At 38.9% G+C, this 64,843-nt stretch overlaps 1 protein-coding gene and 1 pseudogene across 5 annotated transcripts; one reads left to right on the top strand and one right to left on the bottom strand.

Moving 5' to 3' along the window:
• Positions 1–7,079: 7,079 nt before the first annotated feature.
• On the bottom strand, positions 7,080–64,391 carry NR1H4 (nuclear receptor subfamily 1 group H member 4). Of its 5 annotated transcripts, none has more exons than XM_088025666.1 (9): positions 64,313–64,391; positions 47,937–48,302; positions 34,045–34,197; positions 31,820–31,953; positions 30,045–30,143; positions 29,610–29,709; positions 25,084–25,230; positions 8,834–8,947; positions 7,080–7,318 (listed from the first exon to the last, which is right to left on the bottom strand). In XM_088025666.1, exons 1-9 carry the CDS (start codon positions 64,389–64,391, stop codon positions 7,080–7,082), a joined length of 1,431 nt encoding a protein of 476 aa, XP_087881792.1. The 5 variants fall into 5 exon arrangements, with proteins under 5 accessions (XP_087881792.1, XP_027977437.1, XP_027977435.1 ...); XM_028121636.1 differs by having other exon boundaries at positions 34,057–34,197; XM_028121634.2 differs by lacking the exon at positions 64,313–64,391 and adding an exon at positions 54,304–54,412.
• Positions 25,440–25,861, top strand: LOC114222948 (ubiquitin-ribosomal protein eL40 fusion protein pseudogene; annotated as a pseudogene).
• Positions 64,392–64,843: the final 452 nt, after the last annotated feature.

Raw genomic sequence — 64,843 nt, 5'->3', positions numbered from 1 at the left:
CAAGATAGCAATAAATAGGTCTCTTATAACTGTAACTGCAATATGACTTGTTAATAGTGGGGGCGGAAATCAGTGGCCAAAAGCCTGGAGGTCCAGACCCTTTCCTCTTAGCTCGAGTTTATCGGATCATATCACCTCTCTGGTCCTCAGTTTTCCATCTGTAAAATGAAGGCGTTGATCTGGAATGATGTTCTCTCTCTAGAATTTATTCCTTCCTTCACTCATCAAAAACAATCAGGAACGGGGCAACGGGGTGGCTCAGTCCTTAAGTGTCTGCCTTCAGCTCAGGTCCTGATCCTAAAGTCCTGGGATGGAGCCCCGCATGGGACCCCCTGTTCAGCGGGGAACCTGCTTCTCCCTCTTCCTCTGCTGCTCCCCCTGTTTGTTCTTGCTCTCTCTGTCAAATAAATAAAATCCTTAAAAAAAAAAAAAAAAAAAAATGAGGAGGTCCTGCTGCTGGTTTGCTGAGGGACTAAAATGAAGAAGACAGTCCCTGCCTTCAAAGTGCTCAGCATGGTAAAGGCTCAATGGAGGTCTGAAAAGGAGGGAACACCTAACAGTCTTGTAGGTGGTGGTCAGAGGTTTGAAAGGAGCTGAGTTTTGAAGGATGATTAGGAATCTAACAAGAGCAAGGATAATGGGGGATAAGGTGTGCTTTCCAGGCAAAGAGAACACATGGTTCCAGACATGAGAGCACCTGGATGTTCTGGGAATAGTAGGTTTGAATGACTGAAGATTAGGAATTGGGAGATAGATCAGACTGGAAGAATAGGCACAGATGAAAGGTCTGGTAGGTGCTGAGGAGTTTAAAATTTTCCTTGCAGTCATTCGGGATTGGTTATAAAAAGGGAATGATATGATGGTATGTTTTAGAGAAAAAAAACAATTTCCAAGGATTTTTGAAAAACAGAGTGAGACTGGCGACAATTCCGAAAACTAAAAGTTAACAATTACCTAAACTAATTCAAAAGGGATGGAGAGGAAGAGGCCTCTGGAGATACCTAAGACGCTGACTTACTGGACTTAGTAATCATGTCATAATGGTGCCAATCTAAGAAACACAGGGAAAACAACCATGGGGAAAGAAAACTGCACTTTGGTGTGGGGTGTGTTCAGGTTGAAGTGTGAGAGGAACATGCAGGTAGAGGTGCTCAGAAGGGGTTTAATTGGTTGGTGCAGGAGATAGATATTTGAGAAGTTAATTCAACAAGTACTTGCCCCACACCAGACTATCCTAGCACAAAGGGTCCTGTTCTCACAGAGCTTACATTCTGGGGTAGGGGGGTAAGATGGTCATCCAAAACTTGACATGTAAGTGGTAATTGAACCTGATGCCCTACAGTGGGCCTTCTTTTTTACTGAATTGATCCCAGAACCCTTTGGTGCCCTTGACTACAATAGATCAATTTTCACCTATTGTTCAAATAAATGTATGTTTTATAGTGTTTCTGTTTAAAACTAAGGACAATTTGTCATGTTACTTCATGTAGCCAAATTTCCAAGTGGAGTAGTAGCTTTAAATTGGACTTATTGAGTACTAATATCAAAATCTGTACACTTCTCTACAGAACTTTAAGAGTTGTTTGATGAGTCATTAACAATTTTTTCTTACATGCATACTATGTGCCTAAGCATTTGAATACCACTTATTAAAATTTGAAAGTATGCTATACTTATATATGTACATAAACACTCTGTAGCTCTCTCTCTCTCTCTCTCTCTCTCTCTCTCACACACACACACACACACACATCCCACTTAATATTTCTAAACCATTTACTGAAACTTCGACAGCAGGGTATTTTATGCTTTCTTTTTATTCTCATTGTCTATGTAGTTTGTCTTGGTAACTTCTGTACCTTATAAAGATACAAGACAGGAGGAAAGTGAATCTGCAATCAAAAAATCTAAGCAAATCACTTCTCTTTAAGCCCATATCCCTCACTGGTTAGATGTGTACATTGGGTGAGGAGTTCCCTTCTAAATTCTTTGATTCTTGTTGCTTTTCCCTTCTGTATAAAAAGAAAGTTCTCTTGTTGCTTTCTTAACCTCATTTTTATTTCCCAGTTAGTACCATTTTAGTTCCCAGTTAGTACCTCACTCCCTAAGTGCACTCACCATCCCACCTATCTTGATTTTAACACTACAATTAGTAATTGAGGGTTCTACCTAATGAAGTGAAATCTACTTTCATGTGTAGATATTCTAATTGGTGCTTAGGTTAATAGCTATATTTTAGAGGTTCTTACTTTACTTGAAATTGCCATGGTTGCAACATTCAGAGCAAGCTTCACCGGTCTGTTTTCATCAAATGATAAAGTCTATTATTTATGACTTTGCCAGAATTGTGAAGATGTGCCCCCACTTTAAGAAAGCACCATGCTTGGAAATCTAAATTTTAAGTTGTTACATTAGGAGTAATCACTTATCTGACTAATCAAATAGAAGAGCCTCTCAAAATCATATACCTCTTGGATGTTGAAATATGATTTGGCTTTTTCACAGCCCTGCAAGAATGCTCTATTGCTTAAAATATACCGTAGTTACAAAAATAAACTCAAAATGGATTAAGGGCTTAAATGGGAGACCCAAAATCATAAGAATCCTTGAAAAGAACACAGGCAGTAATTTTTCTTACATCGGCCGTAGCAACATTTTTCTAGATTTATCTCCCAAGGCCAGGGAAACAAAAGCAAAAATAAACTATTGGTTCTACATCAAAATAAAAAGCTTCCGCACAGCAAAGGAAAAAATAAAACTAAAAGGCAGCATAGAGAATGGGAGAAGATATTTGCAAATGGCATATCTGATAAAGGGTTAATATCTGAAATATATAAAGAACTTATACAACTCAACACCAAAAAAAACAAACAATCCAATTAAAAATGAGGAGAAAACATGAACAGACATTTCTCCAACGAAGACATACAGGTGGCCAACAGACACATGAAAGATGCTTAACATCACTCATCATCAGGGAAATGCAACACCACAATGAGATATCACCTCACACTTGTCAGAATGGCTAAAGTCGGGGTGCCTGGGTGGCTCAGTTGGTTAAGCGTCCAACTCTTGATTTTGGATCAGGTCGTGATCTCAGGGTTGGGAGTTGAGCCCCGCATTGGGCTCCATGCTGGGTGTGAGGCCTGCTTAAGATTCTCTCTCCCTCTCCCTCAGCCCCTCCCCTAAATCCCTCTCTCTTAAAAAAAAAAAAAAAAGAATGGCTGAAGTCAAAAATACAAAGAACCATAAGAAATATAAGAAGCAACAATTGTTGGCAAGGATGTGGAGAAAAAGGAAATCTCATGCACTATTAGTGGGAATGCAAACTGGTGCAGCCACTGGAAAACAGTTGGAGATTCCTCAAAAAATTAAAAATAGAACTACTATATGATCCAGTAATTACACGACTGGGTATTCACTCAAAGAATACAAAAACACTAATTTGAAAAGATATGCACCCCTTGCGCGCCTGGGTGGCTCAGTTGGTTAAGCGACTGCCTTCGGCTCAGGTCATGGTCCTGGAGTCCCGGGATCGAGTCCCACATCAGGCTCCCTGCTCAGCAGGGAGTCTGCTTCTCCCTCTGACCCTCTTCCCTCTCGTGCTCTCTATCTCTCATTCTCTCTCTCTCAAATAAATAATAAAATCTTTAAAAAAAAAAAAGAAAAGAAAAGATATGCACCCCTATGTTTATTGCAGCATTATTTACAACAGCCAAATTATGGAAGCAGCCCAAGTGTCCATCAATAGATGAATGGATAAAGAAGACATGATAGATAGATAGATGATAGATAGATAGATAGATAGATAGATAGATAGATAGATAGATAGATAGATGATAGATAGATGATAGACAGATAGATGATAGATACACACACACACACACATATACATACAGTGGAATATTACTCATCCATAAGAAAGAATGAAATCTTGCCATTTGCAACAACATGGATGGACCTAGAGAGTATAATGCTAAGTAAAATAAGTCAGAGAAAAGACAACTATCATATGATTTCACTCACATGTGGAATTTAAGAAAACAAATGAACGAAGACAAAAAGAGACAAACCAAAAAACAGACTCTTTAACTATAGAGAACAAACTGATGGTTACCAGAGGGGAGGTGTGTGGGGGGTTGGGTGAAATAGGTGAAGGGGATTAAGAGCACACTATTCTTGAGGAGCACTGAGTAATATATAGAATTGTTGAATCACTTATATTGCACCCCTGAAACTAATATAACACTGTATGTTAAGTACACTGGAATTAAAAAAAAAAAATAGTTGTTGATTTTTTTTTTTTTTTTTTGCTTTTGATGGGTTTATTAGTTGTTTTGTTCTGCATTTTGTGGCTGCTGCTGCTGGTTACATTTAATTCCTTGACATTATTGAGTGTCAATCTATGGATTATACCTTGTGTGAAGTACTGGATAAAATTTGGGGACAATAGAGGGCCTGATTTATTCATAATTAACTAAACTACTCATTCAGCAGATAATCTATTGAGAGCCAACTACATTAAAAACAATACTAAGCTTATCTTAAAGAAATGTTACAGATTTGCATTAACAAATAATATGTATAAGGAATTCAATGATATAAAATTTTATAACAACAGTTGTGATTGATACTAAAATGTTGTATTTATGTAGTGGATTGAATAGTGTGCCCCCTCCCCAAAAATCGTATCCATCTGGAACCTCAGAATGTGACCTTATTTGGAAATAAGATCTTTACAAATGACCCCCCTCCTCAGTTTTGATAATTTGCTAGTAGTGTTCACAGAACTCAAGAAAACAGTTTACTTACTATTACTGGTTTATTATAAAGGGTACAACTCAGTAATAGCCAAATGGAAGAGGCACAGGGTTAGGTATGGGGGTGGGGGAGAGGACATGGAGCTTCCATGCTCTCTCCAGCACACTGACCTCCCAGCACCTCAATGTGTTCATCAACCCAGAAGTTCTCCAAACCCATCATTTAGGTGTTTTTATGGTAGACCTATTACATAGGCATTATTGATTAAATCCTTGGCCATTGGTGATTGACCTCGATCTCTGGGATCATCTTCCTTCCTCAGAGTCTGGGAATGGGGCTGAAAGATCCAGCTCGCTAATCACATGGTTGGCTCCTCTAGCAATCATGCCCCATCCTGAAGCATTTACAGCCCCACTCCCATCACCTTATTAGCATAAACTTAAGTCTGGTTGAAAAGGGCTTGTTTTGAATAACAAAAGATACTCCTTTCACCCCTATCAGGAAATTCCAAAGGTTTTAGAAGCTCTGTGTCAGAACTGGGGACAAAGAACCGACATTATTTCTTATTTTATCACAATTAGTTTTCCACATGAGAAGCACTGTTATTTACTATTACAAGGTCTTAACTACATGAATAAATCCACACCTGCATGATAAACTCCTAGCTCTGTCTACAGTGCTCCCTCAGTTCCAGTTCATTTCCCATCACTTTCCCTACAGATGCCTTGTAATCTGGGAAACACCAAACCACATTCAGTTCCTCAAACTGGATCTCCTCCTTCAGGCATTCAGAAATTGACTTCTCTGTCTGAAGTGTCCTTTCTTTACCACCCCTCTTCCTTGGTGGGCCTGCAACTTCCCACTTTTCATTCATTAGCTCAATCCCTTGAGATGGTAGGCGCTGGTATCTTCATTTCACAATGGTGAAATTTAGGCTCAGGAAGGGTTGTGCTAAGGGTTGTCTCTCCCCAGATTACTTGTGCTTTTTTAACATTTGCACAACTCATCACCCCCTGCTTTTGCTCCTGCCAGTCCTTCCACCTTGAACCCCCTTCCCTCTCACCCTGATCCAAGGAAGTCCTGGCTACCCTTCCAAGTCCTAGGGAATTGCCACCTTCTCCATGAGACTTGCCCAGTGAGCCCACAAAACTTGCCTCTGCACTTCTTTTAAACCCCTCCAGGCAGCTACCACGTCCTAAGGATCTTGTACTTAGTGAGGACGCAAATCTTCTTGTTGTAGCCAGTGGAATCCAACTAATGCTAGTCCCACCTCATTCCACTATGTTTAGCACTTTGGCATGCTAAGCAAGCTCCATTTTGTCTGACTTCAGGAGAAAGGGACATATAAGCCCATTACTTATAGAAGGTGTTTTATTGTATTCACCAAAGGATAATGGGGAGAAGAATGCAACAGTATAACAATGAATGAAGGAAATGAAATAATTTCTGCTTTGGGGAAGTATACAACAGCTGTGCACCCAGCTGTAGGAGTGTTTTCCAAAAGCAAAACAAAACAAACCAAAAAAAAAAAAAAAGATTAATTATATGCACTGAAGCGAATAGTGAGTGCTTTTAAGAGAGAAAAGGGAATATCCCATCACGGGAGTTGTCTGCATTTGTAAATGCTGCTTCAAGACCCTAACTGCAAAAGGGTTTGCTTGAGGGAATACATTATGTGAGAATCATTAATTTTTCTGTACGTTATCTCTTTGAACTTCAAAGAAAATGAAATGATCCACGGGCTATTACAAATAAATGAATATTCACCAGGACTTCTCCAGGGATGAGAAAAACACCATTTGTGTTATGAGAGTTTATCTTTTTGTTAATTACCCATCACCCCACGCCCCAGACACACACACACCAGGCCCAATAGGATGTGATTCACCATTTAAAGAAATGAGTTTGTATTTTTCAAATTTTGTTCCAGAAGAAAAGCCTGTTGCCATTATGTTCAGTTTATTGCCAAAATTGAACACAACTCTTTGATAAAATGTATGCAAATAAGGTAAGATGAAGAGCAAAATGAAATTTTCCCTATTTCAACAGAGAGAGGTAAAGAATGATCAATTTAATTAGGCAAGCAGGGCATGCCAATTAGAATGAAAGAGTCCCTGAAGCCTTGTAAAATATAATGTAAAGAAAGTCATCCTATCTAGCTCTATATTTACAACTGTGGAAGTTATGTAATTACTGCATAAATATTCATCAAAATTCTTGTGTGAAACCAGGTACAAATGAAATAAAAGAAAGTTATACATCAGATTTATATTATGAGGGAAATAAAGAGCTAGATGCTATTGCCCCTTCAACATTCATCACTGCACATCCCAGATTTCACAGAGAAGTGGGGTAAACTTATGGTCATTTACTCTCCATGACATCAGCATCTCTGCATGGTGATGATTGAACGTCCGCAACTCAGTCAATCGACCCAGGAGACAAGCAAAATGTTGAGGATTTTCAGGCTGATAAATCTTGCACAACTTTTGGAGCACATCAAGCAGTGGTTCCTGAAGCTTCTCTACTGCCTCTCTGTCCTTTATGTATTGTCTGTCTGTTTTGAGGTTTAAAATAAAAAGACAAAATTAAAAAGTGGAGAAGTGTTAATTTGACATAATTATAGCAACAGTAACTTGCTTGCAATGTAACTTATAAATGTGCACTTTTAAATGTACAAATTAAGTATTTAACTTGATGAATTTTCACACACAAACACACACACATGTATGCATGTAATCACAACTAGATCAAGATATAGAACATTTATTGCCCCCTAAATTCTCTTTCTAATCTATGCCCCTAAAGGTAACCCATACGGTGGACATATGTATCATTTCTAGTGGGTATATTCTAAGTAGCGGAATTGCTGGGTCATAGAGTATATGTGTGTGTAACTTTAGTATGTATGGCCAAAAAGTTTTTATTTTAATTATTTGTTTTATGGTAAAACAAAGTAACAACCTGGGATCGAGCCCCACCCACATCAGGCTCCTTGCTTGCCGGAAGCCTGCTTCTCCCTCTCCCACTCCCCCTGCTTGTGTTTCCTCTCTCACTGTGTCTCTGTCAAATAAATAAATAAAATCTTAAAAAAAAAAGGCTAACATTGAAATTATGCTTTATAAATCATGAATGTGGCATCGCTCTCAGATTATTAAAATAATCCAAAAATACAAATTTTATGTGCAGAGATATACATTTTGACATTGTTTAAAACAACAAAAAAAAGGAAACATCCTGAATATCCAAACATGGTAACAAGTAAATGATTGTACATCCATATGATGGATACATACATTTCAACAAACTTTTACTGATATAATTTTCTTTGAGAGAGAGAGAGTGCATGCATGTGCACACAGACGGGGAGGGGCAGGGGAAGAGGAAGAGAGAGAATCTTAAGCAGGCTCCATGCCTAACACAGAGCCTAATGGGGGGCTTGATCTCACAACCCTGAGATCATGACCTGAGCCGCAATCACGAGTCAGACACTTAACTGACTGAACTACCCAGGTGCCCCATTACTGATATAATTTTTTAATTATATAGTATGTTCTCTATTATTTTAAAAAAGTATGCAATTCCATTTAGGTCCCTGTTCAAATACCAACCCCTTAGAAAAGCCTTTCCTGACTACAAATAATAGTAACATTCTGCCACTTTCTTTCCTTATATCCTCATCTTTATATTTATATATTAGCATTACCACCTCCTGAAAATTACTTTTGTTTCCTCATTTATTGTCTTTCTCACCCTACTGGAGTGCAAACTCCATGCAGCTGTCTCCTGCCTGTTTCTTTACTGCTATATCCCCCAGTGTCTGGAACCATGTTTAGTGCATAGTAGGTGTTCAAAATGCAATTATTCAATGAATGAGTGTAATGTTTAGAAAAAACGTTGAGAAGAACTACACTGAAATATTAACAATGATTCCATTTGAGTGGTGGGATTACAGGCCATTTTACTTTTTCTTTGTGTTGCTGTGTCTTCCAGTTCTTTAAGAAACATTATTACTGGTGAGGGAGTAGAACAAATAAATGGCATAAAAATAAAAATGTAGCAAAGAAATTACCTGGAGAGAGGATAACAATTGCTGTAAGCAGAGCATACTCTTCCTGAGTCATTTTCAATTCTGCAATGCTTTTATAAAAACTAAACATAGGTGTTATGTACTCATCAGAGATACCTATGGGGGAAAGATGAAAAATTACAGAGGCGTAATAAAATTTTTGAGTGACTAAAAAGTGTAAAACTATAAACACATGTACATACATGCACGTGTTAATATTTATGCACAAATGCACAAATAATGACTACATATTATGTGTCCAGTCAAAGGCAGGTCATCGCAAATACGGTCAGGTAACAAAATCCTCAAAATATCACCTAATCAGTGATTTGTGTGTCCCTGATTTTAGCAGTGCCTTTGTTTCAGTCACTTCTGTCCAACAATAAATGATAATATTCTCAAATTGCCCAAAGACTCTCCCAACTTCACCATGTTCTAGATAGGGTTTGGTTAATCTTTTTAATATTAATATCTATAATCACGGTATAGGTAGCATCTTAAACAACCAGCAAAAAATTATTGTTCTTAAGCCCAGAACATAAACATCTGCACTTAGTACATTGGTTAGAGTTCTTCTCAGAGTCCATTGTCTACTAGGGCATTGGTACTTGGCTGTTCTCTTCTAAGTCAATACACCCAAAATCAAAAATACTATGTACAGATCTAAACTCCTCATCTTAGCTTCACCCACCCATCTGTCCGTGCCTGACAACTGAGACTCAGCCCTCTTTCTAACTTGGGCAGGTGCTGAGTCCTATGATTCGACCTGCTACCCCTCCCTGGGTGCTCCCTCTCCTCTCCATGACACTGGGAATTGATTTCCTTTAAGTCCTTATTTCTTTCCATCTGGATTACTACAACTACCTCCTCACTGGTCTTCCTGTCTTCAGTTCAGTCCCAGAATCACAAAATTCAGTCCCAGAATCACAAAATTCAAATCATACCCTGTCCCCCCAATTCTTACAAACCTTCAAAAACTCCCAGTGGCTTTTGTCATAAATGTTCTTCCTTTTTACATGGGAAATTCCAGGGCCTGTCCCCTGCCTATCCCACTACCCACTACTCACCTACATGATAATACTAGTAGGATCCACATTTATTAAGTACTCATTATGTATTAGGCACTGTTCCAAGCACTTCTTATGTTACAATTCATTCAATCTTCCTAATACTCCATGAGATAGGCACCAAGAAATTATATAATTTGACCATAGACACACGGTTGGTGAGATGTGGAATCAGGATGTGGAATCAGGATTTGAACCACAGCTAGCAGACTCCAGAATCCTGGCTCTTAGCTGTCACTAAGCTGTGTCACCTTTCTATCACCCAGCCTTTACTCCAGCCATGTTCAGCCACTTGGAGCTCCCTAAATTACTCAAACTGCCTGGTTTTTATATTCTCTCTACTTGGAATATCTTCCCTCTCCTTTATCTAGATTAAACCTCTTCGTAACTTAAGACTCCTTTGTGTCACTGCCTCCACTCATTCAACAAGTATTAATTTTGTGCTTGTTCTGTGCAAAGATCCACTCCAGAAGAGCTTTGACTGCAGAATTACCAAGAAAAGGAGGAGGAGAGGGAGCAGGAGGAAGAGGAGGGGAGGAGAAGGAGAAGAAAAAGACCGCGGGAATGAAAAATAAAAAGACTGTGATATGACTTACGAATGAATTAAGATGAGGATGAATTTCCCAGAATCGGTCCACACTAAAATCGACTGCTCTATTCCATCTCCAACCAGACCTAGAGCCATACAGCTTTGGCCAAACCAAACTAGAATATAGTTGGATTCCAGACACTAAAGGGTACAATTATCATCTAATATTATGCTTCACAGAGTCAGAAAGTCTAAATCTTTACCTTTAGAATAATGTAAAGAGTCTTCCCAAACTGAATCCCTGGACTTTCTCTCTTTAGTCAGAATGTCTTCCCTGTTGACTTTTGATTCTTTAATTGACCCCAGTGGGCTCTCTTTACAATAGTGTCTTTGTTAAGCAACTTGTATACTGCATCATGTGGAAGATTCCAGCTTTTACAGATTGAACTGAATACCCACGACTAAACTAGATACAACTTAAAAATGCAGAAGGTTGAAGTATGTGAGCCTGGGAATACCAGTCTTGGTTTCCAACAAACATGGAGGTTGAGTTAGTGAGCCAGCTCTGAGTTTGAAATCTGACCTATGACTTGATGTTGGTCACAGTACTCAAACTTCCATAAGCCTCAGTTTCTTCATCTGTGAAATGCGAATTATAACAATAGCATTATATGAGATAATATATGTGGAGTGCTTAGCATAATGCCTGGTTGATAGCAAACCCTCAATAAATGTTAGAGCAAATGCTATTATTAATATTCAGGAAATTGGATCAATTTATAGATCATTAATTCATTTTTAACTCAGTTCACCTTAATTTTAGTTAGATTAAGCTTATTTACTTTTATGTTTACAAAGCTATGTTTCTGGGGTTTTTTACATTCTGCACTCTCCTAGAGATGAATACAAATTGGCTGATCTGCAATTTGCTTCGGTATTTTTCTAGGTGTTAAAGCTAAACTAAGATCTATATTTTCCTGGTAAGGTTGTTTTTTTTTTTTCACTTTAAAAAAGAAAAATGGCAGGGGGGCGGAGCAAGATGGCGGAGGAGTAGGAGACCTGGATTTCGTCTGGTCTCAGGAATTCAGCTGAATAGGGATCAAACCATTCTGAACACCTACGAACTCAACAGGAGATCGAAGATAAGAATAGTAACAACACTCTGAACAGAAAAGCGACCACTTTCTGGAAGGTAGGACGTGCAGAGAAGTGAATCCGAGGCGATATTCGGGAGGATAGACGGCGGGGGAGGGGGCCTCTGTCGGCCGCTCCTTTCAAGTGCTAGAGCCGCAGAGCACAAAATCGGAACTTTGAGAAGCGGCTCCGCTGAGGGACGTCGCTCCAGTGGCTAAGCGGGGGGTGGAACCCTCGCGGGACAGTGTGGTCTCAGGACCCTCGGGGTCACAGAAAGACCAGGGGTGCCTGAGTGTGGCAGAGCTCCCAGGTATCGGAGCAGGGAAGCCGGCTGCAGAGAGGGAGCCGAGGTGCGGGCTCTCACCTCGGGGTTGCCATAAACTGTGATCTGCAGCCCAGTCGGGCCACTGCCCTCCAGCAGGGACCCAACAAGCGGCAGAGCCGGGGAGACTCCCCTTCTTCCCTCGGGGAGGAGCGGCGCGGAAACGCACCGCAGGGATCTGCTGGGTTTGGAGACTCCACACGGGGTCAGGTGCCAGACATAGAAATGCTCGGTCACAGGCCAGGTGAGCACGGAGTGCGGCCAGCGACCGGGGAGACGGGAGTGACTGCTTTTCTCTGGGGGCACACTGAGGAGCAGGGCCCCGAGTTCTCAGCTCCTCCGGGCGGAGATTGGGAGGCCACCATTTTCACCCTGGTCCTCCAAAGCTGTACCGAGAGCTTGCAGGGAACAAAAGCTCCTGAGAGCAAACCGGAGCAGCTTGCTTAGCCCGGACTCACAAGGGCGGGGCAATTCTGCCTCCGGCAAAGACATTTGGGAACCATGGCAACAGGCCCCTCTCCCAGAAGATCAGCACGAACAGCCAGCAAGCCAAGACCAAGTTTACTGATCAAGGAGAATGGGAGAACTCCAGCGCTAGGGGAATACTGCACATAGAATTCATGGCTTTTTTACCATAATTCATTAGTTTTTCAAAGTTAATTTTTTAACTGTTTCTTTTTGAATTTTTCTTTTTCCCTTTTTCAAACAACATCTTATCAATCCCTTTTTTAAAAAAACATTTTTTATTTTTTATTTTTAGAGTCATATTTTTATCCCTTCATTTATATCCCTTCAAAATACCCTTATTTTTGGCATATATATATATATATAGGTTGTTCTCTCTTTAAAATTTTGAGATACAATTTCTTCTAACAGATCAAAATATACCCTAAATCACTAGTGTATGGCTTTGTTCTAGTCTCCTGCCTGATCACATTCTCTCCCTTTTTTTCTTTTTTCTTTTTCTTTTTAAATCTTCTTCTTTCTTTTTAAAAACAACTTCTTATCAAGTCCTTTTATAAAATCTTTTATAATTTTCATTTTTACAGTCATCTTCCATCCCTTTATTGTATCAACCCTTATTTTGTACATATATAAGTCTTTCTTCCTTTAAAATTTTAGCAGGCACTTTCTTCTAACAGACCAAAATATGCCCAAAAGCTAGTGTGTGGCACTGATCTATGCACTAGCCTGATCATATTAGATCATATTCTGTTTTGTTTTGTTTTGTTTTGTTTTGTTCTGTTTTTGTTTGTTTTTATCTTTTTCTTTCTCTTCTTTCTTTCTTTCCCTTTCTTGTCCCCTTGTTTCAGGTCTTTTCTGATTTGATAGAGTATATTTGTTATACTGTTATAATGTTAACCTGTTAGCATTCTGTTCTCTCATTCATCTGTTCTCCTCTGGACAAAATGACAAGACGAAAAAAATCACATCAGCAAAAAGAACAAGAGGTGGTACCGTCTGCCAGGGACCTACTCAATACTGACATTAGTACGATGTCGGACCTAGAGTTCAGAATCATGACTTGAAAGATACTAGCTGGGCTTGAAAAAAGTGTGGAAGTTATTAGAGAAACCCTTTCTGGAGAAATAAAAGAACTAAAATCTAACCAAGTCGAAAGCAAAAAGGCTATTAATGAGGTGCAATGAAAAATGGGGGCACTAAATGCTAGGATAAATGAGGCAGAAGAAAGAACCAGCGATATAGAGGACCAAATGATGGAAAATAAAGAGGCTGAGAAAAAGAGAGATAAACAACTACAGGATCACAAGGGCAGAATTCGAGAGATAAGCGATACAATAAGATGAAACAACATTAGAATAATTGGGATCCCAGAAGAAGAAGAAAGAGAGAGAGGGGCAGAAGGTATATTGGAGCAAATAATAGCAGAGAACTTCCCTAACGTGGGGAAGGAAACAGGCATCAAAATCCAGGAGGCACAGAGAACCCCTCTCAAAATCAATAAAAATAGGTCAACACCCCTACATCTAATAGTAAAACTTACGAGTCTCAGAGACAAAGAGAAAATCCTGAAAGTAGCTCGGGAGAAGAAATATGTAACCTATAATGGTAGAAACATTAGATTGGCAACAGACCTATCCACAGAGACCTGGCAGGCCAGAAAGGACTGGCATGATATCTTCAGAGCACTAAACGAGAAAAATATGCAGCCAAGAATACTATATCCAGCTAGGCTATCATTGAAAATCGAAGGAGAGATAAAAAGCTTCCAGGACAAACAAAAACTAAAGGAATTTGCAAACACAAAACCAGCCCTATAAGAAATATTGAAAGAGGTCCTCTAAGCAAAAAGAGAGCCTAAAAGCAGCATAGATCAGAAAGGAACACAGACAATATACAGTAACAGTCACCTTACAGGCAATACAATGGCACTAAATTCATACCTTTCAATAGTTACCCTGAATGTAAATGGGCTCAATGCCCCAATCAAAAGACACAGGCTATCAGATTGGATTAAAAAACAAGACCCATCAATATGCTGTCTGCAAGAGACTCATTTTAGACCCAAAGACACCCCCACATTGAAAGTGAGGGGGTAGAAAACCATTTACCATGCCAATGGACACCCAGAGAAAGCTGGGGTGGCAATCCTTATATCAGACAAATTAGATTTTAAAACAAAGACTGTAATAAGAGTTGAAGAAGGACACTATATCCTACTTAAAGGGTCTATCCAACAAGAAGATCTAACAATTGTAAATATCTATGCCCCTAATGTGGGAGCAGCCAATTATATAAGGCAATTAATAACAAAAGCAAAGAAACACATTGACAACAATACAATAATAGTGGGGGACTTTAACACCCCCCTAACTGAAATGGACAGATCATCTAAGCAAAAGATCAACAAGGAAATAAAGACTTTAAATGACACACTGGACCAAATGGACTTCACAGATATATTCAGAACATTCCATCCCAAAGCAAAGGAATACACATTCTTCTCTAGTGCCCATGGAACATTCTCCAGAATTGATCACATCCTAGGTCACAAATCAGGTCTCAACCGGTACCAAAAGATTGGGATTACTCCCTGCATGTTTTCAGACCACAATGCTTTGAAACTAGAACTCCATCACAAGAGGAAAGTCGGAAAGAACTCAAATACATGGAGGCTAAATAGCATCCTACTAAGGAATGAATGGGTCAACCAGGAAATTAAAGAAGAATTTAAAAAATTCATGGAAACCAATGAAAATGAAAACACAACTGTTCAAAATCTTTGGGATACAGCAAAGGCAGTCCTGAGAGGAAACTATATAGCAATACAAGCCTTTCTCAAGAAACAAGAAAGGTCTCAAATACACAACCTAACCCTACACCTAAAGGAGCTGGAGAAAAAACAGCAAATAAAGCCTAAACCCAGCAGGAGAAGAGAAATAATAAAGATCAGAGCAGAAATCAATGAAATAGAAACCAAAAGAACAGTAGAACAGATCAACGAAACTAGGAGCTGGTTCTTTGAAAGAATTAACAAGATTGATAAACCCCTGGCCAGACTTATCCAAAAGAAAAGAGAAATGACCCAAATCAACAAAATCATGAATGAAAGAGGAGAGATCACAACCAACACCAAAGAAGTACAAACAATTATAAGAACATATTATGAGCAACTCTATGCCAGCAAATTAGATAACCTGGAAGAAATGGGTGCATTCCTAGAGATGTATCAACTACCAAAATTGAACCAGGAAGAAATAGAAAATCTGAACAGACCTATAACCACTAAGGAAATTGAAGCAGTCATCAAAAATCTCCCAACAAACAAAAGCCCAGGGCCAGATGGCTTCCCAGGGGAATTCTAGCAAACATTTAAAGAAGAATTAATACCTATTCTCCTGAAACTGTTCCAAAAAATAGAAATGGAAGGAAAACTTCCAAACTCATTTTATGAGGCCACCATTACCTTGATCCCAAAACCAGACAAAGACCCCATCAAAAAGGAGAATTACAGACCAATATCCTTGATGAACATGGATGCAAAAATTCTCAGCAAAGTACTAGCCAATAGGATCCAACAGTACATTAAAAGGATTATTCACCATGACCAAGTGGGATTTATCCCTGGGCTGCAAGGCTGGTTCAACATCCACAAATCAATCAACATGATACAATACATTAACAAAAGAAAGAACAAGAATCATATGATCCTCTCAATAGATGCAGAAAAAGCATTTGACAAAGCACAGCATCCTTTCTTGATCAAAACTCTTCAGAGTATATAGAGGGTACATACCTCAATATCATAAAAGCCATCTATGAAAAACCTACAGCGAATATCATTCTCAATGGGGAAAAGCTGAGAGCTTTTCCCCTAAGGTCAGGAACGCGGCAGGGATGTCCACTATCACCACTGCTATTCAACATAGTATTAGAAGTCCTAGCCACAGCAATCAGATAACAAAAAGAAATCAAAGGCATCCAAATCGGCAAAGAGGAAGTCAAACTCTCACTCTTTGCAGATGATATGATATGTATGTGGAAAACCCAAAAGACTCCACTCCAAAACTGCTAGAACTCATACAGGAATTCAGTAAAGTAGCAGGATATAAAATCGATGCACAGAAATCAGCGGCATTCCTATACACCACCACAAGACAGAAGAGAGACAAATCAAGGAGTCGATCCCATTTACAATTGCACCCAAAACCGTAAGATACCTAGAAATAAATTTAACCAAAGAGGCAAAGGATCTGTACTCAGAAAACTATAAAATACTCATGAAAGAAATTGAAGAAGACACAAAGAAATGGAAAAACGTTCCATGCTCATGGATTGGAAGAACAAACATTGTGAAGATGTCAGTGCTACCTAGAGCAATCTACACATTCAATGCAATCCCCATCAAAATACCATCCACGTTTTTCAAAGAAATGGAACAAATAATCCTAAAATTTGTATGGAACCAGAAGAGACCCCAAATAGCCAGAGGAATATTGAAAAAGAAAAGCAAAGCTGACAGCATCACAATTCCGGACTTCCAGCTCTATTACAAAGCTGTCATCATCAAGACAGTATGGTACTGGCACAAAAACAGACACATAGATCAATGGAACAGAATCGAGAGCCCAGATATGGACCCTCAACTCTATGGTCAACTCATCTTTGACAAAGCAGGAAAGAATGTCCAATGGAAAAAAGAGAGTCTCTTCAACAAATAGTGTTGGGAAAATTGGACAGCCACATGCAGAAGAATGAAACTGGACCATTTCCTTACACCACACACAAAAATAGACTCAAAATGGTTGAAAGACCTAAACATGAGACAGGAGTCCATCAAAATCCTAAAGGAGAACAAAGACAGCAACCTCTTCGGCCTCAGCCACAGCAACTTCTTCCTAGAAACATCGCCAAAGGCAAGGGAAGCCAGGGCAAAAATGAACTATTGGGATTTCATCAAGATAAAAAGCTTTTGCACAGCAAAAGAAACAGTCCACAAAACCAAAAGACAACCGACAGAATGGGAGGAAATATTTGCAAATGACATATCAGATAAAGGGCTAGTATCCAAAATCTATAAAGAACTTATCAAATTCAACACCCAAAGAACAAATAATCCAATCAAGAAATGGGTAGAAGACATGAACAGACGTTTTTCCAAAGAAGACATCCAAATGGCCAACAGACACATGAAAAAGTGCTCAACATCGCTCGGCATCAGGGAAATCCAAATCAAAACCTCAATGAGATACCACCTCACAACAGTTAGAATGGCTAGAATTAGCAAGTCAGGAAATGACATATGTTGGCGGGGATGTGGAGAAAGGGGAACCCTCCTACACTGTTGGTGGGAATGCAAGCTGGTGCAACCCCTCTGGAAAACAGTATGGAGGTTCCTCAAACAGTTGAAAATAGAGCTACCATCCGATCCAGCAATTGCACTACTGGGTATTTACCCCAAAGATACAAATGTAGGGATCCGAAGGGGTATGTGCACCCCAATGTTTATAGCGGCAATGTCCACAATAGCCAAACTGTGGAAAGAGCCAAGATGTCCATCGACAGATGAATGGATCAAGAAGAGGTGGTATATATACACAATGGAATATTATGCAGCCATCAAAAGGAATGAGATCTTGCCATTTGCAACAACGTGGATGGAACTGGAGGGTGTTATGCTGAGTGAAATAAGTCAATCAGAGAAAGACATGTATCATATGACCTCACTGATATGAGGAATTCTTAATCTCAGGAAACACACTGAGGGTTGCTGGAGTGGTGGGGGGTGGGAGGGATTGGGTGGCTGGGTGATAGACATTGGGGAGGGTATGTGCTATGGTGAGCACTGTGAATTGTACAAGACTGATGAATCACAGATCTGTACTTCTGAAACAAATAATGCAATATATGTTAAGAAAAAAAAAGAAGAAGAAGATAGCAGGAGGGGAAGAATGAAGGGGAGTAAGTTGGAGGGGGAGACGGACCATTAGAGACGATGGACTCTGAAAAACAAACTGAGGGTTCTAGAGGGGAAGGGGGTGGGGAGATGGGTTAGCCTGGTGATGGGTATTAAAGAGGGCACATTCTGCGTGGAGCACTGGGTGTTATGCACAAACAATGAATCATGGAACACTACAACAAAAACTAATGATGTAATGTATGGTGATTAACATAACAATAAAAAATTATTAAAAAAAAGAAAAATGGCAGTCTTTAAGGCTTTCCTTGGCATTCAGGGACTACACCCATCATTTGTGGCTACCTGAAATAATAACTCATGACCATGCTATTTTTTTAAAATAGCATACATACAAGGATTGACGATAATATTAAAGGCAGCTGATTTGCAAATATTTAATTTTTAGAAATCATCTTTGACCACCTAACTTCCTATTTTGTCTTTCTAAATCCCCATTAACCTTCCAAAAATGTTACCTCCATTAGCGATCTAACTATAGCTAATACTTTTGAGGAAAAAAGAGGTAAAGATATTTGTTATGATTGTACATATTGTACAGGCTAACAGTGAATATAGTGAAAATGTAGAAAATAATTGAATTTTAAAAAAATAAATTTCCTACAGCATAGATCAAATATAAATCTGCATTTAGAATTGGAGTTAATAATCAGAATTAACCACAGCACCATCAACAAAGGGGTGTTTTAAGTGTTTATGAACCAGCAATTTCTAACCTAAGAAATGTAACAATAGTATCATTCCAAAGGGGCAATCTTTTCTTGTTTTCCTGCCTCCTCCTTTCTGGAGATTTGCTTCAAGTTTGTTTCATTTTTTGCTCCTATGCCCAATTAGCTGATTTTTGGCCACAAGGGGGGGCCATTTTCTAACTTAACAACAAAGACTACTGTGAAAAAGGATAAAGTTTAAAAAAAAAAAAAAAGTATGTTTTTGCTCCTGTTTCTTACTTTGCCTTTTTTAAAGAAAGAGGTATGTAACTGAACAATTAATTGTTCAATAATCAAAAATAGTGTTTGAGAGAAAAACTCCTTGATAGAATTGACTGCTATTTTATTTTGAATGTAAATGTCTTTTATTTCCTAATTAACTTCCAAGTTTTGATTGGGAACAAAAAATAAAGCAGAAGGATGTGTGTGTGTGATACAAGAATACATATTACAGAAGACACTATTCCTGGTATTTTCAATACCTCTATCTGATTTATTATACTTGATGGGATCAAGATAGACCAAGAATCTTACTAAAAATGATGCTTTTTGCTCAAAATCATGTAATTTGACATTTTCCTAGAAATGACACCACCCCATAGCATAGAAGTTAAGGTATAAGTCTCTGACATGCCCTACAAAGCAAGTTTGCCTTCTGCTTTCCTTTCAAACTAAGCTCTCTCCATCCCAGTAGTTTCTCTATGAGCTAATGACACCAAATCTTGGTTCCTGAAGCTGATTCACATCACTGTCTACACAATTTCTCTACCTCCCTCCCCCCTCAATCTCATGGCCAATGTACTATGGCAGAGGCAGACCGAAGCTCCAGCCCAAGGTCCAGCCACTGTTGGTCTCATTTCTCTTGTCTGAGGTTGGTCTAGTCAGCGACAGTACAATTTTGACCAATGAGACAAAGGGGAGTCTACTCGGGAGGTCTCAAGAAAGATTTCTATACTCAGGAAGAGGTCATTAAGTTTCTTCATTAAGTTTTTTTTTTCTTTTGGCCACTGTTGCTCCTAGATGTGATGCCTGGAAATGCTGTGGCCAGGAAGAGAATCAGCCTGAGGATAGAGCCAATACACCAAGGATAGCAGAGCAGAAATTTGAAAAAGACCCGTCTTCCTGATAACGCGTTGAGCTCCTTAATTAACCAATTCTGCCGCCACCTTTCCTCTGGGTTTCTCTTTGAGCTACTGTCCTTACTTTTTAGGCCATATTGAATTGGATTTTCTGTAATCATCAGCCAAGGTCATCCTAACAGATAGTTCCTCTAAAAATAAGATACATTTTTAAAGTCTTCATGCTTTTTTGCCTGAAATATAAGGCAAACCCTGTTAGGCTAGGACACATCACTCATGTTTCAAGGCAACATTCAAATTTTGCTTTCTCTGTGGAGCTTTCCCTGTGTCAGTGAAGCAGAATTAGCTGCTTTCTTCTCTAGGTTCATTTCTATTGCATCTATCACAATTCATATCTCTCCTCCCCAATAGAGTGTGAAATGCCAGAAAAAATTCTATGAGAACAGAAACCAATGCTGTATTCCCAGTGCTTGACATACTGCCTGACCACTAAAGGGTGCTCCACAGATGTTTCTCACTCATCTCTGTATCCTCAGTAACCAGCATCCTGCTGGAGACATGGTAGAAATTAACAAATGTTTGTTAAATTGGGCAATATTCTGTTTTGCTAGTTCCTTGCAATGAAGGTGACATAGTTGTGAGACATGATGGGGCAAGGGATGCCCTTAAGACAATGGAAACATTCTCATGGTGTTAAGAGATTGGACCCTAACCTCTATTTCAGCTGCTAAATTCTACACAGAGAGTCATTTGTGCCATACTGTTTGCCTTAAGTGAAAAGCTGCCAACAAGTTAGGAATTCAAAAAACAATTACTTTCAAAATAAAATATTTAATTTGAAATATTTAATAAATAACATGCTTCCCATTAGTCCTAGTGGCTAAATGTTATGTGGCTAAGTTAGATTTCACTGGTGCTTAGGAGTTGCCAGAGTTTGGATTGTCAAGTTCCAGATTCATCTCAACAAAATTCACCAATTTTTGTACACCAACTGTGTCCCAGGCACTGTGATAATGCTGGGAATAACCTTCTAGCAGTCAACAGATTAATGGAAGAAGCAGATACATAAATAAATTCATGTTGTCCAATACTGGACAAGTATAAAAGGCTTAGGGAACACAGCTGAGAGCCAATGAAAATGCTGACTCCTATATTAATTTAATACTTTCTCTTATTTTGAAAATGCCTTTTTCCTACAGTTTGAACACCACATTTGTCTATGCCAAAATTACATGAACACTTTAAAAAGGAAAATGAGGTGTTAAGAACTCTAAATTTTGACTTATGCCTTTACTTTTCTTATAAACAGAGCAATTTGCATCGGTCTGTGAAAAGTTATTGCTAATTTCCTTAATGTTAAAATGTAAACTCATTCAATGTTAGCAATTTCAGTGCTGTCGTATTTTATGGTATCATATGATTATTCCTAGTTTTAATAAATATTTCAGCTTTAAAATCTAGTTTGCATAATAGTACATTAGGAATAATATAATTGAGGCACTAGAATTATATAGAAATAACCCAACCACAGGTTATGTCAGATATAATGTTCTGAAGCCTCAATTAACATAAAAAAACACTATAACCCTCATTAAGTAAATGTATCTCAGGAGACAGTACTTTTGTGTATGTAACTGGGATTTAATAATAGCAAACAAAAGAGTATGAATTTGAAGAACAAGAAAGGAAATTTCACATTATATTCCTTAAAGAGTTCTGTAGGCATAGACAGGGCAACTTTGAGATGATATGTTTCTCTAGAATTAAATGTACAATAGAAAGAAGAATGTGTTATATTTGCATAAGAATAAAAAGTTATTCTGAAAGGTCATCTTGCAAGATCAGGTTTTTATGTGGTGTGTGGAAGAGGCAATGTTCTAAAAATCCACTGGGAGAAGCAAATTCATAAATATTAATAAATGGAAACATCATTATAGATAATAAAATACGAAGCAGCATGTGAGTTTGAATGGGTTTTATTGTCACAATATGTGGTTGATGTTTGGGTAAAGTAATCTATTTATGAACTAGAGGCACACATATTTATTTATACAGTTCGTATTCTGGAAAACATTCTTGATCTTTTCTGAAACTTGCAAAATCACAAGTTCTGAAACCTGTTAAGCAAGTTTTGGGGGTTTTTTTTGGTACCTATTTTTAACCTGCAAGACCCTCACAATTTCACACCTAGTTATTGCACTGATTTCTTTATAGACTTGTCTCAACCCCTCCAAAACTTCCTTCATATTACTGCTTGAAAGACTTTTCTACAGTACTGCTATGGTCATGTCGTATCTGCTCAGAACATTACAAAGACTCCTCATTATACAAGAACTATATTAAACTATTTTTTTGGTGTCCAAAAAAAAAGTCTAGCAGTTACTACATTTCACCTTCAGAAATACTATTTTTCAGCAATATCATGGTATTTGTGAATCTAACACATGGATGCTCTCACACCTCCACATCTTTGCACTTGCAATTTCTATATTATTATTTAATGGCTATAGCTCTTGGAATGCCTTTCTCAGACTTTTGTGGTTTGACGAGTTCTTAACCATCCTCCATGATTCACTTATCAACTTTTTAAGCCTTTTCTGACTCACCAGGTAGACTCAGGGAAGGCAAGCACATCTTTCTGCTTCAATTTCATGTTGCATATACATCCCTCCTGGTCCCAATTACGCTGCACATTGTTTTGGAATCCTTTGCTTATACAACTTACCCATTAGTCTGTAAGTTCTCAGGGGACAAAGATCCTATTTCCTCATCTCCATACCCTCAATAATTATACAGTGCTTGGCACAAATCAAGTATTCGATGTGCATTTGTTGAATAGAAAGATCTCCTTTATAGTGCCTATTGATTAGTAACTCATTTCCCCCTCCTGCTCAATGGACATAAAGTTTCAGTTAAGCAAGATGCATCTCTGCTTTACAACATTGTACCTCTAGGCAACAGTGCTATATTGTACAATTAAAATTTTGCTAATAGTGTAGATCTCAGGTTAAGTGTTCTTATCACAATAAAAAAAAAATCAAGATACTCAAGTAACTGCCCAAGTGACTGGCTAAACCAGCAGTCAGAAAAATTGATTAGTTAAGAGAAGACAAGCAGTAAGACTTATAGAACTGGATGGTACCTTGGAGGTTACCTGATTCAACCCTTCTCCCTTACCCCCAGCCTCCTGGACGAATGGACAGATGAATGAACACACACACACACACACACACAAAATACATTCCAGAACATGTAAAATAAAATCTGTCCAGAATCAGAATCCGTATTTCTTGATAATATACTGTCTTTCAAAGGGTGAAAATCTCCAACAATATATTTCTCAGACTCTTTCCCTTCTCTCCATTTCTTCTGGGAGCATGTTCTTGAAACCTCTTGCCTCCTGAGAGATGTCTCCCATCCTGGCTTATCCTAACATTGCTGGAAGATTTATAAAGCATGACTGATGTTTTTCCTCCCCTGCTCAAAAATCTTCAATGTCTCCCTATTTCTTAGAAAATAAAGAATAAAGCCTTTATCCTAGCATTCAAGGCCCTCACCATTTGACTCTGACTTTTAAAAAATTCTATTTCCCTTTGATGTAACTCTGAATCCAATCAAACTCAGCTATTCATTCTTCTTTGTGTATATAACCTGAGCTTTCTTGCCTCAGTCCTTTGTTTCTGTTGGTCCTTCCCTCTTGTACCTCTACCCTGAATATTCATATCTAATATCATTCAAGGCCCAGCTTGCCAATGAAATCTCTCCAGAGCCTTACCAACTAGAAGTCACCCCATCTCACTTTCCTTCCACATTTTATTAAACTATCAATGTACAGTTCATGTCTTCCTACTAGACTATAAGTTCCTAAGAGAAGGAAGATGCCTGATTCCTCTCTTCACTACCTCCACAGTACCTTGCCCTTAAATATATGTTAAACTAATAAATCAATGGATATATATGAATAATGCATCTTTTTAAAATGTGCATTCTTTAAATCCATCGATGATAATTATGCTTTCAGTATTTAAGAGAAGAAAACACAACAATTATGGGATGGCTGCTTAAAGAATAATTTTCAATTTTTCAATTCTTTTCCTTATATTGCAAATGCAGAACTTCCTAAAAACTTTACTTCCAATATCTATTCTAAAACACTGATTTTATAAGTACTTAAACTTGTTCTAGTCACTCATAAGAGGATAATACTTTGGGAAGAAAAGATCTTGAGCCATCATTTCATTTCATTCATCCCTCCTCTCCCAATCCATATATAAAGTATCTCAGGAAAATAAAAACTTATCCTATTTTAAAACTCTTCTAAGATAAATTGCACAGAATTCCTAGAAATTTATTCCAATGTCTCTTAGCTCTTTCTGTCACAGTATTCCTCTATAGTAAGTTCAACTCATACTATTATTTTATTTTGTCTATTGAGAGGCAGTGTAGTATAGTAGTTTAGACACAGCGCTTCTAATGTCAGACTTCCTGTCTATCTCTGGGAAAGTTATTAACCACTCTCTGTCAGTTTCCTTATCTATTAAATTTGAATAATAACAGTACTTATTTCATAGGACTTTGCAAGGATTTGATGAAATCATATATGTAAAGTATTTAGGACAGTGTCTAAAACCTAGTAAATGAGGTATAAATGTTGCTATTAATAATTCCTTTTATTTTGCTTTGAATAGAGATGGATAATAGTTTGATTCATAGTCATTCATACATGAAGGTTTTGAACAAATGAATCTTTTTTTTGGACTGAATTATCTCAGCTCCTGTATGCTATGTTTTTTATCAGACTAATTTTCCAAACTTTAAAAAATTCCTCCTTTGGCCCTTAATCTTAATATATGGCAAAGAGTATTTTTGGTATTTTGCTAATACAACCAGGATTTTTGAACCAACCCTCTAAACGCCTCATCTATTTAATTCTTACTTGCAGGAGCAAACTCTTTACCATTAACCAAATCACTTACCACTCTTCCGAATTCTTTCTTCCAGTAGGTCAGTATGTCCAGCTGGAAGTTTCTTATTGAAAATCTCAGCTGAACGGAGGAACATAGCTTCAACTGCAGACCCTTTCAGCAAAGCAATCTGATCTTCATGGTCCAAAGTCTGAAATCCTGGGTGAAGGTGATAATCAAATCAGTATGAGGGAATTGTGAATTCTATATTAACAATATTTCATCATCACTATCATCCCCATTGATAAAGCATTTCCATAAAGTGATTTTATAATTGTTTTAAGATTGGGTATGTTGAGGTTCCGCCGCCCTCTTTCTCTTCAACGAGGTGGCCGAGTAGTTTGGTGGCGGCGGCCTTGCGCATTCGTGCCCCAGATGCAGAGATGCAGATCTTTGTGAAGACCCTGACGGGCAAGACCATCACCCTCGAGGTTGAGCCCAGTGACACCACTGAGAATGTCAAAGCCAAAATCCAAGACAAGGAGGGCATCCCGCCTGACCAGCAGCATCTGATTTTTGCGGGCAAACAGCTGGAAGATGGCCGTACTCGGTCAGACTATAATATCCAGAAAGAGTCCACCCTGCACTTGGTGCTTCGCCTCCGGGGTGGCATCATCGAGACTTCCCTCCACCCCAGCTGGCCCAGAAATACAACTGCGACAAGATGATCTGCCGCAGTGTTATGCTCGCCTGCACCCCCGCGCTGTCAACTGCCGCAAGAAGAAGTGCGGCCACACCAACAACCTGCACCCCAAAAAGAAGGTCAAATAAGGCCCCTCCACCGGCTCTTCCTTTGCCAGCAGGGCGGCCTCCTGCCCGAGCCCCAAGGCCCTGGGGCCTCAATAAAGTTCCCCTTTCATTGACTGGAGCAGTAAAAAAAAAAAAAAAAGATTGGGTAGGTTGAGTCATTAAGTATCTACTGTTCTCTCCCAAATAGAAGCTGACTTTTATTTTCATTGAGTAGGATTTGTTGAACAAGTTGGGTAAAAAAAGGATGTCAGATCCACATCAAAAATACATATTAAGGCAGAACAGATTGATTCAGATGAAGCAATCCTCAGAAATTAGAAGAAAACAAATTCTCTTTGAGCCAATATATTAGTCACATCTGGTGTCATAGGGTCAACTCTGCAGAATGGAAGCATCCACAAACCAGAAAAAAATCTTTACATATATCCAGACATTTAAGGGAATATTTGGCTGATTCATTAGTTCATCTGGACAATGGGGACATTTTCAAAAAAACAAAACAATCAAGGTCATGTTAAGATACCTGCTCTGAGCTCAGCACTGTATCATGCAGGGTAGAAAAAATCAGAGAAATATGGGAATGGATTGATAACCTGAAGGAACATACACACTTGGAAAATCCAAAGTCCTATCCTGGCTTATATGCCACAGTCCCCAGCAGCCTCCCTGACATCATTTCTTCTTCCTCCTTGCCCTCACTCACTGCGCTCTAGCCACCCTGACCCCTGGCTCTGCTGTGAACCAACAAGCTTGCTTTGCCTCAGTGGTAAATGCCCTTCCCCAGCTATCCCCATGTCTCACTCCCTCACTGTATGCAGATCTCTGCCTCAAGGTAATCCTACTAAAATAATACTCCCCAGAACTCACTGGTTCCTACCTGCTTTATCTTTTATTCATAGAATTTACCACTACCTAACATAATAAATTTATTTGCATATTTGTTGATTGTCTGCCACATCTAATAGAGTATAAACTTCCTAGGGGCAGACACTTTGCCGTTTTGTTCACTTTTGTATCCCCAGGGCCTGGCACATAATTGATATCCAAGAATTATTTGTTGAATAATTGGATAACTGAATAAATGGGAAACAAACACAAGCTCCTATGCACATATATACACACACACACACACATGCGTGCGCATACAGTACATATAAACTATACCATCAGGGTCTAAATGGCTTAGAAAAGTATTAAATAACAATGGGAGTTTAGAGAAGAGGATAACGAGAAGGATTAAGAGTCACTGTCTTAGGGCGCCTGGGTGGCTCAGTCGTTAAGCGTCTGCCTTCGGCTCAGGTCATGATCCCAGGGTCCTGGGATCGAGTCCCACATCGGGCTCCCTGCTCAGCGGGAAGCCTGCTTCTCCCTCTCCCACTCCCCCTGCTTGTGTTCCTGCTCTCACTGTCTCTCTCTGTCAAATAAATAAATAAAATCTTTAAAAAAAATAAAAAATAAAATTAGACTATCTGTTTAAAAAAAAAAAAAGAATCACTGTCTTAGTGAATCTAAGAGCTCCTTTGGGGACAGGAGCCGTTCCTGCAGGGTCTCCAGCACCCTGGACAATGCCTGGCACAGATTATGTTCAATGAACTACAGAATGAAATGATTCATCTCTACTATCTTTCACAAACACCTTTCATTTTTGGAATTATAGCACTATTATTACTATTTATCTAATGCCATTTCCATTATTATTGTTAAAATGTTAATTTTAACTGTATTGTTACTCTTGTTAAAATTTCTCAGGAGTTTTGGGTCTTTTATCTCCTTTTGTATTTTAATTTTTTCTTTTTTAAAAAGTTTTTTTATTTTTTAATTTTTTAAAAGTTTATTTTTAAGTAATCTCCACTCCCAATGTGGGGCTCAAACTCTCAACCTCCAAATCAAGAGTGACATGCTCTCTCAACTGAGCCAGCCAGGTGCCCTTGCTTTACACATTAAACATACATTAATTGTACTCTTTCCTCCCCTCAGGAACTAGTCTAATCAGATGTGTCAGTTATTGCTGTTGTCTTCAGATAAGCTACCTTTTATGAAGATTTTTTTCTTCAATTATTTTGTGATTCAAGACCAACAGACCATTTGAACGGAAAAACTCTCTTTTCACAAACAACCAAAAACATCAGATTTCTCCCTTTCCCAGTTCCTCCTCCCACACTTCCTACTCTTATATAAACTTGTTTTTGATCAAGATTGCCTTAATTAGCATATAACAAATTAAGTCCTTCTTTCACTGTTAATAAAAAATGAGAGAATATTAATGTTAAAATGATAATGAGCACTTTCTCCTCACATTTTATGAGTTTTATGTAGGCTTATGTCTATCCATGACACTTTAATAAAATAATAGCATAATGCTGGCCAAAGAAGACAAATTAACCTGTCTAATTAAAATCTTACATCAGAAGTTGCTTTCTATAATTTAATATTGCAGGGTTATGCTGTTGTACAAGGTTTTAATTATACTCTTCTAGATCACAGAATTCTATTGTACTAATATATTTTTAAAACACTGAAACAACTTAAATGTATTGGCTTAGATAGCATTGATAATGTAGCTGGAAGAATTGGGAAGCTGGGAGATAAGAATCTTGAATTCTAGTTTCTGTACTGGCACCATCCAAATGACTATGGATAAGCTCCTCTCCCTCATTCCACAAATATAATTGTTCATTAAGCCCTATCAATTTTTGAATCTCTCTTCATGTTGTTTTCTCTCCATCTCCCACTGCTGTTATTTTATTCCAAGCCCTCTGCCTTGATCAGTGCAGTAGCATCCTAACTGATCCCTCCTCCTTGGTCTCTCCCCATTCAAATCTATCTTATATAAAACTGATCAAGTCATATCTATATAACATAAATCCATAGCTTCCCTGTCAACACAAACAACAACAACAAAGAGGCACCAAAAGTTCTCTACCATCCAGGGGATGATTATTAAATTCCTTAGTTAGACCCTTATCAGTCTGGTACCAACTACCTTATGTCTAACCAAGGAGCCCACCACATTATGCTGCGATTACATGGAATTTTCCTCTCTCATCTCTAATAATCCTGTTTTTATTTATGCTTTATATTTTACATTTTTACAAGCAGATCTCTCAACTTGGAAGTTTCCTTCTCTTCTGTACCACCAGGAAAACTGCTTTATCTTTTAGACCCAATTAAAATATTATTTTCTTGGGCACCTGGGTGGCTTAGTTGGTTAAGCGACTGCCTTCGGCTCAGGTCATGATCCTGGAGTCCGGGATCGAGTCCCGCATCGGGCTCCCCACTTGGCGGGGAGTCTGCTTCTCCCTCTGACCCTCTCCCCTCTCATGCTCTATCTCATTCTCTCTCTCAAATAAATAAATAAAATCTTTAAAAAAAAATTATTTTCTTTGAAGTCTCCCTGTCTTTCTCAGACAATTAGCAACCTCTTCCTCTATGTTCAAACAGCACTTGTATATAATTTTTTATTATGACCTTTCTTTAATCATTCCCCTTGAAGGTAATAGCTAGATACTTAGTATGAAGTAGGTATCAACAAATGTTTATTAAATGAACAAATGGATAAATGACAACTTTGCAAAGTCTCAATTTCTTAGTCTATCAATTCAGAAGAACTATTATAAATGATTTCACATATCTTACCTGGTTCTAACATTTCATGCCTATAGTATTTAGACACATTAATTTAAATCAGATGTAAAATAATCACTACTTTACAATGAACAGAACTAACTCTCTCAATGTCATGAGAATATTACACAGTATAACAGAAAAGTATCTACATGTAAAAATACCTGGCAGTTTTTTTGTGAATTCTACGAGAATCTGTACATGACTCGTTGCCATTTCAGTTAAAATGAGAAAGTTTTCTTCTGCACTAAATTCTTCTTTTAACTAAATTTTAAGAGGAAAAAAAGCAAATGATAAATAAGTAGGTAAAAGGATAAATCAACACAAAATCATTAGACTAAAGAACCAGATTTGGATAATAAAATTTAAATTCCAGCTCATATTTTTCAGATCCTTGGAGGATAATTACTATCACCTAGATAGATATGAGACTTCTTATTCTTTGTTTAATGCTGCTAAAAGTTTAAATGTATAAACTAAATTCTCAGCTCTAGTTATTTCAAAATAACAAATTCATATATAAATTCTACCTCCAAGGTACTAAAAGCTCCAGAAAATATGAACTTTAAACCCATGTATTTTCAGATACCTGTACGTACTATTTTATTTGTTATTTCCTGAGGCATCCTCTGTTTGCTGTATGAATCCATAATATAATGCAGAAGATTCTGTTGATCTGGGGTGAGTTCAGTTTTCTCCTACACTGGCAAAAAAATAAAAGGTGTTAGGGAAGGTGGTTATAAGGCATTTTTTGTATATGTGCGTCCATCTGGAGTAAACTTATCTCAGAAATTGTTGATAAAAGCCCTAAATATGGCAGGAACTATGCACTCTGATATAATGTGTACCATAATTGCTTACTCTGGGTCCTTGGGCAAGCCATATCACATTTCACTAAATGTGTCCCAAGTTGTTCATTTTTCTATTTGTAAAATAGGGATAACAAAATATCCATTTCATGTGCTTCTTGGTAATATATAATAGTCTGGATATGAAATCTATCAAGCCCATTCAGAGAGAATTTCAGTGAAAGTTCACTAAGGAAAAGTTCCCACATTTTAGAGCATTCATATAAAGCAAGAGTTGACAAACTATGGCCCATCAACCAAACCCACCTGGTTTTGTGACTCGACTGGAATACAACCATACTTACTTGTTTATGTGTTATCTATGCTGCTTCTGCACTAAAATGGCAGAGTTGAGTAGTTGTCATGGAGACCTTGTGGCCAAAGCCTAAAATATCTGACCCTTTACAGAAGAAAGTGTTTGCCTAGCCCTGAAGTAGAGTCATCAATCTGGACAATTCAGACCCCAAACATCACTTTCTCCCTGACTAGCATCTTTTGAAGAGTGTGGATAATTGTGTCAACTCTTTGATTCCTCATACCAAAGTGTGATTGACGAAGTACTATGGCAAGATAATATGAAATTATTTTTTCTGAAATGAATGCAAAAATACCATACTTGGAAAACTAAATGTGGATGAAGTTTTCCTTGTTGGTAGTATAATAAGTATTAAGAAGAGTGTGACTTAAGCAAGTATGGATTTTTGTTTTCTCAACTAATGGCAAATTAAAGTTCCTCCATATACCCTGTGGATTATCACCATGTGTTTAACCAATCATCCAAAATGCTGTTCCTCTATTTTGTCTCAATTTGTTCAAAGGATTTCTTGCATAATTTGTGAGCTCTATGGGAAAGGCTTTTCTCTATTGTTCCACAGATGTGTATAGACTCAGTTTTACCCATTGATAGGGACTAATCCACAAACTTCTACTGAATACACATCCTTCCCACTTTACATTTCCCTTCTTAATGACAGAGAAAAGAAAATGGTCATCAGAACTCAACCTGAGGGGTGCCTGGTGTTCTCAGTGGGTTAAGTGTCTGCCTTTGGCTCAGATCATGATCCCAGGGTCCTGGAATCCAGCCCAGCAGCAGGGGATGCTCCCTGCTCTGCAGGGAACCTGCTTCTCCCTCTCCCTCTGCCTATCACTCCCCTACTTGTACGCTCTCTCTCTCTGTGTGTGTGTGTCAAATAAATAAAATCTTAAAAAAAAGAAAAAACCCTCAACCTGAAAAATCCATTATCTACACTGAACCATTTCTACTGGCAACCTCTTGGTAGTAGGAGTGGAATGGAGCCAGGGAGACAGACAGTGTTCATTTTACTTTATTTACTGCTATTATTTGAATTTCTACACCAAAGCAGACATTACTTTCTCGATTAAAAAGAAGAAACCCACTTAATGCACAACTGGAATGAAATTCTGCTTATGGTGGCTTTAATTTTTTAAAGCCTCCCAGCCAGGTCACTACATGCCTAGAAGCTCAGCAGCTATGGGCTTTAGCGGACACCATTGCATGTTATTACCCTGCATGACTTGGTTGTCGAGGTCACTTGTCGCAAATCCCGACCTTCGCTGTCTTCATTAATGGTCTGATCTGCATGCTGCTTCACGTTTTTTCTTAGTCGTTTAGACTTACACTGAATTTCAGTTAACAAGCCTGAAAAAATAAAACACAGAGATTTCACCACAGAGTCGCATTGGGTCTGTGGTCATGAGGCTCACATCCATGCAATTTGGCACAGAGCTAATTCTAGCCCTTCTGAATTTTGAGACTTGGCCTTGAACAAGAAATTTATCCCTCTGTGACTCTCAGTTTCTTCATTTATAAAATAGGAAAACTATCTACCTCAAAGAGTTTTGTATAGAATAAAGATAATTGGGGGTGCCTGGGTGGCTCAGTTGGTTAAGCGACTGCCTTCGGCTCAGGTCATGATCCTGGAGTCCCGGGATCGAGTCCCGCATCAGGTTCCCTGCTTGGCAGGGAGTCTTCTTCTCCCTCTGACCCTCCCCTCTCTCATGTGCTCTCTCTCTCTCTCTCAAATAAATAAATAAAATCTTTAAAAAAGAAAGAATAAGGATAATTGGGGCTTTTTTAAAAAAATGTACTTTATGGAAAGAATTTGTAATACCAAAGCATTGTACAAAGCAAGGTATTCAGTCAATAAAAAAGTGAATGACACTCTCCCCATTCCAGGTCTAGGGGACCCTGAAAGCTAGTGTTTCACAACATAATGTTAATATTATTTCTCATCCATGTTCACATAGCTGTATCATAAAAAGTATATTCAATTTCACATTAAACACACATAAGTAAACACATACTGAGCAAAACAAATGTCAACATCCTTTAGGGAAAATTTTAAATCTTCTTAATTTTTAGAACTGTATACATTATTGAGAACATAGTTAGAGATGGAAATAACTCAAAGGGACTTTGAAATTTCCTTTTGAAGAATCATATATCATCATTAATTTATACTTAAACAGAGCTATAAAAAATAATGCAGAACAATCTTCCATATTCCCACTTAACATCCTTATTCTCTCAATGTTAATGAAACTAAGTTCCAGGAATTTCTTTGTCCAGGGAATTTATTTTATAAGATCACGGGAAAGCTCTGCATCTGTTACTGGACAAGTTTACATTAATAATAGTACAGACTCTTGTAGGTGGAATCACGAAAAATATCCTCAGTGCTCCCATTGGAATGAGTTCATGTTTAAGTGATGAGCAACATGAACTCCCCAGTATCAAAGTAAGCATTTCCATTGCAAGATTGGATTCCAGCAGTAGCCCCTACTGCAGTCTCTTGTTTCATATGCTAAGAGGAGATAGTGATCATCTACTATAAAACTTTCATCCACCCAGAGCTGGATTATTTACACTGACCTATTTTTCCCCCTCCTGCACACATTATTTCTCTGGGTCCATCCCAGTCGCCTGTACAGTGTGGGAACAATAGAATAGGAGTCACCTTCCAAAGGCTTTTATTCCCTGTGGCATTCCCTCCCTGAATGTTATCATCCCCTTGGTGACATTTGTTTGTCATTTGCATTTTGAGGAATTGGACATATCTCAAAATCTGAGTGGTCTGTAGAATTCGCAGAATGAAAAATTAATATGTTATATACTAGCATGCATTCCAAATTGATGAAGATTATGGTTCCTCACAAAACCAGCAGTTAATACAGTGTCTCTTTATCAGATCAAAGGGCCAAATTATATTAAAACCCACAGTAGTTAATTTCCTGTGTAAACCTATACAAATTGGTTCAAAGCTGCACTAAGAGAAGAAGGACTACTAATAAAATGACTTGGTTTAAAACTCTATTTAGACAATTCAGAGGCAGTTATACCTTATAAAACATTCTTAATCTTTCCCACTACTGTGAATTTTTATGCTAATTAAACAATATTAAAGACATTAAATCAAATTTGGAGAAAATTTTTAGGCTGTTGTCATTCTTGGTAGCTTATTACAACATGTTACTTTCACTGTAGATTAATGCCACTTCACCCCACATGTGATTCTTGCAACAAGGAACAACAAAAAGCTGCTTCTTTCAGGGGAATAAAATGCTCTGTAGCTGACACTTTGGACAATTTCAGTGGCTCATTACCCTTTTCAAGAACTTGGATGGCTTAGTCAATCTCTTCTTTAGTATGTGAAGTACTAATCAGATGAGTTACCTGCCTTCTGCCTCCTTAAGAGATTTTTAGTGGAATTTAATTGCTTGATGTGAATACCTGTATACATACATTCAGCCAACATTCCCATCTCTTTGCATTTCCTTAGGCGACACTCTTGGCACTTTCTTCGCATGTACATGTCCATCACACAGTTGCCCCCGTTTTTACACTTGTACACAGCATTTTTGGTAATGCTTCTCCTGAAGAAACCTGTGGAAGAAACACAGAAAGGAATAAAAGGGCTCCTAACAACTTCTACTCAGAAAAACACATTAGGATTAAGGCATGCCAGAGCACTGTCTCAAGAACCTCTGGAGAGGGACGCCTGGGTGGCTCAGTCATTAAGCGTCTGCCTTCGGCTCAAGTCATGGTCCCAGGTCCTGGGATGGAGCCCTGCATCGGGCTCCCTGCTCCGTGGGGAGTCTGCTTCCCCGCCTCCCACTCCCCCTGCTCGTGTTCCCTCTCTTACTGTGTGTGTCTCTCTCTCTCTAATAAATAAATAATATCTTTAAAACAATAAAAAATTTAAAAAAGAACCCCTGAAGAGCACCCAGGTCATCCTTGAGTGTACAGGTGGCAAAGGTACCTTCAACCTTACTGCAACATCCAAAAGGCTGTTATTTTCAATTTCTCGCTCAAAGATAAAGACACGTTTGAATTATAGCCTCTCTTAAGAAAAATCTTAACTTTTGGGGGGAGTGGTTAAAGATTTATTTATTTGTTTGAGAGAGAGAGAGAGGGAGCAGTTGGAGGGGCAGAGGGAGAAAGAGAGAGAGAATCTCAAGCCGACTCCCCACTGAACTTGGAGTCTGACACGGGGATCAGTCTCAGGACCCTGAGATCACGACCTGAGCTGAAACCAAGAGTCCGTCACTTAACCCACTGCACCACCCAGGCTCCCCTTTGCTTTGTTTTTTAAGATAGGTTACTTTCCTTATATCTTTATTGGGAGACAGCTGTGTACCAGTGAGCTCTAGGGGCCAGGGGTACAAAGGCAAGTAAGTCGTCCCTGCCCTCTTAGCGTTTATAGTGTTAAAGCCATGCAAACAACCAAACAAGTGAAATTAAGTGTTCCTGGGGTGGGCTGGGCTGGGCAGAGGAAGCAGGGAGAATGGTCAGTTCTGGGTGAAGAGATCAGACTCGGAAGTAAGTGTTGAGCTAAGCCTTGCAAAACGAGTTGCTATTTACCAGGCAGACTGGGAGAGGTCACAGTGATGGCTTCAGTTCAGTATTTGATATGCCCAGCCTTGTGTAATAATACAAACGCCAACCTTGATTTAAAAGCAAACATCTCCCCTGAGAAAGGATAGCCACAGCAGCAGCCTGTTACAATTAAGCTGCAGGCAGGAAGGAAACACAACTGCCTCTTTCTCTTTTTCCCCCACTTGCCACCTATCCTCTCTCTCCTCCACCCCGCTAACTGTAATTTCTGACACTTCCAGAGTCAAGGTGAAGCAGTGAACAAGGAGAGGATTGTGGGAGGCAAGGGAAGAATTAACAGGAAAGTGCTTAGTTGCCTGCACCGTTAGAAGCTGGCTTGTGCCTAGCAAGTTTCTGAAATTGACTCCTTCTCTCTTGGGTTGGGTTCTTTAGAGAATGCTCACCACTGGGATTTGTTCCTTTGCAATTCCTCAATGAAGGCAAATAAGTCTCTATTCTAGCCCATGACTTATATCCCCTTCTTCCACATGTAGGAATTTGGCAATTCACCACCATCCTTTTTACTCTGAAATCCCTCCATGTGGCCTTCTTGTCATGAGCTTAAGACAACCCTGTGCCGGCTTTCTCTGGTCCAGCAAACTGTGGGGAGGAGAAATCTCTCTGATTTATCCATAAGCAGCCACCATATCGTTTGCCCTTTCAGCTTTTCAGATGAAAGTCAGATGCCAGTCTCCCGTGTCCCTCAGCTGTAAGGGATACATATCAATTTCCTCAAGTGATCCTGTTGAAGACCCTTTTGTTGGGCATGGGGTAGCAGGGCCTACTTAATGTATAGATTACACCTGGGGAAGGGGGGACACGTTTTCCTTAATCCTCACAAAAGTATCATATTTTCAGTGGTGGTCCTCAGGGAAGACACCTGCATCCCACACGACCCCCCTTTGCAATGGGATTTATAGCACACAAGTCACACGCTCCAAAATCTTTAAAGACTACTCTAGAATTTCCAACTCCTGACTGCTTCACACCCTCAAAGTAGGTGAGGTTTTTAACTATTTCTTAACTACCCACTGCAAGATGGGCTCACTTTGGATGTAGCAACTAGCGTGTTTATGAATGCTAAAACTGAGACACCAAGAGTCCTTCCTATTTTAACAGCCTGTTGGAATAATAGTTAACGTTTATTAAGCACTCCCTGGCTGTTGTTCTAACCACTTCACCTGCATTTAGTTATTTAACCTTCATAACAATTTTATGATGAAGATAATATTATCTGTTCCCATATTACAGATGGTGGAAGAGAGGCACAGAGATTAAGCCTCTTGGCCATGATCACATGGTTAATAAGTGGATCAGGAGGATTCAAACTCAAGCAGAAATTTCATCACAGACATGGAGATTTGTACATTCGTTATGACAATTTTTCCAGCAGAAGGCAATAAAAATTGTTCTAGTAAAGTAAGTATAATATGACAATGTCCCAATAGCTAGAAGTTCTGTGTCTTGAGGAAAAGGCATTATATGGCTAGGAATGGCCCTGATTAATTCTGAGTAGGGGAAATCAGAGAGCACTTCAGTGAAGGAAGTAGAATTTAGCCAGGTGTTGGAGAATAAACAGGGTTTTGAAACATGGACTGTGAGGAAGGAAGGACATTCTGGGAAATGAGAAAGTTATGGAAATGCCAAGGAAGGTTAGATGATCTATTTTGGTAGGAGGGTAGAGTATAGGGAGAATTAGTGGAAGGTGGGTAAGGGCATGTAGTGGGACAGAATATGGTTAAGTGTCCTTCAACATGATACAAAAGCTGTTGAGTTTTTACCATGCAGAAAGAGAAGCCATTAGAGAATGTTGGCAGAAGAGGGTGTGACCTAACCTGCATCTTGGGAAGAATCCTTGGGGCAAGGTGAAAAAGGGTGGAACAGCTGAGAGGTGATTGGTGCCTGAACTAGATGGTGACAACAGGGAGGAGGAAACAGGGAAACTCAGGACTTGGTAACCAACTCAACATAAAAACAGAAGCTGAAGAAAAAGTTAGAGACAGCAAGGTTTACAAAAGTCATAGACTTGCTTGTGAATCTGTCAGCTGGTATGACTTTCAGTAGGAAAGATCTTACCATTTTCCTAAATGTCAGATCCAACTACACAGTCTAAAAAAAGACTTTGTGCTTCAGATCAACATTGATACTGGGAGTGCAAATACCAAAGCATGCATTTTAAAAGAGTCTCTAGGCAAGAAAAGGAAAAAAGGAAGGAATAAGGAAGGAGGGAAGAAAGAAGAAGGAAGGAAGGAAGGAAGGAAGGAAGGAAATATCCCAGAGGCCCCTCCCTCTCTCTGTCCCTGCTGAGGGAAGGAGGGAGGGAGGAAGGAAGTCAGTTTTTTTCCTGGTACCAAATCAATGAGCTCAATGATGTTCTTTAGTCAACCTGAATATTCATGGATATTCAGCCCCTCCCAGGAAGGATTCCATTTAAAACCATCATAGATACTGATAATACAATAGTTAACAGAAATAAACCTCCTTATTCCAAGATGAATCAAAGGAACAGTGCTAGGACAATTCTGCAGGTTTTTTTTTTTTAACTCTTGTATTAACTGAGAAAGAAATCATTATCATCTCAATAGCTTAATTAATTAGCTTTCACTCTGAGATGGCAACACAATATTATCATTATATCATTTAAATATGGGTACATATACTATATTTATACTTATGCAAATCTCTCTATACACATACCTCTGCCTCTGTCTTGTGCATATTCAACAAGGCCCAGAAAAGTCATTTGAAAATGAATGGAAAGGAAATTCACTGAGGAACAGAGACTCCCTGGTAATGAAAGATGAGTAGACAGGGCTGACATTGCCATCTGAGGAAGGTGTAGCACTAGGGGAGTTCCTGCGGTGGCAGGAGAATATCTATAGGATAGGAAAATGGATACCTCCAATATACAGAATATTGTACATCCTGTTTCTCTGCTTCTTTATACAGACATAACTCACATACCATACGCTACTCCCAACGCATATGTGTATGTATGCGTGCGCACACATACACACACACACACAAGGACACATGAATGTGCTCACATCAGACTCCAGTGACTGACAGTAACTACCCATTAGTTTGAAATCAATAAAATATTAGTTGTTTAAAATTTTCAGGGTCTCAGGGCGCCTGGGTGGCTCAGTGTGTTAAGCGTCTGATTCGGTTTCTGCTCAGGTCACGATCTCAGGGTTGTGAGATCAAGCCCTGAGTCAGGTTCCATGCTCAGCAGGGAGTCGGCTTCTCCCTCTCCCTCTGCCCTCCCTTGCTTACTCTCTCTCTCTCTCAGATTGAGACACAAGCAGGGGGAGTGGGAGAGAGAGAGGGAGAAGCAGGCTTCCCGCGGAGCAAGGAGCCCGATGTGGGTGGGACTCGATTCCAGGACCCTGGGATCAAGACCTGAGCCGAAGGCAGATGCCTAACAACTGAGCCACCCAGGTGCCCCTAAATAAATAAATCTTTAAAAAAAAAAAAAAGCTTTCAAGGTCTCCATACTTTTTAAACAGCAACAAATGCATAGAGCTGAATAACTAGTATGTTTACATGCACTGTAGCCTAAATAGAATTAGCCTTACGTCTATCTCAGCACATTGTCAAATAAAAAGGACTCCACCACCCACTTACATAGAACTCACTTTGTATCAGGCACTGTTCTAAACACTTTGCATATGGTGATTCATTTAATATCCACATCAATCCTATGAAGTGGATTCTATTATTATCTCCGTCTTACAGCTAAGGAGACTGAGTTACACAGAGATGAAGCATTTTGCTCGAGGTCCTACAAATAATAAATGGTGGAGCTTGGATTTGAACCCTGATAAGCTCAGTTCCAAACTCTATGCTCTTAATCAGTACATTAGGCTATCCTTCTACTAAGGAGCTTACATTGCTTAAAATTGTCTTTAGACATTAATCTTTTTAGAACTTGATTATAGACTCCTGATCACCTGGCAGAAGCTATTTCAGACTATTATTTTCAAAAAAGCAACCCTCAAACTTCTGAGATGGAGTTGATGAAAATTATTATTTTTTAAGCTTTTATTTTAATTCAAGTTGGTTAACGCACAGTGTTATATTAGTTTGAGGTGTACAATATAGTGAGTGATTCAACACTTCCATACAACACCCGGTGCTCATCATGATAAATGCACTCTTTAATCCCCATCACCTATTTCACTCATCTCCCCCACACACCCTCCCCTCTGCTAACCATCAGTTTGTTCTCTATAATTATGAGTCTGTTTCTTGGTTTGCCCACCTATCATCTATCTATCATCTCTCCCTCTCTCTCTTTTCCCTTTGGTCATTTGTTTTGTTTCTTAAATTCCACGAATGAGTGAAATCATATGGTCTTTGTCTTTCTCTGACTTGTTTCGCTTAGTATTATACTCTCTAGCTCTATCCGTGTCATGCAAATGGCACGATTTCATTCTTTTTAGAGCTGAATAATATTCCATTATATATGTACACCACATCTTCTTTATCTATTCATCTATGGATGGACATTTGGGCTGCTTCCATATCTTGGCTATTGTAAATAATGCTGCTGTAAACATAAGGGTGCATGTATCTCTTTAAATTAATGTTTTAGTATTCTTTTTTTTTTTAGTTTTTTTTTTTTATTCATTTCAGTCAGATAGAGAGAGAGCATGAGCAGGGGAAGAGGCAGCAGAAGAGAGAGAAGCAGACTCCCCACTGAGCCAGGAGCCTGACGTGGGGTTCGATCCCAGGACCTGGAGATCATGACCTGAGCTGAAGGCAGAGACTTAACCATATGAGCCACCCAGGTGCCCCATGTTTCAGTATTCTTTAGGTAAATTCCCAGTAGTGCAATTACTAAATCACATGGTAGTTCTATTTTCAACTTTTTGAGGAACCTCCATACTGTTTTCCACAGTGGCTGCACCAGTTTACATTCCCACCAAGCCTGCCAGAGGGTTCAGTTTTCTCCACATTCTCACCAACACCAGTCGTTACTTGTGATGAAAATTATTATTGACTATTTAGTGCCTGCTAATAATTTTGAGTTTTTCCCTCTTTAAACTATTGGAGAACCACAGACAGACAAAAAATTTCACCTGACTTTTCCAACACTTACTTTTACCAACTATAATCCATATTGATTTGTTTTCTTAAATACATTTTAAAAGGACTGACTTTGGGGCACCTGGGTAGCTCAGTCGTTAAGCATCTGCCTTTAGCTCAGGTCATGATCCCAGGGTCCTGGGATTGAGCCCCACATCAGGCTCCCTGCTCCGTGGGAAGCCTGCTTCTCCCTTTCCCACTCCCCCTGCTTGTGTTCCTTCTCTCGCTGTGTTTCTCTCTGTCAAATAAATAAAATTAAAAAAAAAAGGACTGACTTTGAATTATTTTGGGAAGTTGCCTAACATCCTTTCAAAGTAGACAAATCTACAAACAACTTAGTAGTCAAAGGGCATTCATCAAACTTCTATACTTCCTTCTGTCAAAAAAATTCCACAAAATAAGAGAAAAATTCATGGAAACAGCATAATCTCTAAAAGTTAGAATGCAACTCCCTCAGTGTATCAAAAATGTTGATGAATCCCTGAAAGCTAGAAAACAGAGAAAATTTATGAAAAACATTGCCTAAAACAGGTGCAGAGAATGCAGGATTAGGAGCAATGGAGGAAACTCCAAATTCAGATACAAGATGCTGACGACCTATAAGCATTCAGCGGGAGTACTATGCTAAGCCAGGAGTTGGCTAACTACAACATGCATGGAAAATTCCACCCCCTGTTTATTTCTGCATGATCTGCAACCTATGAATGGTTTTTACATGTTTAGTGAGTGAAAAAAAAGTCAAAAGAAAATTATTTTGTGGTATGTAAAAGTTGTATGACATACAAATTTTAGTGACCACAAATAAAGTTTTATTGGAACACAGCCAAGCTCATTCATTTACCTGCATGTCTGCTTTCACACTACAATTTACCTGCACGTTTGCTTTCACACTACAATGGCAGTCAAATAGTTGTGACAGAGACCTTAATACCTACAAAGCCTAAAATATTAACTATCTGGCCCTTTACAAAGTTTGCCATCCATCTAAGCCATGGATAACAGTAGTATCTGCATGCAGTCTCAAGCAATGAATATAAACCAGAGGGGGAGGGCAATGCCCAGGAGGAATGGGGAGCCCCCATGCCTAGAAGGACTGAAACATTCTATCCAACCACACATCTTGTACTCCCTCCAGATTGCTAAAAGCAGGCTGCACAAACACAAACAGGATCAGAGGGGTGAACAGGGAATCTCAGAGGCTACTTAATGAAATCACTCTCCTTTCTGAAGTCATTTGAGAATTGCCTTTGTGTGAGTTTGCCTGGGAGGCAACTCTCAGTCTATCCTACTTTCACCTTAACCTATTAATATGAGGTACAGGGTCAAAGTATAAGACATTGCAAGGAGAGCTCCCACAAAGGCAATTCTTAAATTATATATTCTAATACTCATATATATCACAATTAGAAATGAAGATACTTAGATGCCTCATTCTTTATTTTTTAAAAGTGATATGACTAGTGGTTGTCATTTCAATGTGTGAAAGGGGTTGACAATCCTACTTAGTAATTAAAAAGATGGTCTATTTTGTATACAAGTGAATAGTGTTCAATAATTTATAGTTGTGCCTGCTTTTGGAAAGTATGTTGGTGGAGAACACCAGGAGATCAATCTGTCAAACCACCAATGGGTTTGGATTTGCCATCACCTAGACTTTGTTTGTTTTTCTCTTTGTTGGTGTGTTTTTTCCCTAAACACAGAACTAACTTTTAAAACACTCATATGCAAGGAAAATGCTGTTAGTGCTGACTGTCTTTGGAAAGTCATTGACAGAAGGATACAAGGAAAGAACAGCACAGAGAATAAAATATAGCTCAGGAGTTCTAAGGATTTGACTACAAATTCTACTCCATTCTTTCATAGCTGTGAGGCCTGGACAAGTACCTGAGTGTTGGTATCTTTATTTGCAAAAAGGAGATGATAATACCATCTACTGGAGCCATTATAAGGATAAATGAAATAAAACAGTCTGAGGTAGGAATTGCCCAGCCCATAACAGAGAGTCATTACCTTCCCCAATTTGAGTCCATAAATGTGTATTTTTTCAATAATTTTAGCAATGCTAAAATGAAAGGATAATTTATTGAGTGATTCACGTACACTTTGCTCTTTGTTCTTTCTCCTATGGTTTTTTGGGGGGGTTATCCTTTTCTTCCCCCCTCCTTTTTTTTTTTTTTTGCTTTTCTTTCCCATCCCAAGAGGGTAGACATTTTTCCATGTTCACTTGTTAAAACAAAAGCTAAAGTTGTCCATCTCTAAAAACAGATAACTCTCAAGTAGGACTTTTGTTTTCAACCCCTCATCGAAAGGGTTATACTGGATCATCTCAAAGATGATGGAGGTGGAAGTCAATGCTTTTAGATTGGGAAAAGGAGGGGAGGGGTAATAATGCTCTGCGTGAGCTTGATTTTGCACATCTTTAAGAGCCATTCAGACTCCCAGGTGGGCAAACTCCCAGGAGCTGGAGGCTTAAGCAAACCCTAGATGTTTTTTTAATCACTACTTTCATATTTACATATTGCTTATATATTTAGTTTAAACATTTTTTCTTGTTTAAATGTAATTTTTATTGTCTTAGTTTTGTCTAACATCATTGCTATATATTTATTGGAAATTTCAATTTTTATCCACTGGAAATCATCCTTTACCACTTAATTTTTCTGTATATTCTTTTTGATACTATTTCATTGCTTTTATATTTGTTAATCTTTTATTTTTTTGTCTTACTGTTTTCTCTTTTTGTCTGTTTTAGTTCAGTTATATAAACTGTTTCCTGGCTTTGCTTTAAAATGGTGACTAAGAGAGCTGGAATTTTGTCCGTTTTGTTCACCACTGCATCTCCTGTGCTTAGAATAGTACCTGGCATATGGTTGGTCCCTAATAATAGTAGCTGAATAAAGAACTGAATTAATGAATTCAAACTCTCAGGAGCTGGAGGCTTAATTAATAGGAAGAGAAATAGTTTTGAAGACTGTTTATGATTAAAGTTTAGGAGGCTGGATGAACAGAAAAATAACAACAATAAAATAATAAGAATTCACCAATAAAACAGCAATAACTAATGCTTATTGAGCATTCAAGTGTGTCAGGCATAGAGCTAGATGTTTCAAAAACAGTGTCTCATTTTTTCTTCACAACTATTCAATGATAATAGTAATAATAATGGACATTTATTGAGGGTTCACCATAGGTAAGTATTATGTTAATTGCTTTATAGTAATAGTAATAATAATGATAATGATAACAGTAATAATAACAGACATTGATAATAGTAATAATAATAATGGACATTTATTGATGGTTCACCATAGGTAAGTATTATGTTAATTGCTTTACATACATTATCTTGTTTAATCCTCCCACCAACCCCTAGGTACCTACCTCAAAGGGTGGTCCTGAAGATTAAATGAGGTAGTACAAGTAAAGTCCAAGATAGAGCCTGCATATAATAATCATTTGATATATCTTATCTATCAGCAGCACCACCATCACCCTCATCTCAACCTCAACCTCCTCCTACTCATCTTTATTATTATCCTCATTTTATAGGAGAGAAGTCTGAAGCCCAGACATTCAGTAACTTGGACATCTGGGAAGAGAATCAGCGGTAGGGGAGGGGGTGTTGAAATCTGGGCTGTCTGCTATCAGAATCTGATTCCTCTTGTGATTTTTATAACACTTATTACAAAAGGCTTCCAATGCGGTGATATAGTTTAAGCGCCACCCCCTTGCAACCCACTCTAAGATAATTTGACCTATAGAGTTCAGTAGGATCATTATCAGATTTTATAAAATCAGATCTCAAAATCAAATAAGATTTCAGGAATTTCATGTGTGAGTCAGGGCATCTCAGCCCTGACCCATAAACAAAGGGCCCATTGGAAACACTCTGCATCTATTCCACACACCAGAATAGTTTCAACAACTATAAAGTCTTTCCTAGAACTTCAGAACTAAGTCAGAATATGTTCAAAAGGACACCCATTTACTCATAAAATGCCTTTTAAGAATTTTACCATTCTCTCGCTGATAGGTGTAGACTCTCCCAGCCTGGAGATGGATGTGACTGACATTGACTTATTTGGAAATGCAGCCATTTGAAATTTCCAGTCAGAGGCAGATCAGTTTTGTTAGTTGAGGCTTGAAGTTTGAATCAAAATTCATCTACACATTAGCACATTTTCATATGCCCCACTGATAACGGGGAGAAAAGAAAGCTCTTGAAATAATCTAGTGCTGAGCAAATGGCAGTCACTGTCACTTCGTTATGCTTCCGTTCTCACAATTATTTTTAAAAATGTATTGAAATTTCTCTCCTTGATGCCATAAATATCGACAATAAAACATTCATTAAAATTAAAATATTTCTAACGTGAGACCAATGAAATCAGGATGTTTAACCATGATCTTTGTTTTGTTTTTAAGTTTTTAAAAATTTTTCGTGTGTGTGTGTAAGGATCACTGGGCTGACAGACCTGCATCAAAGTCCTAAAGCAAGAGAGCTGCCAGGATCTTTACATATAAAATTAAGTGAATTCTACAAAGACCCTGTGAAATAGATACTACCCTTTTTTTTTTTTTTTTTTTTTTTTTTGCAGCGTGGAGGCTTAGAGAAGCAAAATATTCCATAAACTAAGAATTGGCTGGCCATATATCCACAACACCTACTTCTACTCTAGTGTATGTTCTCTATTGTAAAGGCAGGAAAATGGGACAGTCTTTCCCAGACTCCCTTGCAGCTAATGTTGTGGATATGATTTAAGCTCTGCGGGACAGATGCCCTTTTAAGACTGTTGTCTCTGCTGGCAAGCAGAGCTGTGGAATTATGCTGTGGCAGTGTCTTGGTTTCCAGTTGCTAGCTTCAAGGGCACTGAAAGGCAAGACACAGGGCATTCATAATGTGTATATTAGATTTAGCTGACAAGCCATCACTCTGGAGCCAGTAATTATGGTGCAGGCAGCTTTCTGATCCCTAGATGGCAGCTAAGGTGGTGCCTTTCTGGAGCCAACAGCTCTGTGTTAGCTTCCTGTTTCCCCATCTTCCTGACCGCAGCAATTCCCTGGCAGGCCAGTTCTACAGGGTGACCCTGAGCATCCTCTTGGAGACTCAGCATAGAACCTGCTCCTCTGCTCTTCCAACTTCTCCTGTATTAATTCCTTACTGCTTGAAATTTTGCTTTCTGTTTTATTTCGCTGAACTCTGACCAATATATTAAGTAACGTCCTTACTCAGCCACAAATGAGTCTAGATTCAACGCATGCCTGTGAAACCCAAAAGTCCACACCCTTCTTTTGATGGAAAGCTACGGAGTAAGATTCATTTTGTATCTGGTTATAAGCACAGATACCCAAGGGGTGTGGGGGACCGAGCTGGCCAAGTTGTTAGGCCTGCCTGGCACGGGGTACTGGTTCTTTCCCTTGTACTCTACCCTGTGCTGTGAACCTCCTCCCTATTCACTAAGCTAGGATAATTTTCATTTGTTTCCTCAAGAGAACATATACAAAGCACAAAGGAGTTCATTGTTGGCTTTTTAGTCACCAAAGCCTGAGCCTCAAGATCCCAGACACTAAATTTCACCAAGTTGGGAGACAAATAAAGAGAAAATGAAGAGAGCCAAGACATGTTAAGTGCATGAGAAGGCCCTGAGCTCTGTCCCTCCCACCTTCATGCCCAGACTGCACCCTGGGATGTGTGTATTGAAAGATTATAGAAACTCCATGTCATCCGGGAATCCCAGAACAGAAGAATTCTTGTGCCCTTTCCTGGAGACAGCCTGGAGAGGCACCTGGGGTTGCCTGTCCTTAGGGCGGCATAGGAGCAGACAAAACGGTCTCTCTGGGCAGTCAGGCATGCCAGCACCACACTGGCAGAACATCAGGAACCCACCCACCTGAGCTGAGGGACAGGAGGGAGGCCAGACAGGAAGGAGAGGTGTGCTCAAGACCCCAAAATGGAGCCTCGGAGACCCTTCCCACTGGTGACTGAAGACCAGCTAGAATAACACCCAACAGACCTTGCACTGTGTTAACAGCAGTGAAAACCAGAGCCCCACCCACGGTGCCCAATCCCTCCACGACGCTGCATAATCATGGAATTTAGACAAAACCCCAGAGAAAGGTGGGGTTTTTTGGGGGGAGGAGGGTGAGTAGAATAATCCTGAATTGAATGAAATATAGTTTCCATGAATTCAATCCAGCTATACAGTTCAATCCAGCTATACAAAATGAGTTTACGTGTCTCATATCCATGCCCTGAGTGTTGTACTCTCTCGCTACCCACCTTCCAGTTAATTCTCACACACCCTCCAGAGTCACTGGTCTACAACAGGGTCAGCAAACTACAGCTAGGCCTATGGGCCAAATTCAGCCTACTGCCTGTTTTTGTTGTTGGTGGTGGTGGTGTTGTTTTTAATTTCCTTTTATAGGTTAAGTAAATCCACGCTATGCCCCTTCTTTATGTGGGTGTGTTTGCAGAATTGATTAATCACAACAGAAACCGCTATGGTGCAAAGCCTAAAATATTTACTCTCTCTTTGCAGAAAAAAACATGGCCAACCCCTGATGAGCTTTTTCTTCCTGAATTCCCCCAAGGATGGGTTCTCTCTTGAGCACTTTTCTGTCCCCTTGTGTCCTACAACCCCACACTTTCCTGGTCCCCACCCCATCTCTGGCTTCCTTCTATAAACTTTAGGGGAGATTCTTCCCCTGCCCGCTTTTAAAGTCAGTGTTTTTTGGGGTTGTCCTAGGCATACTGGTTTCACTCCAGTCACCCTGGATGCCCCAGATTCTTCTTGGGACACCAAGTTTCACCAAGTGTTCACCTGTAAGGAGGTGAGCCGACGCAGATTACTGACTTCAGGGGTTTATTCCCTTGGCCCAGACAATACCAATACTTTGTCCATTGATTTAGTCAATATTAGCCTTGAGCAAATAGCTAAGAGTAGAATGATCACTCAGTAGGCAAGGATTAAAAGACAGGGTAGCCTAGTGGCCAACAGCAGAAGTTCTGGAATTAGATTTATAAGCTATAGATTTGAAGCTCCACCTCCAATTAGCTGTGAAGCCTTGAGTAAGTTGATTAACCTCCTGTGCTGCACTTTTTTCATCTATAAAATGGGAGTGAAGTATTAGAACTAAAAGGTTTACTATTGAGGTAAAATAAATACATCAGATAATAAAGTCTTATTCTCCTTGATCTCAGTTTTAAAAGAGATGAGTTCAACAGTTTCTCTTTCTTTCAAAAAACAACAGGGGTGCCTGAGTGGTGCCCGATTCTTGATTTCGACTCAGGTTGTGATCTTAGGACTGTGGGATTGAACCCCACGTCAAGCTCTGTGCTGGGTGTGGAGCCTGCTTGGGGTTCTCTCTCCCTCTCTCTCTCTACCCTTCCACCTGCTCGCTCTCTCTCAAAAACAAACAGAAAAAACCCATAATCTATAAATTTATTTTAACCATATGAGAGGTTGTAAATAGGAAATAGCTTACTTATATATAAGCTAAATACACTAAAAGTCTTTTCCTAGAGATTTAGAACAGGTAGGAGTGGAGGAAGAGAAAATGGGAAGTTATTTGGGAAAAGGGAAGAATCCAGTCTGAGGGATTTCAACAACCAATAGAGTAAAACCTCAAGGAGAAAATGGCCAACCAGAGATGCTTACCTTTACACCCCTCACAGGTCAGTGCATTATAATGGTATCCAGATGCTCTGTCTCCGCAAACAACACATAACTCATCCCCTTTTATTCTCCCTGCTGATGCACCCATTCGGGCCTTTTTTGCTACAGGAATCTCTGCTACCTCGATCTCTCCCTGGTAGAGAGCCTCAGCCGGCATTCGCCTGAGTTCATATATTCCAGGAGAATACCACTCCTCAGGCTGCTGGGGGTAGAAACCCAGGTTGGAATAATAGGATGATGAGGAAATCTGTGGTTGAACTTGCGGAAATGGAACATTGTTGTATTGTGAGTATGGTTCCACTTCTAGATTCTGTCCCAAAGGTCCTGCTGCTTGTTCTGTTAGTACACCTGAACAAGAGTAACAAAATTGGAATTAATGTCTAAGAAAAGACCAAAATTTAACTATATAAAAATTGACAACTTTTTTACAGCCAAAAAAAAAAAAAAACACTGCAAAAGGATTTAATGACGAATTACAAGCTCAGAAAAATATCTGCAACATAAAAGACAGACCAAAGATTCATATTGTTAATAGGTAAAAAGCACTTGCAAACCAATAAGAAAAATTCAACAACCCCATGGGGGGAAAAAAGGATAAAGGATATGAGTGGACAGTTTTTAGAAATACAAACACAAAATGTTTTATAAACGTACAAAAATGCACTCACTTATCAACAATTAAATTTAAATTTAAACTGCAATATAAAATACGACCATGTTCATCCTCAAATGAGTAAAGGTTAAAAATGCTCAATAGAACAGCAAACATTCTTAGATGACAATTTTTCAGTATCTTAGCATTTGAAACTCAAATACTCTTTTAACCCAGCAATTAGACTGCAAGGAAATTTATTTGAGAGATAGGCATGTATCTGTGTGAAAGGCTTCTGTAAAGATGTCCATGTGCAGGAACATCTATAAAAACTATAAATCAGGAACAATTTAAATATCCACCAATAGGAGTCTGGTTTAAATAAATTACATTATGTCTATGCACTGAAATACTATGTAGATGTGAAACAATGATTTAGATCTATATGTACCGATAAAGAAAGGTTTCTATGATATGATGCTATTTGAAAATATTAAACTATAGAATAATATATATATTTATGTGGGTATTAAAAGAACAATGTGTGTGTGCACACGCATGCACAAGGCAAATTTCTGCATGATACAAAAGAAACTGGATGATGGTGACTGGAAAGTGAGATTGTTGCTTTGTTTTCTGGGGTGGGAGGTTGCACAGTCTTTCCACTGTTTGTAACTTTGCCATGTAGATTAGTATTTTAATCATGGTAAAACAAAGAAGGAGCTTAAAAAAAAAAAAAAAAGGAGTACAGTGCCTGGAATTGCGAGTGTGGTTCAAATCCCAGTCCTGTTACTTATTTTCTGTGTGCATGTTGGTAATTTATTTAATGTCTTTAAGGATCAAATTTCTCTTCATAAACCAGGGAATAATAGGTACCTCATTAGGTTGATGTGAGAATTAAACAAGATAACGCATGCCAAGCACTTCGCTAAATGTTTGGCACACAAGGAGTGCCTGATAAATTATAGTTGCCATTAAAATAGTAATAATAATTATTATTCTACTGCCATTATTACAAAATGAGACTTTTAGCTATAAAACCTCTAGGTATTAGAAAACTATCAGGTTGTGAAAATGCTTCTATTTCCTAGAAACACAATCTACTACTCTAGAAAATAAAAATATTTAAACTATGCAAAACACTAAAAAATTTAATAAACTAAATAAGATAGAGGAGAATATACAAATGTGTCTAACTCTTCAAAGGATGGTCAGGCAACCCTAGACTGAAATTCCAACTCCACCTCCGATGAACAGTGGGACTTTGGGTAAATTCCTGAAACTACTGATGAACCCCAGTTTTGATGGCAGTTTTGATCCTACCTTTTCTTTTCCAGCCATTTCTCCTGTTTTGACTTCTCTAATCCTTGAATGTGCATTGCTGCCTCCAGACTCAGGACCTCCCTTCCCCACCCTGAGCTCTGCTGCTTCCTGAGCCTGGAACCTTCTGCAACATAGCCATTTGCTCACAGGGCTTCATCTCACTATTCTCCACTTATCTATCTCTAAATTTCCTTTTAAGTATAGCTTCTCTTGGGAAGTCTTCCCTGACTCTAGGTCCCTGGGTGTTCTGAGTCTAGTTACATGGTACTTACCTATCCTCCCCTGGGCTGCCCTTTGGTCATCTCTAAAGAAAAGACTTCATGTTCGATGACCTTAAAGTTCTCCTTTATATCTAAAATCTCCATAAGTATATGACTAATAGACTACGGGCATGAGAATTCAGGGCTCTTCTATAATGGCAAAGTGGAATATATGCATATCAAAAGTTTGTTGAAAAGAATGCTTTCTGCATTGATCCAGAAAAAGATTGTCGAAGCACAAAGTATACACTATCTGGGCAAAAATTAACTTCCTGTCTTTTATGCCTGACTTCTCCATATAAAACCAGCACTGAGTCAGTATATCTGACAAAGTTTGGCAATGGTGCCTTGTCTTATTACCACAAAATGGAAGAATATGAAAAGACGATATGATTACAGCGAAAAGAAGAGATAAAATATAATCAAAATCCTGATCTATTTCATAATTAAATATGACTAAAATTTGTTGAGTGAATAGGTTTGAAAAGAACTGAAAAGCATTAAAAGCACTAGTTTCACTTATACTTATTGCTGAATTTTATCCTCCAACTGATCTTACCCCATCAATTACCTGTTCCCACCCCCAAACCCAGAATCTTTCTGCCTGCAGATCCAGTAAGGTGAAGCAACTTGCCTGAGGTCAAACAATTAATGATAGAATCTGGATTTTACAAAATCCAGGGAAATGTGTGATTTTTTTTCCTCACGTGACAATTCCAAGATCGCAATGCATTGTTTCAATAAAACTAGTATTCTTGTAATCAACAGACACAATGTAGTCCCAACTGAAGTCAGATTATGGTATCAATATCATATCGGTCTTTGGAATCATTTCAAGCAAAATGGAAAGCTTTTGCAAAAACATGGATACTATTACAAGAAAACATGGTAAGAATACGAGAACAGCACATAATATTACTAAATAATGCTTCTATCCTCAAAGCACATCCACTTGTAATATTTCAGTGTCCCCACCAAATCTCCACAGCATGCAGGCAACTTATAATAAAAAGCCCAGCATGGTCAACATCACCCAAAATATTGGGATTAGAACAACTTCCATCGTTAACTGACTGAGACTTTGAACGACTGCCTAAAACTTTTCTGTTTTAATTTCTTCTGTAAAAGGGGACTATTAACACCCAGGCTTGCTATCTGCTATCTGCTATCTCATAAGGTTGTTCTGAGTATAGAATAAAGTAGTTGAGAAAAGGTTTTGATAAGTTGGATGCCAAAAAACATGTTTGTTTCCTAAAGAGCCTAGCAAAATCCTGATTTTAATAGTTAGCTGATAGTTAATTAGTAATTATTAACACTTGGTCTGTTTTGATAACATAAGTTTAGGATACTTCTTTCAATTATAAATATATACTGAACACTTGCTATTTTCCAGACAGTGTGCTAGCCTCTGAGAATACAATAGTGAACGAGACAGAATACAGATACAAAAGGCCCCCCCAGTCACTCTCTATACATGTGAGCACATGTGTTTGTGTGTGTGTGTTTGTGTGTGTGTATGTGTGTGTCTAGAGATGTCAAGGGCTGGGACAAAAACAAGCAAACAAATACCAGAACTTTCTGATAGAGCATCAGATGTGGAATGCAAAGAGTAGGTCAACTTTAAAATATGCTTTCTAAAAAAGTAAATTTATTTCTATTTTAATACAATTTAAAGGGAATAATAATATATGAATATATACCTATAAATTTAGATTTATCAGTGCTTTTCCAGAATCAGTATATCAAAAAGTGGGGGAATTTGTACTCCTTTATGACAGGTAATGCTCCCTGAGAGTTTAGGAAGAGCTTTTTTTTTTTTTGTGACTTATTTATTTATTTTAGAGAGAGCGCAAGCAGGGGAGGGGCACAGGGAGAGGGAGAGGAAGAGAATCTCAAGCAGACTCCCCACTGAGGACAGAGCCCAAGGTGGGGCTCAATCTCAGGACCCTGCTGATATCATGACCTGAGCCAAAATCAAGAGTTGGACACTTAACCTATGAGCCACCCAGGTGCTCCTAGGAAGAGCTTTTAAACGGGAACACAAGAACAGACAGACCCCTGGGGTGTCTGAGACCTCCTGCAAAGGAAAGCAAAACTCTTCTGAGTAGAGAGTCTCTAGCATTCAGCAGTTTCTCTAAAGGGATACCATCTAAGGGAAATTTCTGAGGTGATAGAAATGTTTTGTATCACCAATATGGTAGCCACTAACCATATAAGAATATAGAACACTTGAAATGTGGCTAGTGATATTGAGAAACTGAGTTTTAAGTTTTATTTAATTTTAATAAGTAAAATTAAAAATTACATAGCCACATGTGACTAGCAACCAGGAGTTTGTGATCAAAATCCCTGTGTACCCAAATGGGAGAATCAGGTTCATGTTGTAATGAAGGCACTTTGCCATGATCTCACAGTTTGTTCCTGATGAGCCTGGTAAGGGTTCACATTATATCCATTTTTTTACCCCTGGCACAATGCTGACCATAGTAAATGTTTCATGATCTTTTGTTAAAATGTTTCATGAATGGGAAAATTGCCTTCTCTGCCTTCCTTTAATCCTAATCCATGGTTTCTTAACTAGATGATACGGCTTCATTTGTAAGCTGTTGGCCATTCGTGGCCTCTGCGACGTTGGTGCCTTTCCCTGGCTAGCCGGCTGATCACCTCCTCTGTGAGGCCTCTCCTAGCTCCCCTTGGTTAATCTCGCGTACTCTCTGTCTGCACCATTACTGTAGCACACAGAAGCATATACAATCGTTTGGTTTGTTTATAGGCTTGTCCTCTACGCTAAACTTGAAGTGGTATGACACACTGGTTACAAGGGCCCTGCTGCATAGACAAATCTGGATTCAATTCACCTGCAACTTGCTAGATGAATGAATTTGGCAACGATGTTGAACTTCTTTAAGCTTCTCTTCCTCCCTCTATAATGTGGAATAATACAGTACCTGGGTGAAAGGTTGTAATACAGATAAGCTAAGACAAAGAATGTAAACTGCATCGTGCCAGACACAGAATAAACATTCAATGCATTTTATTTTATTGTTGTGGTAAGCCTGTGAACTCTTTGGGGAATATATTAGGTTATATTCCCCCCCCCCGCCACCTTTTTTTTTTCATTCCTGATGCCTTACACAAAGCCTAACACAGTGTGCTTAATAAATATCTGTTAAATGGAAATGATGGAAAAATTCGCTTCTCCTGCCTTCTAACTAATTTCCTAAATACAGTGTCAGTCACTTTTATACATCATATTTAAGTAAAATAGTATGCTGCTAAGTCTATGATCAAAAATATGTTCAAAATTATAATTATTGTAAAAATGATTAGAGTTTCTCTTTTAAGTGAAAATATAAAACATAAGATTCTGTTTTGAAAAAAATATTAAAATAGACAATATTATATTATATAGTCTACATTTTAATTATAATCTATGTTTTACTTCAGAGAAAACAAATAGCCTAAGCCTAAAGCTGAACTCTTTATTCATCTGATTTTCCATTGATTTGGGAGAAATCTGCTATGAAACTAATTTAGTAAATCAGTGTTTCTCAATCTCTTTTTATTTTTCTCACCACAACCCATAGTTTGAAATACATTTTATATCATAATTCCTTTGTACACTTAAACATATGTAGAAGTAATTGAAACAAGATTTCCATGAAATAACACTTATCCTCACTTCTTGAAGTGCATTCTGACATTTCTACTCTGTTTCTATTCTATTCTGTTCTATTCTATTCTATTCTGTTCTATTCTATTCATTTTCAATGGTGGTCATAAGCCACAAATAGACTTCATGACCCACTAGGATCTGAGACATACCATTTTTTAAAACACTGCATTAAGTAACGTACTTCAAAGTGCTTTTTCAAGTGTCTACAGGCATTAATGTTAGAACTGCCTAGTGTTTAACTTGAAAAAATCTTGCTAATTTCACATAATATTTAATGAACAATTTTAGGGAAAACATACTTAGATTTTATCTCAATGAGATACTCACCTGCCTCAAATCCTCAAAAATTACCCCGCCCCAACTTCTCACCCCAGTCTTCCAGATCTGACTGAGACATCTTCGACAGAGATCTGTTGCTAAAATCTCAAACAAAAGCCCCCCACTTCCTCAGTCCAATTGCAAAGATTCGGCCAAGAGCACCTGTGAATAGTGTCTTACCTTTATCAGGCTTCATGCTCATCATTTCCATGATAAATCCTGATGATGTGTGCCTATGGCGAGGACTACTTTGAATTGGATTTTCTAACCCCTGAAACTGCATTACCATTCTTAGCTTACTCACAGCAACTGAAAATGAGACTAGGTAAGGAGCAATAGAGGCCAGAGGTTCTTTGGTTTACTGATTAACTTCATTACAGAGAAGAATATTTGTAAATGTTTATGAGAAAAGTCCTCAATGCCAAGTTGCCTAGTAAGCTGGAAACCAGTGTCTTAGCTAAATATTTTTGGGGAGCACTTTCCAGGTTTAGAACTTAATATGTAGAGTAGGTTTCTGTTCAGTGGCTCTAAAAGTGGATTTGGGGTCAAGTGCCATGCTCTGTGTCTTGACATTTGTTCCTATCCATATAATTTTGTTATGTCAGGAAGCATTAAAGCATAATGCTTAACAGTATAAGGCCAAATGATCTGGGTTTATATCCAATGTTAGTGGAAGTGTGTCCTCTCCCTCCAAACTGGTATGTTGAAGTTCTAATCCACCACAGCATGCGACATTATTTGGAGAGAGGCTTTTTATAGAGGTAATCAAGTTAAAACGAGGTCATGAGGGTGGCCTCTAATCCCGTATAACTGGTGTCGTTATACAAATGGGAAATGTATACACTGAGACAGACAGACATAAAGAGAAGACTGTATAAAGAGATACAGGGAAAAGACAGTCATCTACAAGCCAAGGAGAGGTTCAGGAATAGACACTTCCCCCACAGGCTTCAGAAGGAATCAACCGCTAACCTCTTGATTTTGGACTTCTAGCCTGAAGAACAGTGAAACAATCCATTTCTGTTCTTTAAGCCACCCAGTCTGATCCTTCATTACAGGCTCCTCAGCAAACTAATACAACGAGACTCCCTTGGTACTCACTAGCTCTGTGGACATGGACAAATTCCTGAACCATTTTCTTTCACCATTTCCTCACCTGTAAAATGGGGCTGATAACCATACAACCTCATAGAGTTACTATGAGCATTAAATAAGATAATGTTTATAAATGCTTAGCACAGTGGGTGGTTACACACCATCATTACATTGATGTTATGATTATTTGGCTTTGGACTCAGGTTGTAGGGTGGCTTGCTTACTGAGTAGGAATAATTTCTGCAGCATAACCTGTGGATATCAAGCCTATGATTGTTGGTTATTTTTTGGAAGAGAGGACTTTGGAATAGGATTCAGTAGGCCCAGGGTTAAGCTCACACTTAATGCAACCAGACGTCCTGTAGAACCTTAGGTCAGTCTCTCAGCTTCTGTGGGCCTCATTTGTCTACATCAACAGATGGTAAAACATAGATAATAATTCCTGCCCTACTTCCCTCATAGATGTGTTGTGAAGATAAAAACACAATAAATAAGCAGTTTGAAAGGCAAAAGTGATCTATATAAATGCAATCATCATTGCCAAGACATTTCTATAGCCTTCACACATTTACAAGTGGTTCCATATGCATTACATCATTTGATCCTAGTTGCATCCTCTGAGGAAGGTATTTTTTATGATGCTCTATCTTCTACTGTATTTTATAGACTCTACAAGGAAAATCAGGATGCTAAGTGATTTGTCTAAAGTCATGCGATTAGTGAGGCATTAAGTTAGGACTTTAAACCAGGTCTTCTGACTCAAACTCCATGGTTGAAACACTTAGGCACACTTGCCCTCATTGCCATGAAAGAGGAAAAGAGTGATGGTCCATGGTTATGTCTCAGTTTGGATTGCCAAATTAAGACTTATGGTTTGCAAAGCTATTCTCAATCCTCAGTCTACTTCTGACCTCATTCTCCTCTCCTCACAACCCCAGAGCTATCATTGCCTTGGGAGGACCATGGGTGGGAGAGCTACCCAGAAGATGTAAACCAGGGCAAACTATCTCTGAATCTTCTATCTTATTTTTTTTAAGATTTTATTTATTTATTTGACACACAGAGAGAGAGAGCATAAGCAGGGGGAGCAGCAGGCAGAGGGAGAGGGAGAAGCAGGCTCCCTGCTGAGCAAGGAGTCCAATGTGGGGCTCAATCCCAGGACCCCGGGATCATGACCTGAGCCGAAGGCAGATGTTTAACTGAATGAGCCACCCAGGTGCCCCAATAAATCTTATTATTATTTTTTTTGGATGTAGTGTTCCATGATTCATTGTTTGTGCATAACACCCAGTGCTCCACGCAGAACATGCCCTCTTTAATACCCATCACCAGGTTAACCCATCCCCCCACGCCCCTCCCCTCTAGAACCCTCAGTTTGTTTTTCAGAGTCCATCATCTCTCATGGTTGGTCTCCCCCTCCGATTTCTGCCCCTTCATTCTTCCCCTCCTGCTATCTTCTTCTTCTTTTTTTTTCTTAACATATATTGCATTATTTATTTCGGAGGTACAGAACTGTGATTCAACAGTCTTGCACAATTCACAGCACTCGCCATAGCACATACCCTCCCCAATGTCTATCACCCAGCCACCCCATCCCTCCCACCCCCCCCACCACTCCAGCAACCCTCAGTTTCTTTCCTGAGATTAAAAATTCCTCATATCAGTGAGGTCATATGATACATGTCTTTCTCTGATTGACTTATCTCACTCAGCATAACACCCTCCAGTTCCATCCACGTTGTTGCAAATGGCAAGATCTCATTCCTTTTGATGGCTGCATAATATTCCATTGTGTATATATACCACCTCTTCTTGATCCATTCATCTGTCGATGGACATCTTGGCTCTTTCCACAGTTTGGCTATTGTGGACATTGCCGCTGTAAACATTGGGGTGCACGTACCCCTTCGGATCCCTACATTTGTATCTTTGGGGTAAATACCCAGGAGTGCAATTGCTGGATCATATGGTAGCTCTATTTTCAACTGTTTGAGGAACCTCCATACTGTTTTCCAGAGTGGTTGCACCAGCTTGCATTCCCACCAACAGTGTAGGAGGGTTCCCCTTTCTCTGCATCCCCGCCAACATCTGTCGTTTCCTGACTTGTTAATTTTTAGCCATTCGGACTGGTGTGAGGTGGTATCTCATTGTAAATCTTATTATTTTTTCTAAAGATTTTATTTATTTATTTGAGAGAGAGAGAGAGAATGAGAGATAGAAAGCACGAGAGGGAAGAGGGTCAGAGGGAGAAGCAGACTCCCTGCTGAGCAGGAAGCCCGATGTGGGACTCGATCCCGGGACTCCAGGATCATGACCTGAGCTGAAGGCAGTCGCTTAACCAACTGAGCCACCCAGGCGCCCAAATCTTATTATTTTTTAAAAAAGAATTCTCTACTGACTTTCTCAATGGTCAAACAAATGGGCCTCTTGCCCTCAGAAACTGCTATACTAACAAGGAAATGAGTAGGACAATTTAGCTGATCCAGGAAACTGTTGTTGCTGAGTGAAATTCACACAGGATATTCTCATAAGACTGACTGGACCCCTTTGCTTCTCTCTTAGTGATGCCCAACTGCCTCATGCTGTTTTTTTTTCTAAAAATACATTTTTCCCCTGCCATTCTGTGCACTGAAATACTAGCCACTAGCCATATATGGCTACTTAAATTTAAATTAATTTAATTAAATTAGAATAAATTCCTCAGTTATGCTAGTTTTATTTTAAGTGTTTGATAGCCACATATGGATAGTGGCTACTGCACTGGACAAAGCAGATCTAGAATATTTCATCATCATGAAAAGTTTTTTTTTTTTTTGAGCATTGTGAATTGTGTAAGACTGATGAATCACAGACCTGTACCTCTGAAACAAATAATACATTATATGTTAAAAAAAATCATCATGGAAAGTTCTATTGGTCCTGTTGCATATGGTACTTGGGAGCAATGTGAATGACATGTTATGCATGGTAAGTGGGAGTATCAGCTATGAACCCATGAAAAAAGGGAAGTCCCAGAGCCAATGTTGGCAATGCTTTTCTGAAAACTATCCTTGAGAAGAGAGTTGGTCAATAGACTTTGAGTAATTTAATCTCATTGGAAAGTCTTTCTCCACTGAGAAGGTGAAGTGTTCTCTTTGCCTTGTTCCATAACCATCCAATTCTAATTGCTTATCCTGATTATATTCTGGATGCCACTTATTACCTATGGAACCTTAAGCATATTATTGAACATCTTTAAATCTCCGCTTTCTCACCAGTAAAAAGGGAATAATAAGGGTATGTACCTCATAGGATGTTGTGAGAATTAATATCAGTGGCAGATAGTTATGGAGCACTTATGATGTGCCAGGCATTCTTCTGAGAACTTGATTAAATAAAGCAAGTCACTTGCATAAAGTTGAGGCATTTGCCTAAGACCTCATACCCATAAATGACAGAGATGAACTTGAATGCAAGAAGTCTGCTAACAAATCTAAAATGTATTTAAGCATGATATCTGTCATGTAGAAAGCACCCAAGAAATAGTGGCTGTTACCATTATCACAATTTTTTTTATTCCTGAAGATGTATAAGTTTGCAACCTGATTTTATAGTCAACCTTCCTCAGCTTATTCTGAACATCCTTGAGATCTGTTTCTTAGCCTGCAAGGTTGAGAGCAAGGCCGTGGATGGCAATGGAGTTGCCCACCAGCCCACAAGTGCCCATCACCTATCTATAATTCTTCATCTCCCTCCATGCTTTTTCCAAACTATTCATGCCTTATCAAAAGAAGTAGTAGTCCATTTTGCCATAAAGAAGGTCTCCGTCGGTGGTTCTCTACATCCTACCATTTCTTAACTCCACTAACAAGGGTTACCAGATCTGAGATTCCTGGGAGAGCAAAAAACCAAGCCATAGTGAATTAATAAGAATCTTAGATATTGCATAAATCTGTGGAAAAGATGTGGGTCAGAAACAATACTTAAATTATGCTAAAACAAAGTTTCAGTTTTGTCTGAGCCAATGGTATCTTTCCATCTTCTGGAAATTTTCGGCTGTGATTTACCCATTAGATCAGAACTACCTTCACTTGAGTTAAACCCAGTGAGATAAACCCAGTCAATTCAGATACCTGAAGTCAAATTCAGAAATATTCCACAAAACTGCATCTCAAGACCTTGAATTTTAAAACATCTGGCTGATTCTGTAACATCTGAAAGATTCTTTTAATTTAAGCAAAAGACATAAGCAAGAATTTGATTCCAAAGTAAGTATCTTCTAATAAAAATAAAGCTTTACTCAGAGAAAACAGGCATAAGCAGCTGAGAGAAGCACAAAGTAATGAAAAATAGCTAAAGGAAAGGGATTATGGGAGAGAGGCCTCCTGCCACTTGCTGGGCCTCATTCAGAATGGGTCTTTGGAAAGACTATTAGATATCCTGAAAAAATTAATATAAAAACATGGATTCTACAGCTATTGTTAGCAATGCTGTAATATCAAGATGAGATAGAACATGTGTTTCCTTCTTTAGGGCACCCAGATATTTATTTCCATACTGTTGGTTTTTGTTGGCTCCATGAAGATTCTTTGCATTCAACAATGTAAGATAAATAGAACTTCCTTCCCTTAACGAGTAGAGCGGTGTTTGTCATTTCAACAATTTAAATAATAACAACTACATTGCAAACTCTGGATTAATTATGTTATGTGATGCCTTCAGAACCCTTTCCCACGGAGCCATTCAATTCTCCTAGCAAGCTGTGACGTGTCATCATTATCCCTGTTTACAAGGGACAAAACTAAACTTCAGAATGTCTCCATGGCCTCCAAGACTATTTCTCTCAATTTCATTGCTTATTTCCACTCACATTCAGTGAACTTTCCCCCATATCCCTAAGCTAAGAGAACCAGGACTCACTGCACTGGGAACAATAGGTAGGGGAGCATGAGACAGTACCTTCTCTTGCTTCTTCTGTCTATTGTTAGAATGCTTTCCTGTTAGTCTGAAATTCTGCAGTTTTCTGAGTTCTTAAAGCACAATTTGCTAAAAGAATACACAGGTTGTATTTAACATGCCATCTCCTACCCTATTCACCATTGCAAACCATGGGAAGCTGTGGACTTTGCCATTATTACCTTTTATTATGCACTAATTGCATAAAGATCCTGCCTTCTTCACTCATCAGAGAAGCCTTTCTCAATTCACTAAATTAGTATTTGACCAAGTTTCCTGGCTTGCAGGATGTCCCAAAGGAAAAGAGACTTATGTCTTTTGGGTCACCATGTCCTTCCATGCCAAGTCCTGTGTGTGGATTGAGTTACCAATGAGCTAGATTCCCATCTGGATTTGTCAGGGACATTTGGCTGCAGAATAAATTAAAGGACCTCACAAGGTCATTCCAGCCCCATCTCTACAATTCCACTCTGTCTAAGGTTCTTTCCTTCTTTTCTGCAAGGACCAGCCTAAGAAAACAGAACTATAGAGCAAATCCGCACTATCCCCCTTCCCCCTCAAAATCTTAGCCTTCCTTTGAGTATTTAAACTGATTTGGGGGAAAAATCCCATTTATAGTATGTGGCAAACCCCTCTGGTGGCAGTGTCACATCCTTCAGCCAACCCCTCATTTCAGCTGTAGCCACAGCAAATGATCACACGTGATCTCAGACTCACCTTGTACTCAGTCTGTCATTTCAGGAGCATGCCACACAATTTTTGCTTTCTGCCCAGAACTTCTCCAACATCATAGGAGAGAGACCACTTGGCTTGATTCCACTCGGAGTAGTAAAAGCACAACCCAGAAGTGCCAGAGAGCTCATGCCCCCAACGGTGATCTTCATCCTGTTAGTAACTGTACCAGTTCCTAGTCCCTCAGAAGACAATTCTCCATGCTACTCCCCAGGGGTGTCAGGTTCCCCCATCCACCTCAGTGACCCTCACATCTCATCTCATGTTGGCTTTCCTCTTTCCCTGTCTCATGACCCTAGTCTTTTGCTTCCACAACCCATCATCACCTCTCACATAAACTGCCTGCATATAAGTCCTTGCTTCGGGCTCTTCTCCTCAGGGTAACCGTTCATACATGTGGAGCTGCTTCCCCTTCCCCTTAAGCAAAGCCTTCAGAGAGTGAGGGGTCCATAGCCACCTCTGGAAGACACTGAAAGGCCTCACTCCAGAGGTCATGACTGTCTCTGGTGCCCATGAGTGAGTACTCATCAGTATTTACTGAATAATCTTCATATTGTCTTCCTAATGTCCTAACATGGAGATTTCATTATGGCCCTTATAGTCACCTGCATGGGGGAGGACCATACCTAATGCCACCTTAAAAGTCACATCGTGTGCCGAATGAGTACCAATGAGTCCAAGTCACCACTTTCTGGCACAACTGTAGCAATTTGTGTACTCAAATGTTAAAACTAGGCAGTGGTTCCAGAATTCCCAGTCTAATAATCTCCTTTTACTCTTGCTGGTTAATGGGAATGCAAGGTCCAGAGCCAGTTCTCTAGACCCTTTCAACTGCCCTAAATAAAAATGAAAAGACAAGGCCCTTCCGAGTCTATTCCAGATTTTGAGCTTTTGCATTTACTATTTCCTCCACCTAGAATGTTCTCCTTGGCTTCTTGCCTTTCAGTCTCAACTCAGTTGTCAACTCCTCAGAGGCCTTCTCCGATCACACATTAGAATAGCCCCATCCTTCCAGTTACTCTGATATCACCCTTTCTTGTTGTTTTCGTAGCACTCACGACTACCTAATGTTATTTTGCTTCTTTATTTATTTGCATGTTTATTGTGAGTCTACCCTCCTCTAGGATCTTGCCTGTCTTATTCCCTGCTTTATTCCAATGCCCAATATATAGTTGTTACTCAATGTTTGGGTAAAGACATAATAGCTATCCATATTCTCTACCATAAGCCTCACTCTCCTGTGTTGTAACAACATGATAGCTGTTATTCATTACACAGACCATTGGAAAAGAACTCCACTCTCCAGCTAGTTGAGCCCATGGGTTAACACTTGCGAGTCTCTGGCGTATCTCAAAAACCAGGAATGGTGAGTTAGGCACTGCCAGTTACTCATCCATGGGGCAGAGTGTTTTCCCTGGTGCTCTGCATCCTAAGCTCAGGGTGGGAAGCCCAAAGAATCCATCAGTGTCATCAGGACACAAAAGAAGATGGGGAGGAGGAATAAGGAAATTAAAATGCAAGGCTTCATCCACCCCTTCGGCATACCTTTAGCTCAGGTTTGTTAAGTAGAGTGAGGCTGAGGGCCTGGGAGGAAAGAGATGTAATAAAAATACTTAGAGCTAGCACTAGAACTTAGTGCAGAAAAGGAAAATGTGTCCCAATGGCCACACTGGATATTAGTTTATCAGGAGAGAAGACCAGATGAAGATTTGAGGAAACTGCTCCAGCCAGGATTAACAGCTGTGCTTGCAGCTCACGCAGCTTATACTTTCAGAAATCTTAATGACAGTGTTAGGAAACAAGATGAGAACGTGGTCTAGCAAAGGAGAGCTGAAGGAAAAGCAACACTGAAAGCATGAGTCACAGTGCTTCCTTAAGCAATCATTCCCAGATGCTTCTAACTTGACAGCACCCCCACAACTTTTTTCTATCTGCTCACATCTTTTTCACCTCATGTTTGATGAGGTCAGCCTTCAATCTAACGTGCTTGCTTAGAGATCTTACCATGTAATCATAAAATTTCAGTGAGGTGAAAAAATAATCTTAGGTGAAATTTTCCTTAGTCTATGATAATGCACTTAGAGTTCTAATTATCCTGTGAGTTCTGATTAGTAGACAAAAATTATGAAGATGTCTATGCACTGACTATTTTAAGGACTAATAGAAGGGTAGACCAGAAGCAAATGGTCAGGTAGCTGGATAGGGAAGTAGGGCCCATTGGCCTTGAATGCACACACATGATGAAGAAAAGCCAAATGGAAGAAATAAGACAAGTATGTCTGAGAACCGGCATTTCATAAATAATTACTACTGCCATTGGTCTTTCTGAGAGTTACTGGTAAATATCTCTTTTTCCCCCTAAACCTCTTTTCTCCTTTCCTTTATTTATTACTTGATTCTTATTTATCAAATGCAAACTGGGGTTAATAAAATATGGTCACTGCCCTTAAATGCTCTTATACTGCATGGGGCAGGTAGATATGTAAACAGGTAATACAAATAAAGACCTCTCCTTGGAAGTGACCCACTAAACCATTACACACTAAGATGCTAATGACTAGTAGGTAATAGCATAAGCTATTAATTAATCTCTTTCAAGGATGTCTATAACCAAATAGGGGATCATGCCTTTAAACATTGAATTTTGTGGAGTTTCAAATGTTTGCATTTTCACTATCATAGTCTACCATGGTCCATGCACTAATGTAGAGTAGAAAACTGGGAGCATCTAAGTTTCCCAGCAGGGCTATTATACAGAAGGGAATTATTTTACAAGTGGCAAAAGGCTTCCCTACCCCATCCCAAATATTGCTGCTTTTCAGTCTTCGCTGATGTTCCCAATTGAAACTCTTTATAATGAGTTTTTTCATAAATGCATAAAGTGAAGCAATATATCATTTTATGGTATCATCTAGTTACAGATCTACTGAAAACAACTTGGAGCAGTTTGTCCTCAATCCAATTTAAATGACTAATCATGACATTGTGCCATATGTCCCCCAGCACAAGAAGAATAGTGGAAAGGAAACTATAATCTAAGTAACCTCAGCATTTTATAGGTATAACATTAAACCATAAGAAGTATGATTTCATACTTTAGTACATGCTATAATAATATCAGAATTAGCCTGTACCCGGAATCCATTTCTACTCCCAGCTCTGTTAATTATCTAGCCTCATGGCCTTGGACAAGTCACAAAGCTCTCAGTCTTATAGTCCTCATCTATAAAAAAGAAGACTATTAGGTTCAATAAATCCAAGGTCTGAGCTACCTCTAACCTTGCATAGTAGCTAATGTTTATTGAGTACTTAGAAGGAACAAAAACTTTTGCCAGGCTCTATTGGATTCATCATCTAGGCTTTTTTCTCCTATATTTCCAAGTTGCACTTTGTTTTTACTTGTATTCAAATGAACTTGACAACTCACCAAATAAATTGTCAGAAAGAGAAAATTCTTCTGTGACAGGTAAGTGGGAGTGTTCGATGAGATTCATTCTTGATCCCATCCAAACTGTTCTATTTGAGAATGCCCCTTCGTTATGGTGGTCTTCCAAAAAGGAAAAAAACTCTGAAAGACAAATAAATAAGTAGAGAGTTTGAGGAAGGGTTGGCAGTTTAGATAGTTGGTTAAGAGAGAGAGATAAGGAGGAAGCAAGCTTATTCACAAAATAGCAAATGGATCCCTTTGTAGATACTTTGCCATAAGCTTTCTGTACATATCTGTTTTCAATATTTATCATTTTTATACCTCATCTGGACTCACAAATGTCCAGGATATGTGCTTTCAAAAGAGATACTCTCTAAAGTATCTGGGAAACACCATATGTTTTCATTTAAATTTCAGCACTTGAGAAATTTGGGCAAGATTTGATGATATTTTGGTTATGTCTTTATTTCTTTTACAAATAGAAAAAAATAGAAACAAATACAAAGGCATTGACTAAAAACAGGATAAATT

Source organism: Eumetopias jubatus, unplaced genomic scaffold, assembly GCF_037043125.1.
Source record: "Eumetopias jubatus isolate StellerSeaLion01/CBP00866 unplaced genomic scaffold, mEumJub1_p1.0 scaffold_8, whole genome shotgun sequence".
NCBI lineage: Eukaryota > Metazoa > Chordata > Mammalia > Carnivora > Otariidae > Eumetopias > Eumetopias jubatus.
The sequence above is the reverse complement of the archived record's forward strand: the minus strand, read 5'-3'. Positions and strand labels throughout refer to the sequence as shown.

What these genes read in the sequence shown, in the direction of transcription:
- NR1H4 (XM_028121634.2), bottom strand. Translation starts at nt 54,412, where the DNA reads ATGGTAATGCAGTTTCAGGGGTTAGAAAATCCAATTCAAAGTAGTCCT. An exon ending in CGACAACCAAGTCATGCAGG is followed by an intron (nt 30,144 to 31,819) that starts GTAATAACATGC and finishes TTGCCAGTGTAG; the next exon opens with GAGAAAACTGAACTCACCCC. An exon ending in ATTCACAAAAAAACTGCCAG is followed by an intron (nt 25,231 to 29,609) that starts GTATTTTTACAT and finishes ACCTTCACCCAG; the next exon opens with GATTTCAGACTTTGGACCAT.